General features: G+C 36.7%; 1 protein-coding gene, 1 long non-coding RNA gene and 3 pseudogenes across 3 annotated transcripts; 2 read left to right on the top strand and 3 right to left on the bottom strand.

Moving 5' to 3' along the window:
* Positions 1–2,384: 2,384 nt before the first annotated feature.
* LOC122325049 (matrix metalloproteinase-16-like) lies at positions 2,385–24,601 on the top strand. Of its 2 annotated transcripts, none has more exons than XM_043219896.1 (10): positions 2,385–2,851; positions 12,728–12,876; positions 14,069–14,188; positions 16,499–16,803; positions 19,692–19,853; positions 21,007–21,224; positions 21,308–21,446; positions 22,059–22,209; positions 22,324–22,439; positions 24,060–24,601. In XM_043219896.1, the coding sequence occupies exons 1-10, from the start codon at positions 2,732–2,734 to the stop codon at positions 24,422–24,424; spliced, it is 1,845 nt and encodes a 614-aa protein (XP_043075831.1). In that variant the 5' UTR covers positions 2,385–2,731; the 3' UTR covers positions 24,425–24,601. The 2 variants fall into 2 exon arrangements, with proteins under 2 accessions (XP_043075831.1, XP_043075823.1); XM_043219888.1 differs by having other exon boundaries at positions 16,499–16,818.
* A 13,112-nt stretch (positions 24,602–37,713) lies between these two features.
* LOC122325119 lies at positions 37,714–40,664 on the top strand (annotated as a pseudogene).
* A 1,682-nt stretch (positions 40,665–42,346) lies between these two features.
* LOC122360750 lies at positions 42,347–43,469 on the bottom strand (annotated as a pseudogene).
* A 15,347-nt stretch (positions 43,470–58,816) lies between these two features.
* On the bottom strand, positions 58,817–60,713 carry LOC122360741 (annotated as a pseudogene).
* Positions 60,714–62,183: 1,470 nt separating this feature from the next.
* Positions 62,184–70,589, bottom strand: LOC122325207. Its single transcript, XR_006247265.1, has 3 exons — positions 70,463–70,589; positions 69,792–69,981; positions 62,184–62,200 (listed from the first exon to the last, which is right to left on the bottom strand). It is a non-coding gene; the product is annotated as an uncharacterized LOC122325207 (long non-coding RNA).
* Positions 70,590–72,089: the final 1,500 nt, after the last annotated feature.

Raw genomic sequence — 72,089 nt, 5'->3', positions numbered from 1 at the left:
TTGTGTGCAATATAAAAATATCCAATTCTAGCATGCAGTACATTACTATGTCTTTTTCAGTAAAATGTCAAAAAAACTGTTAAATTGATCACTGCTACTTTATTTTTTGTGTAAACGTATTTCACCTGACTGTGTATCTAAAGTACAGCATTGAGCAAATGATTACACTTGACTTTGTTATAAATTACCCAGAATACCTTTATATCAGATATATAACCAGAGGAGTCAATCTCATTTTAGGTTGAAGGCAACCTTTTTAAACCCTAACACCTTTTAAACCCTTTGTCCCTAACCCTTTAAACAATATAAGTTACAAATATTTTATATGTATTTATTTATTATCGATAGTTATAATTACTTGACACCTTTTAGTTGTCAAAGGTAAATGAACAACACCAAAGTTGCCATTAGGGGCAGTAAATGCCCTTCTAAATGAGCGATCCATTGACTCATTCATTAAAAAGATTTATTCAAAACAGCTGATTCGTTAGAAACGAAGCTGGCGAATGCTGTTATGAATGGCACTAAATCATTGACATTATTTAAAAAAAATAAATAAACACAGATTAATTCATTAACAAAATACACAGCGTTAAAACTCCCTTCGTAATTTACGTAAATAAATCATCATTTTCAATTAAAAATAAAATATTGTAGCCAATACGCTTCATTCAATTTTCAAAATAAATGTATATTATTTTTTTTATATAAGGTTTTGGCTTGTAGACTTGCCTAGCTTCTTAATGATTTGTGTGTTAATAATTAATAAAAGTCATAAACAACAGTTATTGAGTTTAGAGGGAAAAAAACGTGTTTTGGAAGGATCTTGTGCGTGTTATTTAGATGCCTACGATTCAGATGTCAGTTTGTATCTCTTTTTTTCAGTTGAAAAGCAAAGTGATGACACAGAGGCAATTTGAATAATGATGCACACGCACACGCGCGCGCGCACACACACGCACACGCGCGCGCGCACACACAGTGTATGTCTTTTGAGTCAAGACTTCTTCTTGCGTTATTGTCATTGAATTCCCATCGCATTTCAAGTGGCTGAGTGCAGCAGAGAGCAGTATCATCGTAATTGGTTTGTTTTTTCGGATCAGCTGATCAGACTAAATTGCAGTGTTCATCACCGGCTCCTCACCAGCACAACCTCTGTGTGAAAATTAAAACCTTGAGCTCATTTTTAATTGAGCGCTATTAATACCCACAAAACCAGAGGCCACCGCAGATGCCTCTTTATCTTCACTCTTTAATGTGCGAAGCAGATGAATTCATTTTCCCATGACTGAGCTTTCAAGACCTCCCCGGCATTGCTGGCCTGTCTAATGCTGTGATTTGTCTGTATTTGATCTGTATTAAATACGCATTTCCAGACGTTTTAACGCTTTATTTTGTTGAAACGGCTTTTTTTATTACAGTTATGCTGTAACTTAATAATTGTATTAACATTTTTATTCTTTTCCAAATAATGGTGACTTCATAAAGTGATTTGTCTCTGTTTTGTCTTTTCTTGCTCTCTGGCCACACACACACACACACACACACACGCACACGCACACGCGCACACGTATTGATGTATTTCTAACAAACTGAAAAGAAAGCTGTAAATTTCTAATATAGTGAACCATCCCCATCTTGTGGTGGGCATGGAACGTCCACTGTCCACATCTTACATTTTGCGTTTTGTGTGTGCAGTTATCTGTGCGTTGTTGTCGTCTCTGTGCACAGGAAGCTGTGACACTAAAAGAAAATCAGTGTATGGGAATGCATGAATAACGTATGTGGCAATAATTCTGATACTTGGATTTGTATGTAAAGTATTGAAAAATGAAGCAGCGATATTGCATATTTGTAACTAGAATGTTGCGTCTTGAGTGTGCGTGCGCGCGCGCGCGTGTGTGTGTGAGAGAGAGACTAAATACAGAATATAAAGAATGTTCGTTAATAGTTATTTTAAATGTTTATTTTTTATAACCAAAGTAACTTCACTAATCATGTTTGAATAAAAGTGATAATAATAATTTTATTATTATTATTATTATTTTAAGGGTCATACTGATTAAAAGGGGGAAATGTGATAAAATAAGGAGGTTGCATCCAGACATAGAAAATAAATATGCTGTTCCATATTGATCAATAATTCCCTATGGACTATAAACGCATTTCTTGCTTGTTCTGGCTAGTACCCTGCAATCAGTGGTCTAATGTTATTATCATGATCTTATTAAACAGAAGGATGCTTGACCGCTGGAAGTACTGGCTCTGACCCAATTTAACGGCCGTTTCCCAGAGGCTATACCGTCGGTGTCAGCCGTTTCAGCGTCCCGCCTCCTAAGAGCCATTTTACACCTTCATTGATCCGTGATTGACAAGAGAGAAAGAAGAATGAAGACGGAATGAATGGTGCCTACTAGTCAACAAGCATCACCGGCCAGTGAATCAGAGCGCATGCGCAGTGCTTACGCTCTGGATGCTGCTCAATATAGAAAAGCAACCTGCCTGTTCGCAAAGGTAACGTTTCAAAGCAGAAGAAATGCCTCGAAATAGCGCATCCGACATGCAAGATGGAATGTGTATTGCCAGCCAAATGACAAAATGTGCGGACGCCGACGCTTCTCCGCGCTCCGACGGTTTCATCTTCGGTCCAAAACGCCACTTGCTTAACTGACATACGAGGATAGAGACATAAATAGTCACTGATAAAGGAAAACCGAGCGAATCTGCAAATATGAACGGCACGCTGCTTAAAAAGCGAAGGCTGGACTGTGCGTATGCGGTGCTGTTGTGGCTCCATCACGCTGTGTGGATGTGCTGCTCAGCGGCCGAAGACCATCGCTTCAGCGTTGAGGTAAGACTGGCCCAACATCAGCATCAGCATCTTCAGCTTGAGTCATGAACACAAAAGCGTATACGCGTCCTGTTTTTACCGAGACCGACGAGAAGTGGGTATATCGCAGTTCATAAATAAACCAGGACAGGGCACAGAATCACATCGAATCACCTGGTAGATTGTGTGCTGTGAGATATATATATATATATATATATATATATATATATATATATATACAGCTATTATGTGGACAGGAATGCAACCCTCTTTCTGTTATTTCGATATAGTAAACAGAAATGCTATAGTCCAGCCTGGTTTAGCCTGTTCAGTAATTCTATGCACTGAAGAATAAAAATGCAATTTTGTATACACAGTAAAATAAATAAAAAAACATGAAAATAGACGACTGGAATGGAAGAGAATGTGTGTTTACTTTGTATAAAGGAGCGGAACAGAATATAATTTTGCATTCTATTACCAAAAAGTACCCAGCATAATATATTTCTTGTCTGTCTTGTGTTGTAATTTACAGAAAACAAAAGTATGGACTTTTATTCCCGTCTACTTATTGCACCAAGTTACAAAATAGAATAAAGAAGACTGGGCTGCACTTGCTCACTGAATAGAATGCTTCTGCATGCAAAGTAAACAGAAACTATTCTATTCTGTAGCACAAAGTGAAATGCTATTCTATTCTGTGATTTGTCGTCCTGAACAAATGAATTCCTATTCTGTAATACAAGCAAATTGAAATGCCGCTCTATTCCATATAGACAATTCTGTTATTCGGTGTGCTGAACAAAATACGATAGCAATGCTGTTATTATTAGATTAGAATAGAATTATGTTCTTAATCATGATATAATCTAATGCTGCTATTCTACAGAAAGTAAAAAGAAATGTCATTCTATTCTGCCATTCTCAGTACTGAGTAGATGGACATGAATTCTATTTTTCAGCCTATTTTCTAAATGTTCGCTAAGTAGCATGTTCTATTCTATTCTATTCCGCATAATTCTACTCTCTTTCCTTGTACCGATTGCACAGAAACTCTAACTTAAACGTGCATTGTTACGCAACTTAACACAATCTCTTAACAGTGCAGACCTGAGGCACGAGAGAGAGATCAGCAGCAATCAGAGATATTGCTCCTTCCTCCAGTTCAAATCCATTCACTCAGAGATGACAATCACACGCCTCTGACTGGCCATGCGACGATCAATGGGGTGATAGGGGAAGCAAGACCTCGATTTACTCAGTGCTACTCAACCGCAGACTCTTGCGATAATGTGAAGCACATAAAGATTATGTAAGTTGCTTAGCAACTCTCCCCCAAACTCCTTTGGGCTGGAATGGGCGCAAATGTGATGTTTAGTGCTGCTGGCAGGGTTGGTTGACATTGAGAGAATTTGTCACCCGCCCGGTTCGGTTTGGCTGGGAGGCGAGAGTTGTAGAGGGTGCCGTGCCAGTGGATCAGCTCGTGGTGGACATGGCATTGTCATGGTAATATTGATGCTCTTTTAGAGCGGGCTGTATTGATGAAACTGTCCTTTGCGAAATTACAATAAGACCAGTGCGACAGAGCCACCCGAATGCTAAATTAGTGCTCTTCGCTTTCTTGGTAACTAGAAGCTCTTTCTTCTTTTCAGCTCTCTGCCACCCATGTAGCTCCTGTGTGGGTTTTTTTTGTTTTGTTTTTTTTTTTTTGCTGGCAGGGCTGCAGTGGTTGGCAGCCGTTGTGAGTTGAGTGCACAGGTCAGTGGTCTTTGGGGAAGAAAGAGAACGCGTGTGTAAAGAGATGAGTAATGACTGCTCGGAGGGGGGACCTCTGATCCTGAACTAGGAATAGACTAGAAAGCGCAAGGTTCAAGGATTCAGCGGTGAAATCAAGATTGGGCCCCCAGGGCTTTAATTACGCACGTCTTTCCCATACAGGTGCAAATGTGCTTAGCTTAGTGCTAAGTCGGTAATGACATTTCATGTAGCTGTGGTCCTACATGTGATTAATAGGGTGTCAGGTGTTGTTGCTATGTGCTATTGACCAATGAGCTACTGTAAACAGTCATGCGTCTTATTAATGGTTCGGATAAGATAGTGTGGGTTTTGTGGATGACGGAGGTGGACATCAAAGTACAGACCCTTCATCAATTTAAATGAAGTTTTAAATGCATTTGAGCTGTCATGATGCCATAAAAGGAGTAAAGTATTCATGAGAATTATGCTTCCGCTTGCTAAACATTCGTGACCCTTTTTTTGGCCACAAAACCAGTCATAAGTGGCAGTTTTATCAAAAATAAGATCGATCTGAAAGATGAATATATGAGCGGATAAATATATTCCCATAGATTTATGGTTTGTTTTGATAGGACAAAATATGGCCAACCATTTAAATACCGGAATCTAAGTGTGCAAAAAAACTAACCTAAATACAGAAAACATTGGTCTAATTGTGCAAATGAAGTTCTTAGCGATACACATTACTAATCTTTTTTCTTTTTTTTTTTCAAAAAAACATATACAAAATATCTTCATGGAACCTGATCTTTACTTAATATCCTAGGATTTTTGGCATTAAAGCAAAATATAATCTTGACCAATACAATGTATGTTTGGCTATTCCTACAAATATACCCCAGTATATTTGTAGAAATATAATGGTTAAATTGGTGGTGAGTGAATATGAATTCATACAGTCTCATTTGCATATGATCGTATTTACTTGCCACTGAGAGTTAAGTTTAGGGTGTACCTTCATGTTCACTTTTTCTAAAAATCATGTTTTCATAAAATTTTTATTTTACAAATTTATCAGCAATGCGCCAATATGTTAAATAATTTTCTCTTGGGAAAAAGTAAATAGGGCACAGTTGGTAAATGCTAAATACTATTTCAGTATAGCCACTTACATAATATGTTCAAATTCATATGAAATTATAATAGTTCATATACATTCAGCACCAAATTGTGTTTTTATCTATAATATAATCACCTACTATTTGATTTTGATTGCTAAATGACTAAATGTTAACTTACACATACATATATATATATATATATATATATATATATATATATATATATATATATATATATATATATATATATATATATACTGTATATACACACACAGATCAAAATTATAAACACAACACGTTTGTTTTTGCTCCCATTGTTTATGAGCTGAACTCAAAGGTCTAAGACCTTTTCTATGTACACAAAAAGCCTATTTCTCTCAAATATTGTTCACAAATCTGTCTAAATCTGTGTTAGGGAGCACTTCTCCTTTGTCGAGATAATCCATCCACGTCACAGTTGTGGCATATCAAGATGCTGATTAGACAACATGATTATTGTACAGGTGTGCTTTAAACTGGCCACAATAAAAAAATATGTTTTCAGCTTCCGGGAACTGTGTACAGGTCCTTGCAACATGGGGCCGTGCATTATAATGCTGCAACATGGGGATGGTTGAGGATGAATGGCACAACAATGGGCTTCAGGATCTCATCAAGGATCTTATCCCTGTGCATTCAAAAAGCCATCAATAAAATGCACCTATGTTCATTGTCCATAGCATATGCCTGCCCATACCATAACCCCACCGCCACCACGGGCCACTCCATCAACAACGTTGACATCAGCAAACCGCTCACCCACATGATGCCATACATGCTGTCTGCCATCTGCCCTGTACAGTGAAAATAGAGATTCATCTGTGAAGAGAACACCTCTCCAAAGTGCCAGATGCCATCGAATGTGAGCATTTGCCCACTCACTTCGTTATGACGACGAACTACAGTCAGGTCGAAAATCCGATGAGCATGCAGATGAGCTTCCCTGAGATGGTTTCTGATAGTTGCTGCAGATGTTCTTTGGATATGCAAAGTGGAGGTCGGTTGTGAGGCCAGTTGGATGTACTGCCAAATTCTCTAAAACACCTTTGGAGATGGCTTACGGTGGAGTAATGAGCATTCAATTCATGGGCAACAGCTCTGGTGGACATTCCTGCAGTCAGCATGCCAATTGCACGCTCCCTCAAAACATGCAACATGTGTCATTGTGCTGTGTGATAAAACTGCAGATTTGTGGCCTTTTATTGTGGCCAGCCCAAGGCACACCTGTGCGATAACACATGTCGTCTAATCAGCATCTTGATATGCCACACCTGTGAGGTGGATACATTATCTGGGCATAAAGTAAAAGTGCTCACTAACACAGATTTAGACAGATCTGTAAACAACATTTCAGAGAAATACAAGTAGCAACCTCCAGCAGAAACAAATCTATTTACAGCCTGGTACAAAATGTGGTTTTGGTTTATACAGCTAATTTTGTCTTTCATGACAACTGTGAGGGGGTAAAAATTTTTTTACATTATATTGAGCCTTGAAGTTCTTCATTGTTAAGGGCAGAATGGAAGAGTCAAAGCGAATCCATGTGCAAAGCTTTTAATATCAATCGTGGTCAAAAAAAATACAGGCTGGGTCAGATAACAGCAAACAGGTGTGGAATGGGCAAAACACAAGAATAGTCCTAGGGCGAGTGTGGGTCTGCAAACGGCAAACAATATCTAGAGGGCGAGACAAGAGGTGGTAGTCAGATGACGAGCAAGAGTCAATCAATCAATCAGTCATTTTTATTTATATAGCGCTTTTAACAACACAGGTTGTAGCAAAGCACTGAACAGTATAAAGTAGAAGAATACAGTGATAGGGATGTATAATGAAGAGATTGAACAATTTGTTATTAAATGCAGAGACGGTCTCTGTAATCAATTCGATTACAAAGCAAGCCAGAGGCGTAAGGATAAGAGTCCAAGCACAATGCAAAGTAAATCCAAAACAGAGAGAAACAAGGGTAGAGGCTAATAAGTAATACTCGGCAGCTAGATCAGTAACTGAATGGAGTTTAAATAGACAGGATAATGAGAAAACAAGGGGGAGGAATTAATTCATTACCATGAAAACGAGTTGAGCAGAGGAAACATGGGAACACAGAAACAGTGGGGAAATTAAATTCAAAATAAATGCGATTCCAACATGGCGACTTTTGGCTTCGCATATTATGAGCTTCAAAAATGCTCTTGAGAAACCTCATCATGGACACTACGTCCAAATGTTTTTTTAAGTGTATTGATAGGCCATTTGTGTACATAGTACAAGTCTTAGATCTTTGAGTTCAGCTAATGAAAACTATATATATATATATATATATATATATATATATATATATATATATATATATATATATACAGTGGTTGAGTGGTTAAAATAGGCATTGCAGTCCAAATTCAAAATATTGTAAAAAAAATACTGCATTAAAAAAAAAAAAACATCTAAGCAATGGCCTAGAGACACCTTGCATCAGTTTACAGCAAACCACATCAAGCTAAAAAATCACTTAGCAACTACATATCAACATCTTGGCAACCATCCACAAGAACCAACACTGTAACTCTAAGCCTTGCACGGGCAAGCACCAAAAATCTGTTTGAATGTTGCGAGAAGAGAATGGAAATAAACCAATTTTCACAGTATCTTTGAGTCACTTTGGCCTGAAGCCTGTTTCAACTCACAATGCACACCATACACACGCTCATGTGCTTACAGCTGATTAAAAGCATAGAAAGTGGATAAAAGAGGTTGTTTGGCCCAGTATGGAGTTTCAGAAAGAAAAAGGAAAGGAGGGAGAGACGGAGATGAACAAGAGATAAGTAGAGGAGGTTAGTATATTCCTGGCTGCTGGTTAGTTCCTGGCAGACTGTGTGTAGAGCAGCAGTACTTGAGGTTTTTACCTCTCTATCACAGGTTAGATCTTCCACTGACCCCTAGGAAGGTGATGGCGTTGCACTCAGGGGAAAATATGGCAGTTTATTTGCACGGAGAATTTGTTTGCCTGGAAACAGTACCACATTTTAGGATGCAACTGCATTTCAGCATACTGACTCCTGTAATTGACTTCATTGATTGGCTTTTGCTGCAAGATGCAAATGAGAGAAGTGAGAGAGAAAGTGAGAATGAGCTACAGAGAAAGAACAAGTGAGAAAATTCTGCAGTGGAAAGCAGGTGAAGTTGCATTATGGCCAGTTTATGTTAATGCAAAGCATATGTAATATAGAGTAAAATTATAGTTATTTAAAGGGAACTTATTGTTTTAAAAAGGCTACAGTAAAAAATATATCTTTCTGTAAGTCTATAGTTTTTATGAATTTTTATTTCAGTTTCAGGTTTAGTTATTTCAGTACATCAACACTTATTAAATCTTAGTATCTATTTAAAAAGTTTTGTTTGATGGTTTTATATAGTTATATAATAACTGACACAAATAACTAAACAGACACTATTAAACACACCGCAGTTAAAACAGAACAATTTTACTGTACTTATAGGATATATAAAAGCACACATCTCTATCTATGATACTGCAGCCTCTCGTCAGATTTCACATTATGTGTTTATAATAGATTTTTCATCTTGGTGGATATACTCAAGGGTCTCCATAAGGAACACTGTTGTTCCAACGTCCTCCAGAAGGAAGTTTTTCATCATCATCCCGTCATGCCCTTTTTCTGTCTGTCTCTGCCATCTGGTATAAATGTGGCAGCAGCTTCTGGGTAATGATCATTTTCATGTTGTCATGGTAGGGTGAGATTGTGACAGGATGCAAACCACCACCTAATGACTAAGCACTTTGAACATCAAGAAAACCTGTCTTAGCCTGGTTCGCTACTGAAATCAAACCCCGCGTTTTAAAGCACTTCTTGTGTGTGTGTTATGGAGATAGGTCTGGTCAGCTTTTAGCCCTTCGCATAAAAATCAAATCATCCTTTGTTTTGCATCTCATCTTTCTGTGGGTAATATTCACTCTTGTCAGATTCTGCAAACAGTAATTAATAAAGCCTGTGTTATTGTAAATAGTATAGACACATTTTGGAGAGATCAGGTGGCTAGTTAGGATATTTGTATTTCAGGCAACAGTTTTTTTCCCTCCTAGTGAAATATTTATGCTCTGTCAATTTGCAGTGCAGTGGGTGGTGCACTAAAAAGTTAATAATAATGTATTTTTTTTAACAATATACACCATGGTTTACACATGTGATTCAAAGACATCTGGTTTTGATACTTAGAAATTATGAGAAGTGTTATTAAGCATTAATAAATGTAAGTGTTTGTAAGCTTTTGTATTAAAAATTGTAAATAAACTTTATTTCAAGGTCCAATTCTCGCTATTAACATGACTTTTTCATCAGTAAACTCTGAATTTGCTGCTTATTAATCATTACTAAGATAGCAGTTAGGGTTTGTGTATAAAACGTTCAACCAGAATTAATCATTTTTTTCATAATACATTTGGACAAGCATAAACATTTAGGAAGATACAGAATGAAATATTAAACAAAATATGGTTATATCTGGTGACGTTACAGTATGTTATGTTTAAGAAGTTATAGACTATCGTTCAAAAGTGGGGTCTGTAAGATCAGCATTGATTATAATGTTTCTTAAGCAGCCAATTTGAATGACTTCTGTGACACCAAAGACTGGAATAATGGCTTCTTAACAAACTACATTTACAAACAATTATTTTCAATTATAATAATATGGCACAGTATTCTTATATTTTTGATCAAATAAATAATGCATCCGAGGCGAGCATTAAAAAACATTATTTATAAAGATTATTATAAAATTTGACTTTTGACAACTGTAATTTTGTGTATTGCTTTCTTTTCTCTCTCTTTTTTTTTGCTCTTGATTGGTTGGGTCAATAAATAATTACACTTGAGAAAAAAACAAATAAATCTCGGAGAGATCGTTTGCCTCATTTGGATCAAATTCTTTTGGTTGGGGATGCTGGAACAGTGTTGGACCGCAGAAAAGATGTGAAATTATACAATCATGTTTGCTAGATGCTCCATTTTTCACCTATTAAGCCTGTTTTTCATCGCATTGCTTTATTTATGCATAAACATGAGTGTGAGAGCGCCTGTGTGTTTACCCGCAGAGCAGATCTTGATTTTATTCGACACATATTAAGTATATTGACGTCACAGATTTTTTTTTTTTCTTTCATTGACATGTTTAATGCGCATCAGTTTGGCTGAGCTCTGTATTTATAGCTTCACAAGAGAGTGATTACAACACCGGAGGATGACAAAGTTGCTTCTATCTATGACTCTTTATCACCATGGTTACACCTGCCATACCAGGCCCCTGCGGCTCTATAGCACATCTGTGTTTTCTTCATATAAATTAGTAATCAGCCCTTGTGTTGGTTAGAGACGCAGGGTCTGATTAGTGCTAGAGAATCAATTTGGCTCTCAACCGATTTTGCTTTCTCGTAAGAAGAAATAGGCCTGCGTAGATATATAACCTAATGTCCTTTTTCGAGACGCACGTACAACACTGACATTGAAATAAATGTTTTTCTTATACGTATGCATGTATATTAATATATCGTACATGTACATATGCAGACGTTCGTATTGATTTATGTGGCGGCAGAGCACTAAAACGTTTAGTTTGCCTTTTGTTTATTGATTGTTTCAAAGTATGTTTGACCTCAAGTGCATTATCTTAAAAGCTCTTTCCAGCATAATGTTATTTGGAATGAAATGATCTTAACATGCACCTTCAGAATACCACTCTTCTCAAATCACAGCTCTCATAGGACGCATTACAACAGGCCATTACAGTTCACTGCAACAACAACGAGAGTTCATAAAATGTTCTTTTGCTCACACTTAGCACTCTCTAGGTATGCCTTTTACTGAATTCAGGACTGTGTACTAACGTAGTACCCTTACTATTCCTGAAATGCGGTTGAAGTAGTATGCTAAATGATTACAGCCATTTAAATCGCGAGGCTAGCAAAACTAGCATCTCTGGAAGGTCAGCGTGATACATGTTAAAATTGATTCGAAAACTTAGCAAGTTGCCATGGTTTTTTGGCATATCGATTAGCATTTGTATAACCCCAATTTTTCTAAAAACACCATGGTTAAACTGCTTAGCTGTGTGGTTACTATGGTTTAAATAAGCATGTAGTAAAAGGGATGTCCCGTCAAACTTCATCAGTTAAGCATCCTTGTGAAAAAGACATAGACCCCAGCATAAAAATAGTACATATCACATAAATAGAATGCTTTAAAATAATATACATAAGTGTGAACTGAGTGCGAATGTTCTCTAATGCTAATTGCGTTTTTATGATTAAACAAAAATTTATTAAAGTGTAAATTTACATTAAATCAATTTAATGCGGTTTTGACCCACATAGGCAAGGAATCAAGTACATCTTCATAAGTAATTTCAGTAACACTTTAGCTTATTAATATTATTAAGATAGTTGTTAGATTTAGGTATTATGTATGATTAAAAATGAAGAATACAGCATTAATATGTGCTTAATTAACACTAATACATGGCTAATATTCTAGCACTATGCATGATAATAGGTGTAAGCATAAAATAAAGTGTTACCTAAACAGAAATAAACTTTAATGTAGTTACTACTGAAACTATATTCCACGTATTTAAATGTATATTCTTAATAAATTATGATCATATCAGTTATTTGCATATACTGTACTGTTGGGACTGGTTCATGTTAATTTGATCCTATGATTCTATGGACATTGTTGTCTGACTTTTGTATGCCAAACAATTTCGGTATCATGTTAGGTTAGCATTCAGTGTCTCATCTCGAGAACGAAACCATCTGAGAACCAGGATAAATTGAAATCCTGTACCCTCAAACTTGTAGGCTTCTTTTTAAACCTCGCAAGGGCATGTTTAGCTTCTTATGCTTTGTTTTGTTGTTAGACAGCAAAGCTGAGCTTTGGGGTTTAGCTGAGGATATGTGTTGAGGTTATGTTTGTTCTGTCTTTTGCAGGCGTGGTTACAGAGGTATGGATACATCCACAAGACGCAACCTAACATGGCTGTCCTGCGATCAGCCCAAACAATGCATTCTGCTATTGCTGCCATGCAGCACAAGTATGGACTAAACATCACTGGGAGTCTAGACAAGGAGACAATAGAGTAAGTACTCCTAAGCACACAGTAAAGTCACGCGTAAAGTGCGCATATTTAATACTGACTACAACATATTAGGCCCATTCTATTTAAAAAAATTGGCTTATCATCATGCCACATGAGAAAACATATCAATATGACTGTTTCTGATTTATGCAGGAATTTAAAATGATTTATATACATTTTTATGAGACCAGGTATATATATATATATATATATATATATATATATATATATATATATATATATATATATATATATATATATATATATATATTATGTAACTCAATAAACTAATGGTGATGAACAAGGACATCCAAATTAGCAGGTTTTCCAAAATTTCAATAAAACATAAGCTCTATCAAACAATATGACTGAATGCAGTATCTATTTTCCATGCTAATTATTTGAGTAGTAAATAATGCATGTAAAATGGGATACAAATGACACAGTTTCCTAGAAACAAGTCATTAATTAAATAATTTCATGTTTGATTCAGATTAATCACCTTTTCTTTGTGAATGTTTCATCTCTGATCTCCGATGTTTAACTTAGACACTATAAGCCAATTTCCAATCTAAAATGTTTTGAGAACGTTTTCTACTGCTCGTGTAAGTTATTTGAAAAGGCCTGCACTGTGTTATGAAGCATGAGCGCTCTCTGCTTGACCTTGCAGTCCATTTTATTCTGCCTTTAAACAGTTCTTTTTATTCCGTTTGTGTCTTCGTGTTATGGTTTATTGATGACGCGAGTTAAGACGAGGGCGCTGATTTTCACATTCAGTGATGTAAAGAAATATATTATCCTTTATCTGAACATCTCGTGTTAGCGAGTTTCTAAAGCTAATTAACGTAAGCTGTAATGATGGAATTACGTAACTCGCAGTAAAATAGAACTTTTTATGACACTAGGGATCCTGATGACTATAATTTGGTGCTGAATGTCAGTGATATATGTTTCGTGCGTATTCTTTTACGAACTGTAGTCCAGCGACTTCAAGTGGTTCAGAATATATAACAATAGAGTAAACAAAAGATTCATTTGAAAAGTGTTCTGATGAATGAACACAGAAGCGGTTATTTTTAAATCCATTCAAACACTTTTATAGTTATGCCTTAAAGCAACAGTGTTAGCTAACCTAGTTTTTAATGTGTTGAAGGTCAGAAATCACTTCACGCCTGCTCTTTTTTTTTTTAAGCTGGATGAAGAAACCCAGATGTGGGGTACCGGACCTGCTTGGTGGCATATCTGGGTCCCGCAGGAAGAAGCGCTATGCACTAACTGGACAGAAGTGGCAACGCACACACATCACATACAGGTTAGAGAGACACATGATTCCTCTGTCAGTGTTAACGATTTAACAATTTGGTCTATAAATACAGCAAAGCCAGAACTGTGAAATGAAATGCTTGAAATGTATAATGGAGCTTTAAATAAGTTGTCTTAAAGGTACAGTTGTGTTAAAGGCATAGTATACTAATTATTTACATTTTTGGTTTATCATAGCGATATTTTGGAAAATAAACGTACTAATCAAAATTTCGTTAAAATTATTATTCAGTAAACACAGTGTTATTTAAACGTGTATGTTTGCAGAATAGTTCACTCAAGAATCACTCAACTCTTTCTCCAATCAGCATGATATTACAAGATATTACTAACCAAATATTCTAGCTAGGGTAAATTTAATTTAAAAAGCACAATCACATTTTTGTCAGTGTCAGTGTCTGGATTCAGAACATAGATGGAGTACATCATTTCCATCATTCCTTTTTAACATTTCATTTGGCAGTTTTGATTTGTATGCTAGATGTTGATCGCTTTATTTTACATGTAGCTTGCTTCTGCTTCTTCTTTGAATCCAGTGCTCTTTCGGAAAATGTATGCTATACTTCCTACCAAAAAATACGTCCACGCCACCCTTTTGTTGCACTGACATTGACACGTGTATGCAAATGTGGCAGAAAGGAAACACAAGCTCATGTGAAGAACTTTCATGTTTTCCTGCTTTTCGAAAAGATATGTTTTTACATTTTGGATGATCACTTGTCATATCACGACTGCTGCAGTATCCAAAGACATTTTTCATGTTTAAAGTAGTGCGACCAACGCTTACTCTTTGCTTTGGTTGATATCACTTCCTGTTTACATATCATCTCACATCTTGTATAAATACTGTCTCTATCTGGTGTTTAACTCTTAAGATGAATTGCACTGAATCTTCAGAAACCAAACCCTGATAAGTTGAAACTGTCGGACGTGGCTCAAATTGTCCTGTCACCGCCGTCCTATATGCTGCACTGCAACGAAGACACAGCCAAGCATATAATAACCTCCAGCATTCACTCTTTAACCTTCAAGAAACATATTTGAATTCCCTGAAGATTACCTTCTAAAGGGCTTGGAGGAAATAGAGTGTTCTCTCACCTCAATTTAGACTTTCCGGTTACAGCGGGCGATACGTGAAATGATTTATTCAAATCCTGCTTTTTTTTTTTAATTGATGGGCCACCTATGCAAATGGAATGTAAATGAAGACAGGCTTGGCAGTGAGTGACTGGCCTCTATAGAAAAAGTCAGCTGAGATTTTCTGGGCCTCTCAGTCTGTTAGAGGCAGATAAAGACTTCAATGTGGGAAATTCAGCAGAGATGCCAGTCTAAGGGCAGTTGGTGCAGCTCACTATGGAAGTGAAAATGCTCCCTCTTTTCTGTGATATTAACACATACTATTTTACTATGACATTTGATAGTGGGGATTTCGATCGTGGCGAAGGTTTTGATGTTAATATCCGATTAAATTTGGAAAACACTAACTCAAAAGACACCATTTATAGCACATATGAAAAAATTTTCAAAGAAGAAAGAATAGCTGAAGATACTACAGACACAGATACTGCAATATTACATTTTACACAACATTATGCTAATGGAGAGCAGTCAGTAAGACAAATGAATTAAAGGGAAATGCTTCATAAAAATATATTATTTTAGCAAATACAAATATCAGTAGATGTTTTTGTAATAGATAAGGCAATCAGCTTTGGAGTTTTTGTGAATACAATAATCTTTACATACTCAAAAGTAAGTGAAATAAGTACAAACTCATAACAGACTTAGTACAAAGCGACTTAAATGTGTCTATTATTCAAGCAAATATCTATAAGGTTGCAGAGTTATCTCTGCACTAAAATAAGTTACATATTCTGAAACGATATTCTGACGATCAGAAACAAATACAGTTATGGATCAGTGATCGTCTATTTGTGATTTCAGCATTTTGACTTTCAATTTGACTTAAAATGTTTCAGCTTGAACAGCTTGATTTTTATAGTGCATACATTTTTTAAAATATCTCTCGGATTCATGATGTTTCAACAACAGAAATGCAACAAAAAAAAGACTTCTTCTTTAATGGAAACCACCTTAAAATAAGACCACCACAAAGACGTGCCGGGTAGTTATTGTCTTTATTGTCTGTTATGGGGTTCGTAAGCTCCGAAGTACGAAGCTTTAAAGCACTTAGTCTGCAATGCAAACCACAAGCAAGCCTGAATCAAACCATTTTGGACTTTGCCACGACTTAGTGTTTATGTTTACTAGTTTTTTTTCCTCTTTGTTTTGTTTTTAGCATTAAAAACGTCACTCCTAAAGTGGGAGCACGAGAAACGCACGAGGCCATTCGCCGGGCGTTCGACGTATGGCAAGGCGTCACACCGCTTCGCTTTGAGGCCGTGCCCTACAGCGCTCTGGAGAGCGGAAAACGTGACGTCGACATCACCATCATCTTCGCCTCTGGTTTCCATGGTGACAGCTCTCCTTTTGATGGAGAAGGAGGCTTCCTGGCACACGCTTATTTCCCAGGGCCGGGCATAGGGGGCGACACGCACTTTGACTCGGATGAACCCTGGACTCTGGGCAACCCAAACCATGATGGTGAGAGAACGGCAGGTTAGGCCACATTTTCAATTTCAACAATTAATAAACAAACAAAGTCGCTGTTTCAGCAGGAATGCGAACAAACAAGTGATAGAGCAGCTAAATCATTAATGACATTTGGAGGCTTTTAGAAGCCCAGCTGAAAAACAAATTACGTTTTATAGCTTAAGCTGAAGGCAGTTCTGCAAATCAAGACTCACTTGTAAAGTCATTAGTACTATAATTTACTTGCTGAAATTAGTGTTTTAACAAACCGTGCTTTGTAAATATTGGTAGGAGAGTTCGCTGAACTGCTGTGACACCTAAGTATTTAAGTGCAAACTCAACAATGTATTTTAACCAGGTTATGCAGCCACCGAACGTGATGGAGCCATTAGCGCTACCGTATATATTAACACTTTACAGTTAAATTTTGTGTGTTAATATTAGTTGATGCATTAGGTATCATGAGGTAAATTTTAGAATGGTATATATGTGTAAATAATGGGAAATAAGTGTATAAATAAAATTCATTTATGAAACTTGCAGTATTTTAGCATTAACATTATTGGCACTTCACGGCACAAGCTGATTGGCCTCTGCAGCCAAGGAGGTTACAGCATTGGTTAAACGCTGATTCAGATGTTCATTGTAAGCTGATCCTATAGAGGGTTCCTCTGAATCCCCCACCTCCCCCAGCTCCACCTGTCTGGTTCTGATCAACAGGACTTACGCATGCCTGTTATAGTCAGCCAAGGCCAAATACGTTAACCTTTTTCATATTCTAAGCATTCAAAAAAGCTATTAAGATTGAAATATCCTTAAATGTTAGATTTGGTAACATCTGTTTTAACAAGAAAGTGTTCTTTGCACACATTTTCATCCATTGCACTACAGACATGTCACACTTCTAGCATTTAAAGAACCCATTCTAAATTGTGTTGGTAAAATTGCATACTCCCAATAAAGTCCGATTTCAGTAATCTTCCCCATCCTTAACGAACGATTACTGAAATGCCAACTCTATCTCACAACCAAATTGTATGTATTTTTACGAGGTGGTTAATTTGTACAAATTCGATTTGTCTAAACCCAAGTGATGGGTATGTTTAGGGTGCGGGGGTTAGTTGGAGGTTATTCATACAAATTCAAGCTCGTAAAATACATACAAATTAGCAAAAAATTTAGGTTATGCGAATTCGTATGAATTAGCCACCTTGTAAAATATGTAAAAATGGCTGTGAGATCGCGCTGGAAATCCATCTGCCGTGGTATTTAAGTGCATACTCAACACCATTTAAAGTTAACATTAGCTAAGTATCATGAACAATACTTTACAGATGATCAGGTTCGACACCAATGCAAATAATCAACACTGTCGTTGGTCGCATCTGAATATTCTTGCCTGAATATGTTTTTTGTGTGCACATGTTGATGTTTGTGTGCATGTCAGGTGTCAGCTTCGTTTGATATGTAGTATTTGCGTTATGGTTGCACCCATTAAATGAGAGGTAATCAGATCCGTCTCTTCACTGCGAGCTGCACTTAGAGGCACTCAGCTTTAATTACCTGGGCCGACTGGATGCAGAGAGCTTTTAAGATGCTCATCTCCTTTCACAAAATGTCTCGGCCGAGACAGTAATGAATGGCTGCGACTACATTCTCTACTGGCATTTTTACTGCCGCCTGCACTCAGGACCCTCAGCTTTTTGTTTTGCTGCCGTCTCTGATGTTACACGTGCATGGCATAATACCCTCCCGTGGTTTCAAGCTTCATTACAGTCACCACAGTCTATATGGACCACACACTGTGTGGTTTTCTTTCTTTACATTAAGCCTGATTGCCATCAACATGTTATGAACTAAACAGCAATTAGGGGATTATTTTTAACAGGTAATTTTGAAGTGAATGGCTCCCATCCCACTGTTAGCCGATCGGATTGTACAAAGCTCTAAAAATGTACCATACGAGGACCATAACAATAGTTACACTTTATTTTAAGGTGTCCTTGATACAGTGTAATTATACATTTAGATACTGAGTAATTTTATATAACTATTTGGTTACGGTTCGGATTAGGGTTTTGGCTTAATTAACAACCATTTAAGTACTTATTACAGAAATAATATTGTTTTGTCTTTGAAATGTGGTTAGGTATACTTCTGAATGTACTAATAAGTATTTATGGTAAACTAAAAAATACTTTAAAGTGACATCTTAAAGCGTATATGTCATGCATTTAAATATATTTGTAATTACACATTTGTAGCAATTAAGTTGAAACTGAGTACATTTAAAATACATTCACTTTGAATGTTACATCAAATAAATACACTACACTAAATTAATTTAGTGTTAGTATGTTAGTCAACACATCGATATAAGCACAAAAAGATGATTAAAAAAGTGATTAAAAATACTTTTACGCTTTTAGTTTGACGTTATAAAACGCACTCACCGAAATCATGTCAGTACATTTAAATAGCCTTTTATTTAATTAATATTACATCATCTGCGAGTACAGCTTTTGAAAAATTTACCGTAATGTTTGAATTAAACTCCAGGTGCGCATTTAACGCAATGCCTTGGATAGCTTACGTAACATTTTCATTCATCATTAGGTCAGCATGGAAGATATTTCCAGTTATATTGTTGTATAATACAAAGCAGCGTGGGATCTGTTTTGCATTCTGTTTCCAAAGCTACTGTTTCTGTCATGCCCACACACTGTACACATGAACATTACAACATTAAGATGGTTCTCAGATCAGGCACTTGAGTGGTGAGTCATAATCCCAGATGCTTCTCAAGATAAGAGTACAAGCACAGCGAAAAACAAAGCTATTCTTGTGTTTGTATTTTCACTTGTATTTTATATTTTCGCTGTTGTTTCTACACTCCTTAGGTAATGACCTGTTCCTTGTGGCGGTCCATGAGCTTGGTCATGCTTTGGGACTGGAGCATTCTAATGACCCTACAGCTATAATGGCTCCGTTCTATCAGTATATGGACACTGAAAGCTTCAAACTGCCTCATGACGATCTACAGGGCATCCAGAAAATATATGGTGCGTTTAAACAATAAGCCTTATTATTTGTCAATTTTGCTCAAATCCTTTACTGTAACTTTTGCTCAAAATCCTTAGCCATATCATATTAACCAGGTTATTATAGAAACAATGGCTTATTGGACTTATCTGGTCAATGAGCAACTGCATTTCAACCAGAACTACCTTGAAACGCCAAACCCTGCCACTACAGAACACTAAAAATGGTGGTATTATTATTTTTAAATGTACTTGTTTTTATATGGAACAAAACTTTTAAAGATTTCATATATAAGAAATAATTTACTAAAAGATTTTAATAATGGGTAATGGTGATCTGTTTTATTCAAATATGCAATAAAAATGCTATTTTTATTTTTTTATTTTATTTATTTTTAAAGAAATTTTTGAATTTTTTTGTAGTTTGGCATAACCTCTTATTATTTTACTTTGAGAAATAATTAAAGTAATTGCTAAAACATTAATTTGGTGCAATCAACCTAAATGACTGACTGACTGACTTAAATGATTGATTGATTGAATGAATGAATTGAATGAATTAATGAATTAATGAATTAATGCAGACCCTCATTACTGTCAAGATTAGAAATCTTCTTAAAATATTATACATGTTTATCTTTTAAGACAAAAAAAAGATACTAGATTTTTATGGTCATTTATTAATATTAAAAATTAATATTTTTAATAATAATTTATTTATAAATTAAGAATTTATAATAATTGTGAATTAAGAATATATATATATATATATATATATATATATATATATATATATATATATATATATATATTCAATTTGTTCAGTGAAAAATACTTTTAATCTTGTTAATTAATTAACTTACACGTATACTAATACATTATTAAAATCTTAAGTTGTTATATCTGTTAAGTTACATCTGTTATTTAACATGAACTGAAAAAACAATAAATCAACAAACCGCTCAAATTTACTGAAGAACTGAGGAAATATGGTGTTACTTTTATCTCATGACATTTTTAGTCAGTATATTACTTGAAAATGGAATAGAAGTTTTATACCACACAAAATACAAAGTGTGCATTCATTTATTTGAACTCAGGCTCATGAGATTTCAAAAATATCTTTAAAAGATTTGACACTCTTTTGATTTGAATTCTGTATTCATTCCTGCAGGTCCTCCAGACAAAAATCCTCAGCCTACAAGATTGCTGACGACCGCTACGCCTCCTCGCCTGCACCTACCGACTGACCCTCGAAAGCATGACCGACAGGGTCGCCCTCATCGCCCTCCGCAGAAGTCAAAACCAGCCCACCCCAACTCCAAACCCAACATCTGTGACGGAGGGTTCAACACTTTGGCAATCCTACGACAGGAGCTGTTCGTCTTCAAGGTATGAATAATGAACATCTTCACTGAGAAAATGATATATTTACATAAATTGTGTGTTTCCTAACACCAGTACGCTCTTATTAGGATCAGTGGTTCTGGAGGGTGCGAGATAATTCTGTGGTGCCTGGATACCCGATGCAAATTAGCTACTTCTGGAGAGGTTTGCCTCCCAAGATCGATGCCGTCTACGAAAACAGCGAGGGGAAATTTGTCTTCTTCAAAGGTAAGATGTTTTCCTTGCAAGCTAAATATAGACGTGAATATGTGAAGGAAAGAGCTCAGATTTTAGGGTCTGCTAAGGACATTTTCACACCTGGTTTGTTAGGAGTTAGTTTCAGAACCTAGCACGAATTCTCCCTTGGTTTGGTTCATTTAGACATATATGAATACAGCAATCGCCCTCAGATCCACACCAAAACGACAAACTGAAGACAAACTTTGACTAATTTGGATGTCTCAAGAAGGCATTCTGACCCATTGGATCAATGAAACAATTTGTATTATCATTCATAATGGGAAATTTGCTAATAGCAGCTTATCTATTGTGCTTATTTGATTCATAATGGCTACATTGGCAATAAACCTGCGGAGCTAACTTCTTGATCGACGATGCTATGAGGAATATAACCATTTTACTCACATGTGATTAGCAAAAAAAAACATTTTGCCTTGTAAAAGTGAACCAAACCAAAAAAAATTTAAATCTACAGGTCTGAAAACATCTTCGGTTTTATATTGTTACGATCAGTATTAAATAATGATACTATTAGAAGAAGAAGATGCATTTTTTTAAAACACTGAAGACAATCTTTTTCTTTTCTCTGCTTTTCTGAAGGCAACCGGTTCTGGGTGTTTAAGGATACAACTCTACAGCCCACATATCCTCAGGACATTTCTCTTTTTGGCAGTGGAATGCCCACACAGAGCATTGAAACAGCTGTTTGGTGGGAAGACGTGGCCAAAACCTACTTCTTCAAAGGGGACAGGTCAGTTTTATAGCTCCTAGCTACAGTGTACAATAGGACCCAGTGGATACCGCCTTCACTTGACTGTTCCATAATGTCTGAGATCATTTTTTCTGTCTCTGTCTACTATTGCAGATACTGGAGGTACAATGAGGATATGAGAACCATGGACCCTGGATATCCAAAACCCATTACTGTGTGGAAAGGCATTCCAGACTCTCCACAGGGAGCTTTTGTGGACAAAGAAAATGGTGAGACATGAAATGATCCGAGCTGACTATGCAGTGCCTTGCAAAAGATCCCAGACCAATTCGTTCATATTATGAATCTAGTTTTGAAATGTGAGTTTCACAGTACTGGAAATCACATTTAATTATTCTTATAATTGCATTTGTATTGGTGTCATGGCCTGGTGGCTTGCACATTTGCTCAGACACAATGAGTTTTTATGTAGGTAATGTAAGTTTGAATATGCTTGCATTTTATGTAGACTTTTTATGTAGAAATATATGTAAAATATAGTCTATTAAAGTAAAATGGTAAAAAGACCCAAAATTGTTCAATTTTAAATTATTGCAAAGTCAAGATTGTAAAATATATATGTTTTTATATATCTACTTCACTTATAGAGTAAAATATTTTTTTGTTTTATAACTATACAAGGACAAAATTATTGAGTTACCATGTAAAGGTCATGGTAAGTGCTGGGGTGCATACAAGTCGCTCCACTCTGCTGATTATAAACTTCCACTGCCATTAATATCAGCACAAAAAATGTGCATCAGCATTTGAATGCAAGCTTCCCTTCACAAATGCAATGCCAAGCATTGCATTTAATGGTGTAAAGCACACCACCAATGCACCCTGGAGCAGTAGAAACCTGCTCTGTGTAGTGGTGAATCACACTTCTCTGTTCGATAGTCTGATGAGCAAGTCTGAGACTGGGATTGTTTTTCAGGGGTTGGGAAAGGCCTCTTACCTTTAGTGAATGGAATTTTTAATGCTTCATCCAAGACATTTTAAACAATTCTATGCATAAGGCAAGGTACATAAAAATATGGCTGAATAAGTTTAATGTGGAAGAACCTGACTGGCCCACACAGAACCCTGACCTCAACCCTTTGGGATGAATTGGAATGGAGATTATGTCTTCTTGTCCAACATTGGTGTTCTACTGGATAAACTGGCAAAAAAGATCTCACAGAAACATTCCAGACTCTTGTGGAAGGCATTTCCAGAGGAGTGGAGTCTCATAAAGCTGCAACGAGAGAACTCACTTTATATTAAAATCTATGCATTTAAAATGCGATGTCACTAGATGTCCATTGTCAGTTATCCTATTAGTTTTATGCACGTAAGTGTACAGAATATCACCACATATAAGTATTTTGTTGAGCCACTAGACTGTAGAAATGCTCTACAACTCTCCATCTTAAAATATCTCCAGAAGTTCAGTTTAAGTAATTGGTTCACTTCGGGGGTCACTGTGTTGACTGGTAGAAGAAAAGATTCACTGAGCTATGATCTCTGTGCAAGTAGTGAGTCCTCAAATGTGTCTTATGAATCTGGTATTATCTGAGCTCCTTCAGTGTGATAATTGGCTTCTCTCACAAATCTCTTTGTTCATGCTGAGTTTTTGAGGACAAGCAGTTCTGGGCAGAATTTGGGCTTATAACATCTATTTCTTCGTAATTGAAGCCACAGTGCCAGATGGGACCTTCAAACACAATTCAAACTTATGTTTTATTTTTATTTGAAACGGCACAGGTACAGGCAATTATACAGGCAATGGTGTGATTGTTATTGTACCTTGGAGTTAAGAATTTCCAGTTTGCATAGTTCAATTTGAGCTGTCTTCCTTTTCTCCAAAGGGTTCACGTACTTCTACAAGGGAAAGGAATATTGGAAGTTCAACAACCAGAGACTCAGAGTGGAGCCTGGCTACCCAAGGTCCATCCTGCGTGATTTTATGGGCTGCGATGGCTTACCCGCCGACCCCGACTGGGACTGGAGCCCTCCACAGGAAGAAGAACCGCCACAATATGACAATGATGACGTTGACATCGTACTCAAGCTGGAGAGCAGCGGTGGAGCAGAGAAAGCGGTGGCCATCGCCATCCCGTGCGTCCTGGCCCTGTGCATGATGGTGCTGCTTTACACCGTGTTCCGCTTCAAAAGGAAGGATACGCAGCGCCACATACTGTACTGCAAGAGATCCATGCAGGAGTGGGTCTGAGAATTAAAGCTCTCGCTCCTTCTGCTAAAACTATTTTCCTCTTCAAAATCCCTTCAAAGGTCAAAAAGTGGCTCATCTTGAGGTGCTGACTTTATGTCGGTGACTTTATGAAGGACGACATAATGAACAGCATGCCGACTTCCTGTTCCCATTGTCAGTCTCCGTAGATGGCAATGTGTCGTTTGTATGGTTTTGGAACTCTGTGTGGCCAATCTTGGTGGCCATTTTGGTTCCTAGAGTCCAATGTGGGAGTAAACTGTTACTCTACAAACCGTAATTATAAACTTTTCAATTGATTTTAGAATTATTTATCATCAGACTGCTGATCTAGATACTCCATGAAGGTTGAACTCACCTGTGTCACTCCGAAATACTTGCTTGTGTTGAAAAAACTGATACCCAAACCAAATATGCCCTTAGTGTCCAAAGAGGATTGCTTCATTCACATGGGATATTCTGAGATGACTGGCTTATCGATCATTATTTGAGTTCTATTTGGCTGCATTCATCTGCAGAGTACATGGGATCTATCTGCTTGGAAATCAGAAGGACCTTGACATATAACATCGGGGCTACATGCAATATTTCGTCGAATGCCTTAATCACATATTGAGTTTATTTTTCTGTGTGTTAGTGTACATGTGCCTGTGTGAATGTGACCCCTTTCCTTAAATTCCTTTGCTTATCACTGTTCTTTTGATGCACTACTGACTGACAGAGACTTGCAGTAAGATCTGAAGTGCCGCTGACTGTTTAAATGTTTAATTAAAAACGAGTGTATGTCCACGTTCTGTGCTGCTGCGACTCCAAAGTGTCCCGCAGCACAAAACCTTAGCTTTTTGGTCACGTGCTTCCAATCAATTCGTAGGGAATTTATTAAACGCAGAAATGCCGTTTAGCAGAAATACCTAACGGACCTTTTTTGAGAATCAGATTACGAACCTTAAAAAAATAACGTGAAAATGTTAGTTATATATCAAAACACTCATGTTAGCACAGTTTTCAATGCAAATGTCTAGGCAATATTTGAGGTTCCTTGACAAAATACTTGTGCTTGCAAGGCAGCAAGTGAATTGTGGTAAAGATCTCGTGCATCTGTTGAGCGTGTTCTAGAACCAACAAATATTATAAGATAGACTTTTTAGTGTAAAGCCAGTATTGACATGAAAACTGCATTGCCTTGTTTTATTCAGTGCTGTGCGTGACACATTTGTTCAACACGTGCACACTAGTAAGTTTCATCTTTGTTCAGTGTCTCTGCTACTTTACTTCACAATTCACTAGAGAAACATTTTTAATGTCCGATGATTTTAAACATTGTGTTGTGCTCATGAGTCAAATTGACCTTAATTGCCTTCAATAAAATTCCTAAACATCATTATTAAAAACAAGAAGGAATCAGGTGTAAACAGAAAAAATTAAATATAATACATTTATATATATATATATATATATATATATATATATATATATATATATATATATATATATATATATAATTGAAATGAATAATTAATATCAAACACTAGGATTTATAAAAAAACATTTAACTGTTTACTTAACTGTTACCGTCCCACTGGTAGAAGTTTACTTCTATATTACTACAATATTATCGTAATTTAATTATATATCTATATAGTGCCGGAAAGGTTTAAGACTTCTAATTAGACATTTGATCACTGTTTTTGTTAGAAATTATGCAGGAAAAGTATTAGAGTAATGCAAGAGCGCACATCAAAACATACAACATCATAATAGGCGTTCTGATCTTTGTCACAAAAATTATGTTTCATTTTATTTTTAATACAATAAAGGTATACATTCAGCTTAACACTAATGCGTCCATATTTAATTTGACACAAATCAAAAAGTAAAAACACGGTTAAAAGCAGTTAAAAACATGGAAAATATGTGTCCAAATTTCCCAGTGTAAATTGTACAAACTATTGCAGTTCTAGCTTTCATAGCAAGTAAAAAAAATTTTTTAAGAAAGTATGCCTTGTATCTAAACTGAGGTATAAAATATAAAATAGATGCTAAAAGCAGACCGATCAGGATACATACCAATGCAGAAAGTTGACAAATACATATAAAAACAAAGACAAAGATTCTATTATCCTTTAGCAAAGAAACAAGTGATTATAACGAACAATTAAAATCAAAATCGGCCTAGTAAAAAGTCAAACACTGCGATAATGCTGCAGTAGCATTAACACTGAAATCCCCGAGGTCATTTTCGCTATAGCCGATAACTGAGATGCAAGATGGTACCGTCTGTGTTTATATGAAATGAAAAAGAGTATCCCAGATGTGATCACGAGAGACATTGCCGTAGATGGGGAATTTTAGGACACAACAGACGCTTGATGCTGTGATTTATTAGTCAAGTTTCATTACAGCGCTGCCTTGCAAACAACCAAGGTTTACTTGACAAAGTCCAAGCTCGAGTGGCTCGGTTACTCTTTTAAGTTGGTTTACTCGTTTCAGGCACAGTTACGGGGTAAAATAGCTAAAGGGAACTAAGATACTGTATACGCGATCAGAACTAGCTTCACTGCTTATTTCGCTTTCCATGTCAAACTATTTGTTAGCATGATCATTCTCAGAGTGTATCCACCACTAAACACGTCAGATGTTGCCGTTTGATATTCCTTTTGAGTGTTTCTTGGCGGTGGAGTGATGTATATTGTCATATGCCTTGTTTTATCCTTTGTTTTACGAACTGATCTTTAATGGACCGCGGTGTTTCTCGCCATGCCATCGGCATCAGCCTTCCAGTTGCACAATCACGAGAAGTGCACATGAATTTCCATGCGTGAACTGTGGTTTTCATTATAAACAAGAATATCTGGAAAATATGCCCCGTTGAGGTCACTGAGTATTGGATGTGTATCTGAACATGCTGTATATATATATCTCATGTAGTGTCTTTATTACGGATATGAAAGGCACATTATGCAGTACATCAATAATAAGATATTATCTATTATCGGATGTGGCGTGTGAATCATTCTTGTGAACTCTAATGAAGTTAACAAAATGTACCAGGCAACCATAAGACATTAACATGTAATTTATCCCTGAGATTCATGAAAGGTTGTTTGGATGATATAATAAAACAGTTATATATTACATAATTTTGCTGGCTCATGAAAATATTGCCTCTGTAATATCACAGCTTTATGTTGTAAAGGGGGAAACTTAATGGTCCGGTAAGATCCCGAGGAAGGTATATTTGTAATGCGTGAAAGAATCGATTATCTTGATTTAAAATAACAATTTATTTTTATTTTTATTATTTATTTCTGATGGCAAAACTGAATTTTCGGTAGCATAACTCTTTCAGTGTGCCATGGTCCTTCAGAAATCTTTCTAATATTATTATTATTTTTATTTATTTATTTATTTTTTATTAAATGTATCCTTGGTGAATATACAGTAAGCATTAATTTCTTTCAAAAGAGTTTGGAAAGTAGTTGATATATATATATATATATACTTTGGGTTTGGATTTTTAATCATTCCAACATGCAGATACACTGCCTTTATTATTATTATTATTTTAATGCACTGTAATATCTGCACAGATTTGCTCATTACATTACAAAATATATAATTATATAACTACCTCCTACTGTAGAATGATATCTCATGTTGCACCACCAAATAAGTGTATTTTTCTAAATTCTTTATTATTAAATTTTTAAAAAAAATAAATATATATATATATAAAATAATATATAATATATAAAAAACATACATCAATAATATTAATAATAATAATAATAATAATAAATAAAAATGTATTAGTTGCCACTTTTTATTTTAGCGAATGTAGACTTAACATTTGATCAAAGTATGGTTTAAAAAATGTTTTTTTTATTTGAATATATTCTTCTTTCTTGTGACGGCAATGCAGTATTTTCAGCACTCCAGTCTTGAGTGTCATATGATCTGACAATCAAGAAACCTTATTATTATCACAGTTGAAAATTGCTGTGCTACATAATGAAGTGCAAAAATCTGTTGTTTTTTCTACAGGATCGTTTAATGATTCGGAAGTTTGAAGAACAGCGTTTATTTGAAATAGATGTTTTTGGCACAGTTTTAGTTAATCTGCACCAATTTAAACCTACTGCATGGTGGACCTTTTCTCAGAACGAAACCATTTTTGTGGTTATTTTTAATCAGTTAGTTTCAAGATAAGTGGATATAACTGCCCTCGAATGCACAATATGTTGCCGAAATCAGAAACATTTATTTTGTTTATAGTTATTAACCTATTTATAAAACAAACTTTTACTTGAAAATGTGTTTGTAGCGATTGAGATCCTCTCTTGAAATAAATAAATTCATTTAAAGTCATCAAAACCGCTAGAAAATCAGGCTGATGTCTTGACTGCTGCACCACAGTACAAAAACAAAAAAATGAACACCTGTTTAAACTTATTAAAACATCCTAAAAATCTTAAAACATGCTTATTTGCAATATAATTTTATAAAAGCCTAATAGGATCACACATTCATAACAGATCAGTAAATTATCTCAAAAAACCCCACTGTTAATAAAAATGTATTTATATAGTAACAGAGTAAAACCAGTAGATGGCACCATTCTATTATTTTCTGTCCAATTTTTCACTGCATGCTCAATCACGATTGGTATTAAAAATGAATAAAACCAGAATAAATACGCCACTTTGATGCATTTAAATGCCCCTTTTTTTTATTTTCATGCTTATTTGATCATTTCACCTGTTTTCAGCGGTGGTGATTCAATGAAGAAAGACATCGCTTCTTTGCACGCCACAAAAGTAAAATATTTTAATATAAGAACACATGTCAGAAGCAGTTTACTGAGCATTCGTTCCAGCCCTTTTCGTTCATGACGCTGGAACGGTTAAACGTGGAGCAACTCTGGATTCGCCCAGAGCCTTTCCGCAAATTTGAGAGTCACAATCCTCCATGACAGAGATTTGAGAAATTGAGCCCCAGATAACAATTGTACATGCTTTTCAAAAATGGGTGCTGGATGAAAGCTTTTTGTTGCAGAAATGTCAAAACCCATCCCCGGCTAGAGTTTGCATGCGAGAGGTTTCACAATTTTGGAAGGGGGAAAAAAAAAAAAATCAGCTATTTGATGGGATCAAAATGGAATTTGAAACTGAGCCTGAGATAGGCTAAAAATTGTACACGCTTTTCATAAGTGGGTGCTAGATGAAAGCTTTTGTTGCAGGAATGTCAAAATCCATCCCCAGCTAGAGCTGCACGTGCGAGAGATTTCACAATTTGGAGAAAACGATCAATGAATCAAAAAAATCAGCTATTCGATGGGATCAAAACGGAATTTGAAACCGAGCCTCTCGGAACCTGAGATAGCGGCGACAGAATTCATTTTAATTTTAATGTTTAGTATTTGTGTAAGCAGTTCGCAGTATCATAGCATAACTTTAGTAAAACCCTGTATTAACATTTACGATATATCATACAATATCAACATCAGGGGGTTCTCAACTCTGACCCTCGGGATCAAACTGGGAGTTTTGAGAATATTATGCATAAATATGCACTACCAGTAAAATATTAGGTTGGTTAGATATTGCAATGTTTTGAAAGACATCTCATGGTCACCAAATATGCACTTATTTGATTAATAGCCTGCAAAAAATGTAGTAATAGTATAAAATATTATTACAGTTTGAAATAACGGTTTTATATATTTTGAAAATGCATTCATTTTTACAGCAAAACTGTAAAAGTTTCAGCACCGTCACTTTTTTCAGGTTCACACCGTCCTTCAGAAATCATTCTAATACGCTGATTTATGGACAAAGGCATAAATCTTCCAAAAATGTTATTATTTACTCAACCTAACGTTGGTGCAGATCTCCACAGCGTCTTTCTTCTGTGGAAAATAATACTTTGAGAAACGGCCAGTGTTTTGTTTTTGCTTTTTCATCCAACAGGCCCAAATGCCTTTTACGTGCAAGAAAATCACTTCGGAACAACACGAGATTAAACTATCCATTTAAGCTCCTTTCAAAACATTTGCTTGCACTTCATTTTGTCGTTTTCAGCGTTCGCACCACGGTTTGTCCAGCGGAATGCCTTCCAGGACAAACAACGGAGAAAAAAAAAAAAATCAACAGAAGAGCTACGAAGAAGTTAACTGAACCGCAGCTCTCCCCGAGGCCACGCGTTTTTCTGTTTTGACTTTATATTTGATCAAAAGAATAAAACAAGTCATTGGCATTTATCTCTCTCCGAAGACTCGAGATGTTAACATCTGTCATCGACCCAGTGGGTGTTTCATTCTTCTGAGGTTTGAAATTGAGAGGCATAGCGCCATTTCTCATCCCTCTCCTTCAAAGCCACGGGCCCACACTGAGAGCAGGGCTCTCCATAAATTAGTCGGAGGTCTTGCTGGGAGATCGCGACGGCGAAATGAGGTGCTTTCGGTTCTTTTTCATACTTCTTTGCTGTCACTCAGCTTTGCCTCCGCAGCACAGCAGAGTGAGTTATCGCACCAGCAGCACTAATGAGGGCCCTAATGCAGATGAGCCGCTCTCATGCAAACCCATCGGTGCTTTCTGTATCGGCGAGCGAAACCCGTTCCCTCTCTCTCGTGTTCGTTCTAGTGAGAAAGTTCATTCACGCCCGTGTCGAGAGTTATAAGGCCGCTAAAGGTTAAGCATTAACTGGTTGGCTGATAGCGTCAAGCGAACGCACTACAGTATGTGCGTATAGATAACGATTGCATTTTCTTTAAGTATTTATAATTTTTTCGTTATAGCATTATGAGGGTCTGCTAACAGACATTCTCGCTACTATGACTTTGTCTACGACAAAAGGCCTTGCACCATTACGCTGCAAAAAAAAAAAATTTAATTAAAAAGAGAAAATAAGCATTTTCTGTTTTTCTCAGCAAAGATGACTATTTTGTTTAGCCATTATAAATTGTTTGCTCATGCAATACTGATTTATTTTGCGGTAACACTTTATTTTGCTGGTCCGTTATGAACGTTCGGTTGACAATAAGTAACTAATTTTCATTATTATTATTATTATTACAATAATAAATCATCAATCAGTAATAATAACATTTCTATTAACAACAAACTTAATAAAAATGATAATGAACATAATGAACATTAAAACATAATGAACTTTAATAATAAAATGAACATCAACTGGAATAAGAAATAGGTTTTTATACCTTTATTTATTTTAATGCTTTTATTTAATTGAATTTAAAGTATTTTATTTTAGCTGTGATAACATTTCCCTAGCTCCATATCAAAATATTTCATAGTTTTTGCATATTTAGTAACCAATGCAATGATATGACAACAATTTCCAGAGTCATGTATAATTTAGGCTGATTTAGGCATGATTTAAATGTGTGTATATATATATATATATATATATATATATATATATATATATATATATATATATATATATATATATATATATATATAATAAAAAGGTTTTTTGTAGCATTTGCATTAAAAAAACTTAATGTGATGTTTTTATTTTTTTTTAACATTCTGCAGCTTTTTATGAACTGGATCATTGTGGATTATGTTGCAAAAAACAGCTTCATATTTGTCCCTTAGGAACATTTGGTTGACAATAAGTAACTTTGCACCTGACAACTAACTTTCATCATAGTATAAGTAGATTATAATTTGCCAACACTGCATTGTGATGATCTACAAACAGACATTCTACTGACTATAGCTAACTTTTTTAAGAAGGTGTCAACTTATTCTAACCCTAACCCTACCAGTCTACTAATACTCTACTAACACTAGTTAGTTGACATAGGTGTTCGAAAGTTACTTATTGTCACCTAAGGGACCATCAAAATAGCGCTAATAGAAATATTCAACAATATTTTTATATTAGTATAGAAGTATAGAAGCAAACTGTATAAAGAATATAGTGAAACTTAGAATCCTTAATGGACAACATCATCTTTGCTTACAAAGGAATAATCGCCCTTCAAAACATAGATATCCACGTTAAAGAATTAAGTGTTCTTCTGATTTTCATCTTTTAAGAAAACTGCATAACAATCAATAATAATATCTCTATTAAAAATAAACTCTAATAAAAAAATGTTAATTACACTGTTTTTGTTATCCTGTAACATAAAACATTATGCGGGTAAAAAAAAAAAGTTGGGCGTTTTATACTTTTATTTATTTATTTTTATGCTTTTATTTTATTTGATTTAAAGTTTTTATTTTAGTTGTGATAACATTTCCCTAGGTCTATATCAGAAAATATTTCATAGTTTTTGCATACTTAGTAATCAATACAATGATATGACTGCTAACAAATTCAAATTTATAACAAAGTTTTTATCATTTATGTGTTTAGGTAAGTCGACTATATATATATATATATATATATATATTATAAAAGGCTCCCCGTCATATAGTATTTTGTAGCATTTGCACACAAAAAAACACCTTAATGATGGATTCTTCTTAACAAACATGACAACTTTTGTGGACTGGATCATTGTGGATTACTGGTGTCCTCGTGGGTGTTGTGATGTTTTTATGATCTGTTTGGTCTCACATTCTGGCTGGCACCCATTCACTACAGGGGATGCACTGGTGAGCAAGTGATGTAATGCAAACAACTTCAGAAATAGGAGTTCTCTCATTGACATCCTAGATGGAACATTTTCAGCCAACGTGTTTCAACTCGACAGCGGACAGTATCCTAGTTTCAGTCAGCTGAGGTGTAGCATTTAAACAGATGTCTGTTTCACATTACACACCATTCATATATATATATATATATATATATATATATATATATATATATATATACCCTCCGTCATATATATATATATATTCTGAACCTTAAAAACAGAACATAGTTTTTACCAACATAAAAGCGATTACTGTGTCTGCTTTCATTCATGTACAGGCTAACATGTGTAGAACAAACATGCTAAAATGAATACTTACATTCAGGTTTGCTAGTGGCAGAAAAGCTCCCCAAAAAACATTTTTCCGGCCTGCTTCTCTCACTAACGCATTGCAGAAGGCTTCTGCCTGACTGTATAAACAGCATTTCTGGCACAGCACAAACTGAAGTCGTCTCTCAGAGCTTCACATGCGTTTTTTCAAGAGAGCATGGCGCGCGATATGAATCTCTCATTCTTGCGCCAAAAGAATCTCTGATTTGCATAAACTGTGATGGGTCACAAGTCTATCAAGCAGAATAGAGAGATTATGCTGAACTAATTCACACCCAAGGCTGCAGAAGCGTGTCAGCTTTGAATAATCTTCTGCCTGATGCTTCCACAGATGTGTCAAGATAAACTTTATCCACCAATCAAATGATTTATTTGTTCAGGTGAGATATAGAAGTCGGTCAGAAAATATAAACAGGCATCAAAGAGATGACTTATCTGCATGTAAATTGGAGTTTTAGCGGAGCTTTAAGAGATGTACAAAGAGTCAACGCTTTTTCTTTTCTTTTTTTACCTAGGTTTTAAATAACAAAGTTTTGCTCAATGAATCAACTCTGTCTCATTTAAGTGCCATTTAAGCTTGATTGCTCTGTGTTAACTGTATATGCATTCAATTAAAATGTTAGCCTGCACTTTATTTTTATAGTCCACTTTAGGCATTCTACTAACTGTAAGTAACCACTAACTATCCTTAGAGTATTAGTAAACTGTTAGGTTTGGATAAGTCGAATAAGTTGGCGTTTATAAGTTGAGTTGATGTTTGTTTGGGAACATAAAAATAATGTTAGCATATATTAAGCAGACAGTCTAAATTAAGTAGTTGTTAAGATGCTTATAGTACTATATATGAATATTATAGATATTATTTATTATTAATTAAACACTTTATTTTGATTGTTATGCTATCAAAATAAAGTGTTCAGTTAATACTAAAATAATTTGATGCCACGCTGATACTATGCGACATTGCTGGATATGTCCCTGTGTTTAGCTCCTGTTTGGTTTCCTTGGTTTCCGATGACTGCATTTAAGTCCTCCTGGAAGTGCGTATTTATGAGCTGGGAAGTCATAATTGCTAGATTCAAATCACTTTGGTCAAAGCAGGATGGCAATTCTACAAGACATTTAACAAGTCACGCCTATAACTCGGAAAGTTTCTCACTCATCAATATGACCTGACGTTCATGTCAGTACAACTTGTGAACAGCCAGACCCTCAAAAACGGTAAAACTCAACTTATTTAGCCTGGGGGAGTTGGAGAATGAGCCTATTTTCAAAAAAAAAAAAAAAAGTGGGAGTGTTCCTTTAACTCTGTGTATTTATAAACACTGTTCGGTTTAGCTTTTTGTTAATTGTTGCCTATAGGGTATGTTTACCTGACAGCAATGTACTAAAAAAGGTAAAGTTTTCCCTTTGCATTTTTTTAGGTGTACAGATGTCAATAGCAGCGTTTTCATACCCTTCAGATTACACGAAATGAATTAAAATGATGCCTAATGGAAACTATTTGTGAAAGCATTATGTTTTAATGATCGTATAAGCCATTTTTGGTGCAAATTAAAAAAAGTTAAATATTATGGTTAGGCGGTGGATGGAATATATGTAAAGCTTACCAACATTCATCACTAAGATTTATTGCAAGAGGAAAAAGTGAGGTTTCTGTTAATGGAAACACAGTAAATTTACACTAGGTTTTTATAGACGACATTTCTAAAATATAACAGTTTTGCACAGTTTATGCCTATGGGAACAAAATGACCAAGTGTACCACAAACAACCTAAAATTTAAGTGTTACATTTTTTTCTATTTAAAAAATAGTGGACCCAAAAATTAAAAACGACCTATATTTTACTCCACCGGTGTATACTGTAACAAGCTTGGAAAGAGCCAGAATTTAAAAAAAGACTTTGCCTGAGCGAAGAAAGTCATATAGGATGACTTGGGGGCAGTAGAATATGAAGAAATTTTCATTTTTGGGTGAACTATTGCTTTAAGTCTTGCTTTTAGCTAGTTATCTGATGCTATAAAAGGGCATAGACTACTACTGTGCAGATTCAGCCTTTAAATGATCAGTGGCCATATTGAGAATGTTTAGTGGATATGCTTTTTCCAACTTTTTTACAGACTACGGTCTACTCTGAACCATGAAAACACTATATATTGCGTGTCAGGCCCGTAGTAAATGCTCCCTAACGTAGTGTTGGTTTGCATGCTAGCTGTAAATGATTGTGTTTGATGTTAATAGATCCTCGCCTCGCCTCTCAAAAATACTGAAATCAATTGACAGTAACAGACATGTATGATTGAGTGTGACTGACTTGTATTCTGTCTGCGGTGTTTTCCAGGTACTGGGACTGTCTCCAGCATCCCTGCAATTCTGCCAAGAGGAAATATTTTAGAGGATGAATACATAAAAACATCATAAAACATATCTGGATTGTTCTGTGAATTTATTCACATCACAAGGGCCATTGACTCATGTGGGTGCGTTAGTTAGCCGACACGCATCTTCAAATTATACTATACCCTTGAAAACTCTAATGAGCGTTATACCTTTATTCCATATGTCTATATGGAATAAAGGTATAACATCACAAAAGACCATTGAAAGTCTCATTAGGATCTTTCATACCCTTGAAAGCTCTAATGGAAAGTATAATGATCTCTAATGGGCTTTTCCTATTATTTTCTGTGGCTGCACTGTCAGAAACAATATTGACAACAGTGTCTGTGGAGGTCATCTCATCAAAATTGCTGTCCTGCTAATGGATTATAAAAGATATAAGGGAAAAAAGCTGAACAGGACTAATAACAAGCCAAATCAAGATTAGGAAAAATCTGATTACTGATTCTACTAAATAGCTGTCTTTACAAACAGTGAGTGCAGGCTTTTATATTTTGCAGAGGATGAATTGAATCTGACATGAGAAGCTCACAGCTGTTTGGCAATTTGCAGTGGGTTGACACTTAATAGTCTTCCCTGCTCTCTCTCAGGACTAATTTTGTACACGAATCCCTGGTCAGATAACTCCCCAGGACCTGTCACTATTAGTTAGATCAGACTTGTGCAGGGAAAATGTATCACAGCTCAACATGCCACTTTAAAATCATGGATCAATGGTTAGATCGAGCTTATGCGAAGCACTTTGTTGCATACAAATTGCTTTCTCAAAAAGTATTATCAGTTGAGGTGACTCTAATAGCAAAGGATAAAATTTACCATCCCTCATGTAAATCTGGCAGCTTTCATTAGGCTGTAAAAATAACAGCAAGGCACAAAGACAGTAAATTAATTCAATAAATAGCTAGCCTAAATTAAATGAATAATAATTAAACATGCCTGGGAAAGCGTTTAATCCGACATACTCGTAGCTAAAGCTGATTTTCCAACATGGGAACACGGCGATTATTGTTTAAACATTACATAGGCTATAACCTATCACAAAAATAGTTCTGGATTTTAGGCTTTCTGGTGATAAATAGTTTCCAAATGTTCTGTTTCATAATAACAGGCTTTATTTGCTTAGGGCACTCACTTGAGTGAGGATGTATTTTCCGTATCCCGGTTTCCACAAAGAGCCCTTATATAATAAAGTACACCTCTCATAGACGTCAGTGAACAGAGAGGGGCGTGGCAAAAGCGACTCGAAGTTTAAAAACAGGCGAACTTGTCTAAAATCACCCACTTCTTCGAAGTAGAGGTACTGCATTCATTCTAAATCACTTGATTGTTTCTTATTTTAATAATAAATGTATAATTTCGCTTTGAACGCCGTGTTTAACTGCAAAGGTAGTGGCATTAATAGCAAGTCTCGCGATATACTTATAAAATCGCGAGACTTTGTTGTTTCGACTGTCAGTTCTGCAAACTGGAAATTGAACTTGCTTGCAGGTCTTGTTTGTCACTCTATGCTTTATTGTTTCTTATGAATCACTAACTGCGTCACGTTGTGCGATTTAAAAATAACAGCTAGTGACAATGCATGCTTATCGCCTGTCGTGAGAACTTTTTAACCGATTGTTATTGAGGAAGTCTCAGTCTGTGCCGTAGTTCTGTCTAATATACTCATACACGCTTGTTGTTAATAAGGTTATACTGTTAATAATCTCGACAGCACGTGCATGTATGCATTTGGTTTCACGTATCGCATGCATCGGAAGTGATTTTTTATGTATTTTGTAGTTGAAACTCGATGGACTGCAATAAATGCAGTCTGTATTGTTTAATAAGAGCAAGTCCGAACCACCAAGGCGTTGCTAACTCATTACATTTCTTATGAGACAGCCAAGATGAGTCATTTGTACATCAACCTACAATCTTACACAAAAGCCAAGCATGCAGTTATCTCTTTCTTGGTAGAAATAAAACATTTAAGTCTATTATTCTTAAACGGTGTGTGTGCAAGGATTACAATAATATCTCATACTGCATAAATCTGCGTTGTCGGTGCAACATAAACAGTGCTTAGCAACCTTTGCATTTTCATCGCTGTATTTATTTATTGGACAGGATTGCAGAACCATGCCTGGACAGAGCGGTAAAGGTGCAGACGGTGCTGGGTCTGCTGGAGCCACGATCAGCTGGGCGCACCATGACCCACGAACACCTTACGATGACGTTCGAGTGCAGCCATGTTCCCCCAGCACCTGGAGGACGAGGCCTTGCAGCTCCTATTGAGATGAAGCATCTTCACTGGTTGCAGCAGAATCCATACAGCCACCGCGAGAACCTGCTGTTGAATCAAGAGGGTCGAGCGGTGAAGGAAGAGCTGTTGTGTTACACGTAAAGCGGGAGGAGGATCCATAGTGGAGAACACCACCACAGGCATCACGAAATCTGTGCCCATTCTGCGGCAGCTGGCCAAAGACGGGGTGTGCATACTTCCGTAGCTGGAGCGGGGTACTATGTGGGCGTGACCCACTCCGATGAGACCAGAAAAATGACCGTTGAGAAGGTGTGTGTGTGTGTGTGTGTGTGTGTGTAATGTGTTGTAACTACACTTTTAGCCTCTTTTTATTATTTATTTATTTTTTGAAAGAGGTCTCTTATGCTTACCTGGGCTTGCATATATTAAATACAGTAAAACAGTCATTTTATTTACAATCTAATATTGTAATATTGTTACAATTTAAAACCATTTTTCTGTTTTAAATGTAATTTATTCCTGAGATGGACATTTTTTTAAATCATAGAATCATTAGAAGCATTATAAATAGTTTTACTGTCACTTTAAACAGTTTAATGCATTATTGTTAAATAAAAAATATATTTAATATATTTAAAAATATATTTTCAGTTATCTTTCCTCATACTTTTGGAATGGTAGTTTTTCTTGGTTTTCTACAGACATTTTTAAGCAGCTACTTACATTCTATAATTTGTAAGGTAGTTGTTAAATTTAGGTATTAAGTTCAGGTCTAAGGCAGTGATTATCAGCTCCAGTCCACTCAACTCCATCCCACGTCTTTGCACATCTTGTATGTCTCTCTTATCTGAGCACACTCAGTTAATGGATCTCTCTCCTAACTAGCTAATTATCTGAATCAAGGTGTGTTAAAATAAGAGAGACATAAGCTATTGTGCAGGCGATGAGCCTCGAGTTGAGAACCACTAGTTTAAAGGAATAGATCACCCAAAAATGAAAATTACACCATATTTTTACTCACCCCACCATGTCCATATCGTCTTCTGGCTTCTTGGCTGACTTATAATTTAAAAACTATTAATATTACAAAAAACCCATCCAGTCCGCTTCATGTAGTAAACGGAGGCTTATAGTTTAGTTTTCCAAAACAGTAATTGTGGATCTATCCGATTTGTGGAGCCTCAAAATCCATGGCCACCATCCACCAGCACGTGCTGTTTTTCGGAAGATCCAGGATAAAACTCAGACTGTGTTTGTCTGAAAGAAGAAAAAATCATATAAACCTAGGATGGCTTGAGGATAAGTTAAATATGGCATAATTTTCTAACAGTAATATATTTGAACAATATTAGAGTTTCTTTCTGTAGTTTTTATAAATGCTGCCTTTGTGAACTTCAGAGAATGACCTTTAAAATAATAAAAACAAATAAGTTGCTATAAACTTTCGACGACATAGTAATATCACGTTGTGAAATTGTTAATGAACAAATGATTTGTTCTCATTTTTCTTTTTTTTCCTCAAGCTGACTAATATCATTGTCAATGAGGTGGCCCACGGTGCAGATGGAGTACAGATATCCGCTGTGGTGTGATTGGAGAGATTGCGTACAAGCTGGCCAATCACAGAGAGCGAGAAAGAAGGTACTGCGAGCCACTCGCTCCATGCTCAGACTCAGCTCGGCTGCCGGTTATCATCCACCGGGGCTGACACACAAAGAGCGGCTCCCGGGAGGCCATCCCGCATTCTGCAAGAAGCAGGTGGAGATATCTCCAAAACAGTCATGTCTCATCTTGACAGGTAGAGAGATGGAAAAAATCAACATAAGGCTTTCAAATGTTCATCATGATACTCACAAATTTGATGTCTTGAGGTAAAAAGCTAAATACAGAGCGATAAACATACTACTACTATGGTCATGTAACAACTCTTTCGGTTTTAATAAAAAAACCATTGTGTCTAAAAGTGCATAACGCTAATGTGGTCTCTCTCACTTAGGAGCATATGATCTACGAATTGCTGGAGTTTGCAAAGATGGGGAGCTAGCGAATATGACCTTTTGTACGGGTGCTGAATTGCAGTTCAACGCTGATGTTGACATGCCCAGCGACAGCCAGAGTTCGGACGTAAGTATCTGTAGATAGAACCCAGAAGCCAATACATTTACACACTAAATGGGTCATAAACATCTGCCTCTGTTTCTCAATGGATGAATCATCAGTATACAATTATATAGTATATACATGCCAGTCTGATTAATGCTGATATTTAATGAGACTTTCCATTTTATATAAAGTGTCAACAGATTGCGTTGAGAGTACTTTGTCGTTGCACTAACCAGCTTTCCTGATCAGAGAAGGTTATGAAGACAGAATCCTCGCCTTCATGATATCCACACAAGCACCGACTGACCGTCTGGCGGTCATGGCTTCTCCCACATCCTGAAGAATATTGTTCCCAAAATGCTGTCCCGAGCATCACTCAGAACCAGGTAAATAAAATACTGATCGAGAACTTCCCTAAACAATGGCTGACATTTAAATAAACCTGCTGCCTTAAAAATCGATTTCATTCTTTAAAGTTAACATACCAAAAATTGATTTCCTGATTTTTATTATTTAGGAACTATTAACAACTAAATTAACTGAACTGTTAATTTTAGTGTAAATCTTTACCGTTTAGCGTTAATTCAAATGCACTGTTAAAAATATTAAAAAGAGAATTATAATTTAAACGAGGGTGTAAGGGGTTTTGGCCATTGTGAGTTCCCAAAAGAACCTTTCAGTAGACAGTTTTTAAAGAACTATTTTTAGCGTGAAGAATATTTTAGAATCTTTTGTCTTGCGGTGGAATGGTTTCATGCACATTGGAACCATTAATGCGAGAAAAAAAACCTTTGAGACCCGTGGTCACTGCGTGAAGTTTAACATAGCAGAATATTCAAGTCAAATATTGACCAGTCTCAGCAGTCAAAAGTTCTCTTGCCACAAAAAAGTGGGTAAAATAAAAACATGGCTCTGAGTCGTGGAAAGTAGGCGACTCGTTACTTACTAATGAGTGGCTAAATGCGCGTCTAATAAGCCGGATGCAGATTTTCTTTTCGATATTGTGTAGCTGCAAACATCTCAGCCAGTTTGAACATACAGTCTGAGTTGATTGAGTTTGACCATATGCCTGAAAGTAAGACTGCACTGTACACACATTTTGTTCTTTGGCAAGCCTGATGTTCCACGCACTTCACAGTCCCTTTGAAGGCATGCGTCTAGGCGGGAAGAGAGATGGGTTTTCTCAGGAGCAGTGGCGCTCACGGTAGCTTCTCTAGTAAAATAACGACACTGTCAGGTGCTCTATTAACACATAAAGTTATTACTTAAAAAAAACTTACTTATAAAAGATGAAACTTGTGCCGGTCAGTCTTTCCCGTTTATTTTTTCTGTGCTTCAACATGAAAAACCGACTTCCTTTTTAATGTATAGATGTGGACTATTTTACACAGTCCGTACTTCTGCGTTTAGTGCTTTACAAAAATAACTAGATAATACAAATGATGACATTACTAGGATATTTATAGTTGCTTTAAGTTGTTGCTGCACTGCACTATACAGAGCTTTTAGTTTTATGGCAAATTTATACGCATGCAAATCATACAATATATTTTATTCACAATTTTTGATGACACTCATATACCAGGCAGCGATCATATTTTAAATGAGAACATTTGCTATAAAGCGGTGTACCAGAACTGCGGCTTGAATCGACGCAACGTGTGTGCGCAGACAGAGAAATGACTCATAAAATGCTCGTCTGAACTATACATCCGTGCTAATGGCGGAGTGCTCTGCCATAACAGCCTCTTTTGATCAGCCATGTGTCCATGTAAAGGCTGGGCACATATGGAATGATATTAAGCGATTTTCTGCTCACGTCAATTAATCTCCCAATAAGCGTGCTACAATCATCAGGTTATTCACGCTGTAAAGATGTTTTTCTAAATCACAGTGATTTTCTAAAAACTAATTTGTGTGTGGAGGATGTGTTCTCATGCTTGAGATGTGCAGCCCGTTCAGTTAATTCTGCTCAGTTCGGTTGTTTTTAGTCCGTACCTTTTGGCGATGAGTTGTCAAAAGCGAAAGTTGGCTTTTTTTGTGACCTCGCTCTGATGGCGTTGCTGATGTCAGAAATGAAAGTCACGGTCCGTGCCACGGCCCGTTAATGCGTAGACATGAGCCTGGCGTGCTGTATTGTTGTTGTTTCCTCCGTGCGCTTTACTCCGTCTAGTTTAATGTGGTCTCATCTCAGGCTCCAGGTGTAAAATCTGCGCTGTTGCTGGCGTAATCATAGTTCTGATTTCTGCATCCTGCGCTGTACGCTAAGCGCACCTGCAGGAAAAATTATTGGAGTGTTAGATGCAGGAAATACTCAATTCATCCCATTAAATGCGTGCACATCAAGTTATAATTGCACCTTAAAATATTTATTTTCACAAGCTGTATTTCTGAAAGCAAGAGACAGCATTTAGTTTTTCCATGAAGTGACATTTTCAAATAAAATATTTCTGATTTCAATTTCAAACTAAATGTTGAATGAATGTAAATTACAATATTTCACGTTTGTGTGATATTCTATATTAATTCAGACTGAATTGTTGCATAAATAAAACGTATGAACCTTTTTAAAAAATATTTTTACATTAAATACAATAAATCATTATTAGAAATATTACATGAATAAATGCGTTTATTATTATTTGTATACATTTATTTGGAATATTTAAAATATAAAAAATTAGATGGACTAGTTGATTGGTAAGTAAACCAACTTGTGACGGCGCAGGTTGCAGGCTACCTGGTTATTCTTGCACAGATCAGCCACATGCTGGTCCGTCACCTCCTCTCGATGCGCATGATGCAGTAGATCCCTGGGATGGGCAGGTGAATTTACCGCTGGTGGGGTCTGGTGATTTGCGGAGTTAGTGACCACATCGTCGAAACTTCAGCACCTCATGGCCCTCGTATTTGTTTTTGAGTCCCGCGTAGAAGCGATTTGGGCGCAGTTGCTGCCGTCACTGCCGCCAGCACCGGTGACTCCGGGCGGACAGGCCAATCACGGTGGCCAGTTCCCTGATGACCCCAGGTGGACCTGGGGGTCCGGAGTGGACCAGCGGACCAGGCTGACCCCTCGGACCGATCCTTCCCGAGCGCCCTTGCTCTCCTTTTCGCACCGCGAATGAAAGTTAGTGGGGACTGAACCAGGCGGTTGTCTGTCGGTGCTGATGATGGAGACTTTGTTTCGTACGGATCGCACACCATGCGGCACGCGCCGGGCAATCTCGTGGCGCCAGGTCGGATCCCGCCGCGTTGACCAGCACCGGGATGCCAGGCCAATGCCAGCACCAGCACCATGGCAACACCCAGCACGCCCGTGGCGATCGCACGCGCGCTCTGACGCCCAGTCTCGACAGCACCGAGCGGCGCGCCTCGCGCTACGATTTACGCGCAATCTGCTCGCGGAAGACCAGCAAAAAACAAATTCAACCCTGCAGCTCCAGAAAGTCAATTAACTTTGCACCGAAGACTCTATATCATTCCCCGAATGGACGTAAACGTCACCTGGACTAACTTTTTGTTTGTTTATAATGAAAGCAGAAGTTACAGACTGGGAACACAAACATAAATGTGTGAAGATGCTTTACAGCCTTGCTTTCTCACACAGGGTGGGTGGTGGGTTGGAAACATCGTGAGAAAGACAAAAGAGTGAGAGAAGTGCGCGCGTGAGCTGTATCTTTAGAAGATGCAAAAGTGGAGCTGATCAATGTGGCCTAATATCCAAAAAAGATTAAAGATATTGATGAACTGTGGACTCACCATTGAGATATTTGTGTTAAATATTTTATAAAACAGTAGTTTTGTTTATGCAGTGTGTGAGGCCAGTATTTTTTCTCACCATGCGTTTTATTCGGATACATCAAAACCCGATAAATGCAAATAGTATGTAATATTTAATAAATACTATGATTTCTTGTAACACTAAAGTAACGGCTGCTGAAGTACAGTTTTTCAAAGTATACAGTACATTCAAATAGAAAACATATATTTTAAATTGCCCAGCAATTATTTACAATATTAGTGTTTTTGAAGTTTTATTAAAGTGCACACACATTACCCCACAACACATCAACATAACGTCAGGGTTAATGTTGGACAGACATTTACACATTTTGAATGAGAATGAAAATCCTGGTCAACATTAGCATTTGGCTTGCCATCAATAACATTGGGTTTTTAGTTTTACAACCTAAGAACAACAAATATCATCATCAACTGGCATCTATTACTGAATGATCAAGTGCTTTGGCAAAACAGATATTGGAATTGATTGCCCAAAAGAAATGACCACGCATCATTCGAGCCAAAACTGTCATCGGTATAAATTATTTATCCTACAGTAGTAGTCTTTTAAAGTCTCTCTTTATCCATAAGTCAGCAGGAGAAATAATCAATTGCACCAATTCAGGTGATAAAGCATCTCAAGATCCACCCGTTGTCATGTGATACTAATATCAATGACTCAATGAAGTTCTCAGCACCTCATCAAAACTTGAAAGCGTCGGTGAGTCTATTTTATATTCAGTCGCTAAATAAAGGATAGTTAAGCTCAAATAAACGCTGTCTCATTTATGTTTTAGAAACCTGTGATTGCTTCTTGATTGCAAGAGATATTTTGAAGTATTTGGTGTAGCGCCAAATAAGGCGTAGATGGGGACCGTGATATTCACGAATGTGTTCTCGCGTGCCATATCATATTAAGAAGCATCGTGCATTTTGCATAAGAAGCTCACTGCTTCCAATCACACCTCATGCACTGTATGTACACAGACAGACACAGATGCACCAGTGCACCTCTCTGAGTCAATGAGCACTTGTGTCTATCTTGTCCTCTCAATGGCTCCCTCAGTAAACACTCATCGTGACGCTGGACCGTTACCCCAGTAATCATGAGTCATACCATCTTCATGTGCGCAGCAGACAAAAAACCACCGAAACAACTTTTTCCCCATGTCGTTGTGCATTGCCTTCGTGAAATAAATCCTAAAAGCATAGGACAAAACAATGGCTGTTCAATAAGCGAGCCTCAGCGCATTGAACAAGCGGAAAATGAAAAGGTCGCTTTTCGTTAGCCGAATTGTTTGGTCACTGAAGCAAACAGAAGGCGCCAGGGCTCTCTATGCTCCACCTGCCATCGGTGGTTCAATATGTATTTTATGATGCATCAGAATACTTTCGTGCACAAAAACAATAACCATAAACTGTCTCGTCCATACTGCGAGGATACAGTGCTTTTTATTTTAATGTAAATAGACATAGAAAACATGTATCCATGTTGCACGACATGTGGATACTCTCCAAAACATTGAGAGACACATAGGAACGAATGAAATAAAGTTGTTATTTTATTTTCTTTGAGTACAAGAAATTCTCGTCACATTATAAAATACAGATTGAACCGCTGATGACAGATGGACTATTTTGACAATGTCTTTTTCATATTTTACTGAGCCCAGACCGTGTTCGTTGCTCAAAGTCAATGGGACAATCAAAAAGCCTCCACGGTTTCAACAGCGATTAATAACAAAATTGTAATTTTGGTTTGGGTAACACTTTGAAAACCGCAGGAAAATGAAATGAACTTCTCTAGGATGTAATATAGTCACGGTTGATAGTAAGTCAGAAAAGAATCTGTTATTATATAAAGTAAATGAGCATAGGCTTGGAAGATATCTTGCAGTAGTATAACGTGGAAAGAACTTTTGAGTGCCATGAAAAAAAAATGGGTTGTATTACTGTGGATGCTTTTTGCTCCATGTTTCTCCAGCCTCAATGGCATTATCACAAGCCATGATCTATATCTCTTCTTACTCTGGTGACTAATTGTTTCTATTGTGGTCTTTGTTAAAAATTTGTCACTCAGCAGGTCTGTGGCACCAGGCCTGAGGCCAGAATGGAGTGAGCAGCAGATGAACAGAAAGGAAAGTGAGTGCGACCACTGTCACCCCTCAAAGCATGGCCTCTTACTGCTTTGCCACTCCTCCTGCCGAGGATGATTAACTATACTTGTCTGCAGCCCGTTCTTGACTTTCTTTAGAACATTCCCACACCCTACCAGGCCTCATCACGGATTCTTCGGGCAATGTTGTAACCACTGGACACGACATTTGCGCGACATTTTACTTTTGAGTTTTGCGTATAGGCAATAACATTGTCAAAATGATCCATTCACTCAGATCTGCGGAAAATGTATAAAATGCTGTAATAAAAAATATAGTGGCGATGTCGTGTTGTAAAGAAAAACTATGTATCTGTGCTCAAAAGATTAAACAAGTAATATGGGTGCACCACGACAGCACCCGTTTCCTGGTGTGCAATTTTGTGGTTACTGAAATTTTGTTTTCAAGTTAGCATTCATACTGCCCTGAATGCTGATGCACTTCGGGTTTTGGACCAGATATCCCTAATGTTGGTAGGTGTATTACTATTGGAAAAAGCGTAATGGTCAATTTGGATCACTTGTGCTTTAATAACCAATCATATTACAGCCTTGAGGTCACTGAATTTCAGTCAGAATTAAACAGCTCAGTTGCCATTTAAGGATACCAAAGGGAATTAATGAGAACTACGTAAGCTAGTCCCACTTATTGCAAAGTCAGTGAAGTTCCTCTCCTTGAAGTACAATTTTAAGTGTAAACTGTAAGAAAAAATGTTCAATTCCGATTTACTGTTTGGTCTTTTATGCTAAAAGATTATCAGATAGGCTTTTGCTGCATTAAATGATATCCTCTAAAAACTGCTATTTATTTGCTTTGGTGAGCCTCCCTCCGTTCACATCCAAAACAGCCTCTGGTCTCCTTTCTCACATACCAGACCGGGCGTTAGCCGTCCGCGCTTTTTCAGCAAAGGTCGCAGGCCCCCGCCTTCTACTGGCTTTGTTTGACATCTGAGCGTGTCCTGGTATCGTCTCTGAGACATTATCAGCAAGTTTCAAGTTTGGTGCAAGTCCTGCAAATTTCAGTTGGAGCTTTCCGCAGTTCAGAACTCTTGGTCAGCACAAAATGCGGAATCAGATTGCAATGGTGTAATTTGGAAAATAATGGCAACTGCTTGAACTCTTCATTTTCCCGCTTCCAACCTGATATTCAAAGACGACTTTACCTTTTTGTACTGTCCTGGAGGGAAAATGTTTGAAATTTTCAGTAACACTTTGCAGGGGAGTAATTCTCACTATCAACAGATGCTATTAAGAATCCCTATTATTAGTAACATATTGGCTGTTTGGTACTGATTATAATGCCACTCTTCTGCACGACATATTCCCTCCTTAATCTACCTAATACCTAAACTTAACAACGACTATACTAACTATAATAGTTAAATTGGTCCTTAAAATAAAAGTGTTACAAATTTTCCAGTTTTAATGCATGTAACTGTCAGAAGAACTCAATTAGACTGATTTTATTAATGCAATTCACAAAAGAGTTCCTGCACTTAACCCCCATTTGCCCGGTTACTTTTAGTAAAAGAAACGACGAAGGGCTTAATGATTATTCTCTCCTTTTAATTACAAGTGAATCTGGAAGCAAACATCCGTAGGTTGTTGACAGAGACATATGGGCTGAAGAGAGTGTTTGGCTGTCCGGCGAATCTTTGAGTTCCGCAATTTTGATCAATAGATCTAGTCTAGTATTGATCAATTATATCACACTCCGAGACAGCAGGAGGTAAAAAGTATTAGGTAACCTTGATAAGAGAGATTTATCACCGTCATCTTGGCAACTCAGTCATTTTCAATTTCATTAGCATTGTTTCTGCATATTCATCTACCCACTTTTTTTTTTTAAATGGGTTACACTGAAGACCAAACTTTTGTGACTGTGAAATACTTTACTTTATAACTTCTTATTCTATGATTATTTTTTAGTGGATATATGAAGTCAGCTCTTTTAGGTGTTCAAAGCAACCACATGAGTGAGAGTTAATAACTAATAGAAAGCCAGTGTGTTAGGGTGAAGCTTTACAAGTAACATGTGTTACATAATTTTTTAAGTGATAAACTAATGGAAATTTCTTTTACAGAGATTAAAAAGAAAATATCAGATTTCAAACAAACTATGAGAAACTTTACAAGTATATAAAGCCTATTCTACTAACTAAACCTACCTAACAGTCTACTCTGAGTTGCTTTGTTGAATTACTTGTATGTATTTATGAAGTTGTAGATAGAAGAATGTCTAAGGTATAATCAAAATAAGTGTAACTTGTAAAAATCATGAAACTGGCGTGAGTGACAAAGTAACATAATGCATTACTTTACGTATTTTTAATCAGGATTTTTATGGAGTGATGCAATGTTGCTAACACTGAACATGATACTTACATTTACTGCAAGCAACAACAGTTTTTACCATCAACCGTGACTTTTGCAACTTTTGAAAAGATGAGCTAGTGCTATAATTCTTTTTTATATTTTATATAATGAAATCGGTTTCATACCTTAATCGTGGTTTAAATTAATACAAGTTCAGTCAGGAATGGATCTGGATTTATTTACATTAAATAAGCCACTTTTAAATCAATAAAATCAGGTTTTCTTTCTAAGATGACTTTCAGATGCAGTAAAAGTAAATAAAGTTATTATTATCCATAACTTGTTCCAAGATGCAGTCAGTGATATTGTATCTATAGCCACTGGAGTTGTTTGTGCTTATGTAATGGGTGAACATGCTCAGAGACCCTACTGGGTGTTAGCTGCTCCAGGACTGAGGCACACGTTCACACCATGTCTCTCCTTCTGCTGTGTGACAGAGAAACATTACTAATCTGCCACAAACAGGCAACAGGAGGCTCTCAGAGATGAAAGGCCAGAGGATATATTGAAAAACATGTATGGAGAAAGAGCAAGGATGAGACGGAAAACAAACTAGCATATAAATGAGCATGTAAAGCCACTTTTTGTTCTGCTGTGACAATGGTAGGTCTTCTGCATACTATCGTGCCTCGCATGGGTGAAATTTCCATGACATAAAGTCTAAGCCCAAGCTTTAGGCTGTCGCAATGCAGTACACATTTGTTTTGCGTCAGGACCTGAAATAATTTTTGGAAGCCAATCCTTATTCCTTGAGATTTCAAAATTCACATGGTCGTCATTCGGAGCACAGCGTTCTGATATATGGTAGTGAAGATCAATGGGAAACTTATGAGAAGCTTGCCTCAAATTACGTGAGTTTGAGGAAAAATACTGAAGTGTTAGGCTGGGTGCCAGTTTGAAACCCGCACTGAACAATGGAGCTACTGATTGCCTTTTGCTTTTACCGTGACTGCGTATTGGAGGTTTGTTCGTAATGGCAGAGCGTAAATCGATATCTTAATTGTAATGTTTAAAAGGAACCACGCTGAGAATGGGAATGAAACAAAAGAGAGAGTGACTAAAGGTGAGAAAGCATGAGCGATGGAGGTTGTAGTCGGCGTCTGGAATATAAAACAAAATGCTTTGAAGTGTTTTTACGTTTGTTCCCTGCTTTGAAATGATAGTAGTTGAGGCACACTTACAACCGTGCTGCGCAAGTGCCTCGCATTTCGCTCTTATACAATTTGGTACAGAATGATAGGAATGATGCAGTTGCTATGGTGTGTATGAGACGATGTTTATTTTAATGCATGCAGCTATTGTATTGAAATTGGCTTGCATCCGGGCCTGCGGAGAAAAAATTAAATACCCTTTCATAATAATTATAACAGCGATTAAGCATATGTAATCAATGAATATGTAGAGCAGTGGGCAGTCAATGTTCAGGGCACACAGAGGGTTCAGTCACTTTGGTCGAGGGTCACCTCAGTGTGTACACAATTTACTCCCCCGACCTACAATTTCTGCCCAGGAGACTTCCAACCTGTAGGTTACAAGTCTGACTCTCTAACCATTAGGCCAGGACTTTATTTGGAATGAAGGTTCATGCGATCATGTCCTTACGGTATATAATTGAGTATATCTAGATAAATAAAAATATGTACCTCTGTGCACTTTTTCTGTTTACATGTCTTACTGCATGTTTTGCACTTGATTTTAAAGAAAAATTAGTAGCATTTAAATATCTACAAACTGTTTCTAAAGTTAATGCTCTTCGTGTTGGAAATATCTTAAATATCAAAATATGCCTTAAATATGCCCAAAATAGGCCTTACGTGTGCCCAAATCAACCCTGAACCTACCCAATAGTATTACTCAGTAGTTATAAAAAGTTATATATAAATATATTAAATGCATTTGTTGATTTTGTTAAAGAAAACATGCTTTATTAATCAAAACTTTGTGTAAAAGGATAAAAGGTATCGTTTCTGCCTCTAGTGTTCATTCTTTGCAACCTGCCTGCCTTTGTTTTGTTTTTGGACTTAGGCCTTTTTGGGTATTTTTTTAGTTTCTCCTTAAATTATTATTTTTTTAAATCTCCATTCACATGAAAACTGCGTCTTTTAGCATTGTTGGCCAATTAAACCTGGAAAAGTGTCAGTGAGGTGGAGATAACAGAACAGACTCTCTGACATCAAAGCGAAACTCTGGTTTCACACAATAGCACTGCATTGAGGTTTTTAAATACTCACCCTGGCCGGTGTTTTCAAAAATGTTTTGGTTTCAGTGACCTGTTGCAATTTACCTGCTGGACGAATAAGCCAAACTGCGAAACAGCTCATCTAAAATAACTGCGTTTGTGTGTACAGGGATTTTTCCCAGCTCTATAGCTCCTGATTAGTTCATACTGTTCTCTGTTTCTTTGATTGCTCCATTCAAGTATGTATAGGCCTTCAGTTTGTTCAGTTTTAGTCTTGCATTGATGTTGTAATGCTGGTTGTAGCTTAGATCACTATTCCGTTTCCTTTTTTAATAATAGAATTAATTTGGGTTTGAGTTCACTACACAGTTGGTTGATATCACTGCAACTGCGGCCATGGGATGGGAGCTAGAATGGGAGTATAAGTTCTTTATTATCCGCACATCCAGCTTTTACGTTTCATGGTCTTAGTACACCATAGAACTACAGAAAGTGTAAGTTTAAATAGAAAAGATATCTCTTTGGTCCATTTTTAATGCGATGCTACTAGTCTAATTAGTTCATAGTCTTTGCTATGCTATGCTAAAAGTGCTATCCACCAGACCTGAAGATCAGCTGAATAGATTCCAAAGGAAAAACTGTTGTTAATCTGTATTCTGCTTTTATACAACCAGTTTTGAATTTTATGATTCCATCCACATTTTGCATTTTCAAGTGCCCACAAAAAGTGTTTTGTGGACCCCTGGCCCACTTTGAGAACCCTGATCTATATAATTTCTACTCTATATCATCTATACTCTCTATTTTAATATATAAAGAAAGGAGTCCAAAGTGAGTCTATGCTGCTTTAACAGGACTGCTTTGTGAATGTGGTCCGTTTCAATGCAGTGGCTTGAATACACAACATTCGTGACCAAGGACATTACTTTCTGTTAGAAGAATAGTCTACATAGCCTTTCTGTTAAAGGATGCTGGCATAAAGTCAAAGATTCAAGTATGAAGGTTGTGAAATAATGCTGAAATGTTTTTTGAGTTTGTCCACTTTCGACCACTTCCAGAGACTATCAAAATGCAACAGAACTGCTTTCATAGTGTAGACCGCGTGCTTGATCAATTGTATTGAATAGCCACAAAGAACACAGTCTTGAGTCACTGAACTAACACATGAATAGGGGATGTGTTTTGGGAATCATGGCAAGCAAATTAATTTAAACTTTATATGAATATCTTCATTTTTAATTCACTACATTTCCTGCTCATTCATAGTGAAATGGCTCCATTCTTCATAATCATATTTATACACTGCCTCAGTACTCTCACAAGTGTGAAAAGTAAGTAGGGAGGGTCTAGGTGAAATCTAGTAAGTGGATTACAGGAGATGCATTTAAAATGCATGTTTGAACAAAGTGGGAATGATAGTATTTGTGTTGTCATTTGCAAACATAATTGTGATTTTATGACAAATAAAGGCACTTAGAAGTTTTAGATGTTAGTTAGATGTGTTCCAGTGGCATATTTTGTTGGCCTTGGAACAAAAATTTTTATAAAAAGATGTATTTAGTGTTTTAAATCCTACACCTAAACCTGTAACCTTACCATGAAGTAACCCTAAAATGAGGAGAAAATGAAGCAGCACTGATGCTTACTAAACTAGTTCTTCGTCTGATTGGTTAATCATAATGCTGTTTAGGAGTCAGCAAGATGTTGATCCATCAAACATGTCACCTCAGCAAAATCAGATTCTGCATATCCTCGCTGCTTGCAGGGCCCGGAGACATCTGCTATCTCAGGCACAGGGGATGATATTTAATCCCTGGCCTGAGCTCTGGAACCTTTATAATGCTGGCCTCTAACGGGGTAGCTAAAAAATAGACAGCCAATGTAAGTACAGACCTTCTTGTAAGTGCTAGAGCTTCCTCCACTAGAGGAACCCTCAGATGGCTATTTCAATAGTTGGTTTATGAAGCAGATTTGCCAGGTTGTTTTGTCTAGTCTATGCTGACCACCATTTTTGTATTTTACCATGGTCTGATCAATTGGAGTCTTTGTGGAAAGCACCCCCCAAATGCAGCTCACTTCATTTGTGGAGCTAAACATTTTGAGGTGCACGACCAGAGTGACAGTCTTTTCATGAGTTTATTGGGATTCTTTTAGACCAGTCAGATTTCTAGAATGGTCTTTCCTAATGGTTTCTCTAATTACTTCTCTGAAGAGAATTGAGTATTTGAAGGCTCTGTCAGTCCCATGTAGGACATTAGACTAAAGGTAAAATGTGGCATAAATAATTACACAATTAATTATGATAAATAACTGTAACTGTAGCAAAATAAATTTCCATCCAACCAACCCAAAAAATCAGTGTAATTCATATCAACAAGCAGTTCATTGCTCATACATGAGGGAGAGAAAGGGAGTAGGCTGGGACTGTGGATAAAACCATCAGGAAAACCAGAAAATGAAGCTACGAAAAGAGTCCACCTAGGTAAAACCATCAGCGCCATTTATAAGCGCGGTCTATAGCCTATTCGTCTGTTTTCATTTAGTTAAATCTGTGATACTTGCAATGTAGTGAATTTGATAGTGTATGGATACGATCTCGGATGAGAAAGTCTTGATGGGTTTTAAGGTTTTAGACTTCTCTTCTTCTAGGTCAAAGAGTGAAGAATTCCAAGATATCCTGACTCGATGGTGATTGAGAGTTTCTTCCAAGCTGGAAAGTGAAAGAGCTAAGAGAGATCTGCAAAGATCACAGGGATCTATGGATTTGAATGGAAAGTCAAACCACAAGGCCTGGCACAAAAATGTAAGGGTTAAAGAGTTTCTAGCTCACATGTCTTAGTGTCTTGAACTTTTGGAGAGGGAAAGTTACAATTCTCTTTGTCTCCAATCATGATTTCACATGAACTGGATTGGATGTTGATATACTATTAAGATACTTAGAACACTATTATGTTGCATAGGTATCAACAATATGCTCTTTCAATTAGATCACCCAAAGACGAATTAATAGAGACCAAACATGGTATAAGTAGAGGTGATCTAGCTAGTGATCTATTATAAGCATGCACAAAACGGTATTCAAAAATAAAGACAATATACAAAAACAGCAAAAACATATACAATTTACCTATGTGTATTTATTCAAATAAATTTTTACAACCATTCGGTCTTTCCTATAGTTCAAAGATGGTGAGAGGAGAGACTCTCAACGTGTCATTAGGTGTTAAATTTATCTTGTCTACAAATTGTGTTTCTGATTGATTCAAATGCAACATCCCCATGTGTAGCCTTTGCCCTAGGATGGTCAAAGCTGTTTGCATTCTAAATCCTAATTATCTTCGAAAGTTCTATTCTCAAGCATACATCCGGTCATTCTAGAGGTCTTCTGCCCTCCACCGTTCATTACACGGCACAAGAAATTCTTAACTTACTGTGTTCAGTATGTGTTCTTAAATTTTAGTTAATCACTAGCCAGTGGTGTAAATCAAGCAACTATTCATATGCTATAGAGGGCCTGTGGCTGAGGCAGCTGTCCAAATAATATCACATGAGGATGTTATTGCCTATAACTGTAAAGTCAAGCTTCTCCTCTAGAATTAGGGCTCTTTCAATCAGAGGTTTGTTCTCTAGGCTGAAGCAAGTGTGGAGTGGGTGGTTTTTCTCATTTCTCATATGCATTATTGAAGCGTATGTGATAGTAGCTTTTGACAGGGAACATTTTGGGTTACTTGACTGTAACTCTGTTCCCTGAAAAGTTAGGGAACAAGATGTGAAAAGCGAGACATTTGAATTTTGTGATGTTACTACAAGCTATGTGAGATAAAGAGCACACCGTATCCACGATACTATGATATTTCCTCAAAAGCAGATCGGAACATATTAATCATCCACAACCGTGTATGGATTAACTGTATTATTTAAAGAACTTAGTCAAACAGTTAAAAAAAATCTAATCAAGTTTAATGTGTTTAGACTTTTGCTTTGAGAAGAAATGCACATCGAGGACATAGGCGTGTAAAAAAATGTCATGCATGAAATGGTGCATGATTGTCTCGTGCCCCATTCGTCTTTGGTGACTGGCGGAATTAGATCTCTGCCTCTGCTGCTGCTGCTCACTCCCTGTTAAGACAAGCACATCAAGATCAATCAGTAAGCGTTTAGGCGTTCGTCAGGTGCAGACAAAGCAGGGTGTGCGAACAAGATGCTTAATTAAAGAAGCGCTCTGCCTCACCACTGCTAATATGGGCTGACAGAGGTCAGGGGACAGTATGAGAGGCTGTTTGAAGTTTGGATATACTTACTGGTGGATAACCTCTTGTCATTTGAAATATGATTTTATTCTTCTGAGAAACATGGAAAACTAGATAAAATTATATCCCATGCTATTCATGTTATATGTCCTAAAAACTAGTAATGTTTCTATGCACAGCGTCATGTTCACTGGTGATATTCTACTAATGTCTCTGATGGGAAGAAAAAGTCTTCTCTGAACATTTGCAGCATTTCAATTCATGTCTGTCTTCTGCTTTTACTGTTCTGGAACTATTCCTCTGTATTTACAATTACCAGTCAAAATTTTTGCTTAAAATGTTACTGGAAATAATCTCTTATGCTAATCAATGCATTACGATGTGTGATACAAAGCCCAGTTAAAACAGTATTTTAGATATTTATACATTATAACAGTACACCACGTTTACAGATTTTACTATTTTAAATAATTTAATACCTGGGCCTTTCATTGAAACCATACAGTTTTAATCAATACCTAAATATTTGAATGGTACTATATTAAATGTTTCTTGAGCAGCAATGGCAATGAAATATATCTGAAAGATCACTGCCTAAATAGCGTAAAGAAATGTGCCTGCACTGCCATTACAGCAAAAGCATGAGAGAAATGTATTCAAATGAAACAGATTTTAAAATTGTAATATTTCACTTTATTTAATTATATATATATATATATATATATATATATATTACCATATATCTCTATATATATATATATATATATATATATATATGTATATATACCACACATTCATTTTGGAAATTCTGAATTAGCTTGTGAAATATCAAATGCAGTTAAAATGCGCTCTGCAGTGTGCTGACGAGAGACAATTAGCTTTTAAAAGTTTTAAGTTTTATAAGAGATGAGTTCTCAAAGTTCATCTCATCCTCTTAACTCATTAACAAAATGACACCAACAAAGAATGAAGCAGCTGGGCTTCTCAGTAGTGTGTCTTTGTGTGTGGGAGAGAGACAGAGTGTTACAAAACAATACTTCAATTCAAAACATGATCAGAGTGTGATTTCTGTGGTGGTGTCCTCTAGTGGCGAGTTTTGGAGAAATAATCGTCTACCTCTTAAAGCAGCACCACGGCACAAACATGTTAATCCATATTGTTTTTTTTTTTATATCTGCCATATAATCAATCTGTTATTTACACATACAGCAATGTTGCGACACATGTTGATTCGTGAACAGAATTTCAGAGCCACTAAGCACAGAAGGAAAAGTGCAAAATTATTTTAATTTCATATTCACACACCCACACTAGCATACATCATACACCACACATAAAGAAAATCTGGGCGCTCAGGTACTGTTCAGGACTGTTTTTAGAAAAATACTCATCACATTTTATTAAAATCTTGTGAAATCATAAATCAAGTCTAGCTATTTCTACCCACCAGAAGTGTTAGAATAGTCATATCAAGTCCATAATGATAGTATTACGGTATGTAGCCTGAGCATACAGTATTCAGTGGCAAAGGGTGATTAGTCTTCTTTAAGGCTCAGTGATTATCTTAGCATTCTGATAAACATTAGAAGTGAAAATTGCATTTTAGTGTTTTAGTCAGTTGTGGCAGAAGGGCGCGATTGGTTGATTGAACTGAGTCAAGAATGCCAACAGGTGAACTGGTGGAAATTCCTTCAGTTTGTTGAGCATGATCTTAAGCTTGTCTGTCGGAGAGGAAGGATGACCATCCCTGGTAAAACAAAGAAAATTAAGATTTTTATTTGCTGCTTATATCGTATTTTTGTCCCTACAGAGTTCTGAGGGCATATACTGGCATATAGCCTCATAATGTTCTATATTTTAAAAAGAATTATTATTATGTAGATTTTAGATTAAATATAGCACTGTTGTGTTTTCATATCAACTATTCATATATTGAGTGTCAACAATTCCCTTCCACAAACCATGAAAAGAAGAAGTTCAAAACCCTTGAGGACACACACCTGAAGTGATGAAGTGCCTTCTCGTTGACCAAAACCACTGCAGGAGCGAGACAGATGCAGTTTCTTCCAGGAGAAGTCTCATGCAGTAGAACATGTCTGGAGGCCTGACCTTCGCCTGCATTCACGCTGGGCGAGCCATGAAGCAAACCAAATCCAGAGCAAGCAGAACACATACAGAACAAAGTGACACAAACCGTGCTAGCCGTTGATGCTCGGGTAGGGTGTCGGGGAGAAGAGTACATGGCTCCTGCAGAGTTTACTGGCCTTCGATACCTGGCACTGTATTCAGAATCTCATAGTCCAGTTTGGCTTTTCAGCCAAGGCACTCAGAAACGGCCGTTCTTTCCTATATGAGACAGAGGGAAGAGAACTGAAAAGGAACAAGACCGAATACTAGCCAATGTAGTTAATTGGATTATGCACAGCTAATTAAAAAGCAAAACACCCAGCCTTTCTTGCAGAAACACAGAAACTCTGTACAGCAGTTGAAAAACTATATCTGCAATAACTTAGTGAATACAGACAAACAAACTGAGCAACCGATCATCTTTTCTTTCATATGTACAGTGATAGGTCACTTAAATATGACAATTCTATCATGCACACTTATCATTAGTAGGCATATTATTACATGATATCAACCTAAATTATTTAAGAACACAAAATAAAGATAATCGATAAGATATTTTCATTATGTTCAGAAAAACAGCTGAAATACAAAAATAATTTGTATTCCATGAAGAAGAAGATAATCAGTCTCATTTACTAACTGTGTGTCTGCATTCACATTTCTGTAGACTGCATATGAACAAATGCTGATTTAACCACCTTTTTTGCTAAAATTTACAAAACATATATATGATGGAGGCCACAAAATAACACCACAGACACACACACACCCACACACACACACAAACACACACACACACACACACACACATATATATATATATATATATATATATATATAGAAGAGAGAGAGAGAGAGAGAGGCCTATATAGTTTGGTTGTTTTGCTTTCAGAAAGAAAAAAATATGTTTTATATTCACCAGGCAGAACAAAACATACATTAAAAATGGTAATGATGCATTTGCATGACTATGTTATAAAATGTAATTTATTCCTGTAATAATAAAACTTGAGTATGCATTAGCTGCTCCAGTCTTCAAAATCATGATTCCATCTGAACAATATGTGAATATGCAAAAATATATGGTTATTTGGTGCTAAAAAAACAATTCTCAAGATTATAAATGTTAAACAGCTGCTTATTTATTTTTAGTTAACTTTGTGAACTATTTAAAATGTCATATATATATATATATATATATATATATATATATATATATATATATATATATATATATATACATTTACATATATATAAATTGATAATAGTATGCAATGTAGTTTCTTGTGAATGAGAATGTCTTGAAATAACTTTTCCCATAAAGAGTCGAATACTGCCTTGTTAGTATTTGCTGTGGTAGAATTCAGCAACATTGACAGAAGAAACGCACCTTCACAAAGGTTTGGTAGGAGGTTCTCAGGTTGAGGGGTTGACCACCAGTCCATGAGGCTCTTGTCCAGGAGCAGGCGGGCACAGGCCTTTCCGAGACCAGCAGTGAGCTGAGCCTTCACCTCTGGAGTCCATGTTGATGACCTCCATGTATCCCCCTCGAAAACCACATCCCTGAAAGTATCGTTTGTTTATGGGCGTAAGACACTATAAATACGACTGGATGAACTTAAACCATCATTATGCCATTTGTTGTTTAATTCATTTAATACTGTGTGTCTTCTGTATACAGGCTGGCCCAGAATGTCTTTCCATACTAAGTTTGTGTGTTTTATCTGAAATAAAAGTGTAATAGACCTGCCACTCACTCTCATGCACTTACTTAGGTGGAGTGAAATGATACCAGCTCTACTTTGCTTGAATATTTTGGACCCATCTCAAAAGCACTTTCTTGAAGGAGTGAAACTCACAGCCCTCTGCATACATTATCCTGATATACCTATGAAGAAAAGAAATACTTAGGAATACTTTTAGGAATGTCGTCTTTAACCATCGATGAATGACCTTCTTTGCCTTTAGATAATAATGCTAATGGTGCGCCAGTGAGAATACAGTGAATGCCGCGGTATAGACCGCCAGTATTAACTTGCCTCATCAGCCATTAGGAAGAGAATTTTCTTCTTCATAAATGGTTATCTTCGATACATTGTCTGCTTTGTACCTGACCTATTAAAAGAAAAAATGGACAAAGAAATTATTTGAAAAATAGATCAGACAAGAAAAAACCTTACCAAAATATTCTACACACTATATTTTACAGTTACTATACAATGCAAAAAAAAAATAGTAACTGTAGTATGTAGTATCTATCTATCTATCTATATATATATATATATATATATATATATATATATATATATATATATATATATATATATAGATAGATAGATGAATAGATAGATAGATAGATGAAACATTGCAAAAACCTTTAAGTGCCATCTGAAATTTTCAATCAAAAATGTAAACATAAATAGGAGCCTGATAAAATGCAGACATGCATCTGAACTATTGACACATACACACACACCCTTTTACATTTATATATATGAATTATGTGACTTAAACAAAATAAGATATCAATATATTTATAAATATTATATTTTACATTTACATATTATGTAGAAACCTTAACATACAAATATAAAACAAAGAAAAATATATCTTTAATTATAATATGTATAACTTTCAATGTTAGATGTTTTTTTTGCTGTCACACCATAGGACACATTTATACATATGACTACCCTTATAAATGTACCATTAGTATAAAATAAAAATATAAAAATATATACTATATAGATTTGAATCCCTTTTGTGGAAAGGATCTGAATGACTCACCAGTGGGGTTGCCGGGGTTGATGATGCACAGCACGGGGTTGCAATGCTCCTGGCTGTCTGTAGAGGCGCTGTAGCTCACTAATGTCGAACTCCAGCGCCTCCTCATTCAAGTAGTAATTGATCTGAACAGCACCAGCTCTGCTATAGATGCAGAGTAAAGAGGGTACTGAGGAATAGAAATCCTGACCCCATCCGTGTCTGACCCTCCCCAGCAGTCCAACAGCTTTTGGCCTGGTCTACACAAGATCAACAACAGAGAGAATAAGAAATAAAAGACCATTAATAAAACTACATTTCTACAATATTTCCTCAATGTGAAGGGGGCACAGTGTAACTTATAGGGGTCTTTTAACTTTTTTGCAGCAATATTTAGTGTGATACTGATACTAAATACTAATTTCAATTAAATCAAATTGAAGGACATATTAAAACTAAACAAAATTATATGTGTGCATGTATATATATATATATACCACACTCTATATACATCTATATATATATATATATATATATATATATATATATATATATATATATATATATATATATATATATAGATGTATATAATGTGTATATATATATATATATATATATATCTTATATATATATACTTTATATAATTTTATTTTCTTTATATAATTTTATATATATATATAATCAGTTTTTGCTGCACTAATGAGAACCAATATGTATACTGGATATGGCAGAAAACTGTTGGACTGTTTCTTTATTTGGCTGACTCAGAGTACTACAAGTTCAGTGTACAGAGACCTGTGTTTAGATTTTCGCGTACCACAATGCCGTCACTGGCTCCGTCGTGAGGTAGATGTTATCGGGATCAGAAGGAATACGCCCGTCCGCGGCGCTGTAGCTGGCGGCATCATTGCCTCACAGTCAATGCTGACTGGTTGTTGTATGCACCTGAGAGGAAGGAACAAGGCAAGAAAGTATGAGTATTAAAATAGTTTCCTCACAAACTATTACAGAGCTGAAAAACCTTGGAGATGACTAATATCATCACTTTAATCAGTAACATCTTGACCGTGGAACAGTACATCTTGGACGAGAAGGAGCTGCTGTCAAAGAGTTAACAATTGAAGTTGAGAGTTAGAGAGTTTAGTTTATGATTAAGACTTTGTTACAAAGGACATATCGCATGTATATATGACTTGGGCACCAGTCTTCCTTCTGTGCAATATAAAGATAATAGTTTTGTGTAAACTGGCTATCAGTTGAATGTTAACAGGGTTTAAAAACAAAACTGGATCCTGCTGGTTTCTTATTGCTTATGAACAACAATGACATTGTGGGACTTTTTCTTCTTGTTGATGGCGATTTTATTTTGAGCGAACTATCCCTTTACAGAAGCTGAATGAGAACTGGCCATTTTTATTTTATCAATAAACTGTTTCTTAGCCTTACTGTAAATTATAACCAAATATTCCATAAAATAACCTTACGTTTCAGATGACATTACCACCTATTAAAAAAAAACAGCATGCTCACTGGTTAGTTAGATTACAGGCATGGATGCTGGTTTGAGCTAATTTAGATGATCCTTAGCTGGTCATAATTTGGTTAAGTTGGTCCATGTGCTGGTCCTGAGCAGTGCTAGTTGCTTAGGACCAGCACATATTCAGCATGCTAGGCTCAATTTAAACCAACTCAAACATGTATTTTATGTTTCAAAAACCACCAAACTAGTATATGCTGTTTTTGCTTGTCAACAGGAGGCCCCTTATTCTCTGTCTTTGAGCAGATCCACTGGATGAAAGCTAAACATTTTTTTGCTCAATAAACCTCTGTTTCTCTCATAAATGTATCCACAATAATATCATGTTATTAATAGCTAAAGGAGGTAATATTTCAGTCTTTCACATTATAGAGAGATCATCTAAATGTGCAATATTATAAACATCTGGAGACATCATTTGATATTTCATATAGCTGTCGTATACACACATACATACGTGCTGTTTTCCTCCACATGATTGCAAAATCGCCTCGCTCGATTTTTGCTCTGCAGAGCTTGTTGTCATCAAGTAGTGGTGGATAAGTGCACTAATGCCATCACCTAGAAAATAAATAGCTTATGAGGCTACATAATAATCTAGAAAAACAAAAGAACAAAACACTTGGTTAAGTACAAATGGGTTCATCAGAAACTATTGACTTTGTTTAATGCATGGAACAGATGAAAAGCGCAGTGGACCTGAAATGACTGGGCGTCTGAAATCATTCATTGACACTTAGTCAGCAAAAGCGAGGAATCATGTACCTGCTCCGAAAAAGGTGATTGATGGGTGGCCCATAGCATGAAGCATCTCCGATGTTGCTTTAATGACCTCTTCAAAGGCTTCTTTACCCCCTGTAAAAGTAGTAAAAAAAAAGCAGACTTTCAAGTCATTCCTTGAATCAAAAAGCCAGACAAAACCCTACGCTAAGAGGATGGATGACAAAAGTGAAAGCAACTGTAAAATTGACCGAAAATCTAAATGTTGTAATCCTCCACCTGGAAGAAGTCTGTGCTCATCATACTAAACTCTAACTGCCCAAAATCTGCAGATTTTTGCCATGATGTAAATCTGAAGGGTTGCTAAGCCACTGCTTAGATTTGCTAAGGTTAGTTACCAGTGGTTGAAATGCAAAGTGTTCTGGTTATTGCCCCACCAACAAGTCTCAATAGTGTATTTGACTTAATATGGCACTAAGCAGACTGTTTAGAAATGTGGGTGTTTGGCATGGTGCTGCCACCACCATCATAGTACGACAAAAGACATTTGAGTGATCGGCTGGTTTCTTCAGAGCATCTCTCATAACAAAACAACTATTTTACATCTGGCTGGATTGGCCAGTAACCCAACAATGTTGTGTTCAAGTTTAATCTAACCTTCAGTTCCACTAATGCTCACAAATCTGTATTTTCACATGTGAACACACATGTGATATGGCCTAACGTCAAGCTTCGTTCACCTTCACATCACAATTTAAGATATTTTGGACATATTTTGTCCACTAACTGAGCAAGTAAATAACACTGTCAAGGTATTGAAAATTATGACATCGTCAAATAATTGATCTGCCATCAGTGGTTCAGTCTACTTGAATTTTATGAAGCAATGAGAATACATTTAGACTCTACTGATGCGGAGAGACAGAAGGAAAACAGTTATTTTTATTTTCTTTTGCATGTATCACTTCAAAAAATACAGATTCAGCCATAGATTTCTTACACTCCGGACCTCGACAGGCTCGGTTTCATCAAAAATATCTTAAATTGTGTTCAAGAAAACAAAGCTTTTCTCCGGTTTGTAACAACATGGGGGTAAGTGATTAATGACCACATTTTTCATTTTGGGGTGAAGTATACCTTTAAATCTGATTGCTAAGAAAAGTAATAGCAGATCTGTCTTTATATGTGCAGATTGATTTTTCTTGTTTTTATTCAACCTCTCTGAAATCATCTGATCAGCAAAGGGGTTAAAATGCTGGTTACGTTGTCTTATCTGGTGAACAAACAAGCAGCAAGGGTCAGGTATTACCTACTGCTGATGGCAGGGTTTCACGCCGCCCCTTTCTGTGTCCCATTCTTTCTGTTTACTCAAGTTTCAAGCACTTTAACAGACTGTGCAGCTGAAGCCTCACAAACAACCTCCTGTCACTCTCGCTGCATGCTGATTGGAACGCATAAACACCTTGTTTTTCCAAATATGTTGTTCTCTTTCGTTGCGTGTTGTCCACGCTGTTTAACTGTCATCAGAGGATTTTATAGTGACACTTATTACCTCCCTTACGGAAATAATAACAGATTTCAATGATCAGACAGACGGAGTGAAAGTCTATTCAAACAGTGAATGTGAATATGTGAGATAAAGACATCACCAGTAGGAAAGGGACATCAATGAAATCCCTTGTTGACGAGATTAAATGGAGGGCTTAAAGGTATAGTTCACCCAAAATTGAAAATTCTGTAATCATTTACTAACCCCACAGTTATGATTTAACTATTTAGGTCTACAGGTTTTGAATAATTTGTAAAATCGTAGGTTTTGTTACCTTCTGCACAAATAAAATTAACATGGTATGAGCAGGATAGAGCAATGCAGCATATTAATACCCTGATAGCACACAGACGTCTATTTGATGTCTGCAATACATCTATTGGACGTCTCCTTTTTAAATGTCAAATAGATGTCTATTAGATGTTTTTAAGATTTATGATTTAGAATGTACGTAAAGAAACTCACGCCTGTAAGACATCTGCCAGACGTTCAGAGACAGAAATGCTTTCCAGATCAAGAGATCTTTGAGAATCAAGAGATCTCTTGAGATCAAGAAAGAACGCGTGTTATCCGGGTATGATAACAGGATTTTTTTGTGCACAAACCCCAAGTGTGCCTCATGTGTGCCTCCTGTAGAGTACTCATATTTGCAAGGAACCAGTGTCTAAATAAAACACAGTTTTCAAAATAAAGATTTGTCATCGTGACTTCTAATTTGTAGCCAGCAAAATCAGTTACGAGTTGACAGGAATGGCGTGATTCCTGCCTCCGCTATGAGTCAGCATTCCTCAGCTGTATTTTGAACTCTCTATGAGTGTTTGATAGAGTTCTTTGCTAAATCAGCCAATTACTCAGCTACAGTTGTGAAGTCTAGAACGAAAGCTAACGAATGTGTGAATGAATACATTTCTCACTGTCTAGAAGAGAGAGAATATCGCACAACTTGATAACAGGCTACAATTACGGAAATAATGTTTGTTTTATAAAAGCGATTATATCGCTATTGTCATTATGTCAGCGTTGTAACTTTCAACTGCGCAGGTGGTCAAAAACCTTTTCACAAAACGTGTCATGAATGGTAACCAGCAGCCAGAGCAGGTCCTTACATGATCAGCAGGAATGTGCTCCCTGAATCCAACACTGTACAACATCTTATAACAGTGTTATAAAGTGACAGTCTAAACGTCACGCCGAAAGTTGCATGCAATAGCAGTATTTTAATAACACAACAGCAAATGTACAAGAAACAAGGGAAACCACAAAAGAGAAACAGAGAACTAAACTGGGGTGCAAGCACATAGTTTAAGGAGAATACACTTTCAGTTCTATAAAAACCCAGACAGCAGCTGATAATTCATTTGTGAATACACATGGGTTTTTTTAGTCTCAAAAATAAACGTTATGTAGAGTTAAAGGAATAGCTCACTTTAAATTTTAAAAAGAAAGAGAAATGGTTACCAAACCTGATTGCTAGCTTTATTAAAAATATTTTATTTTGTGTTCCACAACAAAAAGAGAGTCACACAGGTTTGGAGACAAGTATGAGCTGTGAGTAAAGTGTGACAGAATTTCCATGGTAAAGCCATCCCTTTACAACCCCTTAAAGTTACCATTCAAAATATGTTTTTCTCTTCTAGCTAAAACATATGGTTTGTAAATGTCTCTTTTGGATTTGAGTTTTGGCTGTAGGAAACATTTTAGTGTTCGCCTAATTTTACTCAATACATAAAAAATGTTTTCTGTCAAAACGAAACAAAACAACATTACTTCTTCGGCGGTTCAGTTTATTCTTCTCATTGCTCTGCACTGGAATGAACTCGTAACCTTTTATATGGCAGCTACGTTTTTGTCTCAAGAGAAGCACTATTATATTCAGTTATAATTAAGCATTTTTGGAATGAATGCTTAAATTATACACGTCTTATGTGTGTAATTTCAAACAAAAGCTGTGTAATTAAGCATTCCAATGTCCCTCCTGAGGTACAAATCCCATTCTAAAAGAGACCTTGGGAATGCTAAGTCGTTAAAGTAGAACCTAGAGCTATAACTTCAAAGCACAGCGTTTTTGTTTTAACTAGCTATTCTAAACTAATTTAAAAATGAAGAATGGTGCATTTAACACAAACAGTGCACAAAAAGAAGCAACCTTTCTATTGCTGTGAGAAATTTAGTTTTTATAATTTTCTAATTTGCATAATGGTTGTCAGGCCATTGGAATTATTACAAAACTTGACTGTTGTGAAATCAAACTTACGTAAGGAGGTGGCTCACATTTACATCTAAATGATAGTTCATTTAAACTAAATGGATTCGGGGAGACTGAATAAAAAGATTGTGCTTGTAGCGCGCCGCGTGGTTTAACTAGTATCACGCTTCTGACAATCTTCTTAACTAAAAAATGAATGCACGCCAATGTTTTTTGTTGTTTCATAAAAGGCATTCTTGTAAAAGAGTTCAGCACGCTATATGTGTGATATAAAATATAGGCTTAGTGCTGAAATTGTACTACCACACTTGATTATGGCTCTTTCATTCTCTCACATGTCATCCCTGTCCCTCAGGCTCCCAGCTGTCTGGTATTGGACAAACAACAGCGGCGCTCCCAGTAGTTGGTACGGACCGGGACTGATATTGCGAGCGACACATCTGTTTCTGACTAGGCGAGACTGAGTCTCTGTTCAGTAGAACCAGATGCGTCCTACCACAGACTCCCACCTCCCCCGAAAATACTGTAAAAGCATTATTTCCCAACCCCTTAACTATTGGCCACGTAGAGGAGATGCTTGTCAATGGCAGCCAATCAGAGGTAGCTGTGTGTCTACCGCCTCCTAAGGACAGCCTTTAATCCAGTTTGAGCAGAGGGTGGAAGGTTTGTGTTGGAAAGAGGTCTCAAACCTGTTAAACGATGGACAAGTGGGTCAGATTTCACTAAGCATTTCTGTAGTTATTACAGCTGGCCTTGCCCCACATTATTACTTCCCCACAACAGATGAATGATGATCTACATTCCAGATTCATAGCAGCATATGCAATGCAGTTGCAAAACATATTTTTGGTTGCTAACATGTTTAGAGCAGGGTGTCAAACCAATTCCTAAAGGTCCACAACCCTGCAGAGTTTAGCTCCAACCTAATTAAACACACCTGATCCAGCTAATCAGGTCCTCTGACATAAGAGTTTAGTTCCAACCCTGCCCTAACTCAATGAGTTAATGCCTTTGAAGGAAAAATGAGAAATGTTTTAGGAATGTTTATAATAAAAAAATTCTGTTGCATGTGGAACATTATGATGATAATCAGAGACGTTTTTTTCTGATACAAATTCTGCAATACATGTGGGGTGTAACTTTATAACTGTTGCGTTTTCGTGAAGTCACGAGTTTCAGTTCCAGCTCCAGCAAAGCCAGCAGAGGAAATTATTTTAGTAAGGGTGTCCATAATGACCTAAAGAAAGTAGTTTTTCTCCCCTTTATTCATGTAGTTCCTATTGAAACAGCAGGACATAATGAAGGGTTACTTGCTAGTTAGTTGCAGGAAATTTTGGGAGGGACATTCTCGCTCTAGCAAGCATCTGATTGGAAAAATCCTGTTGATTCATCAATGTTTTTGGTCCATAAAATCAGAAGAGACAGAGAGTTTGCATGCGAGTATCTAGGAAAAAAAAAAAAAAAAATTAACTTTTAGAGTATGCTAGCATATATGTATTTGAAACTAAAATCCTAGACTAAAGGATCAAAACTTAAATAAAATGTTTAGATCAGGGGTCACCACACTCAGTCCTGAAGGGTCGGTGGTCCTGCAGACTTGCAACACACCTGTCTTGAAATTTCAAGTAGAGAACCTAAAGCTGACGCTGACGTTTTCCTCCATACTGAGAGGATTGCACTGCCGTTCCACTATTGAATTTAGGGCAAGATACCAAGATAAGACAAAATTGTAAAAGCGTTTATTTTAAATGTGAATATTTAACTTAAACAGGTGTCAAGGAACAAGTTCGGTGACCTCTGCTTAAGTCCTTTATGTCTGGCCCTTTTTGTTCTTTGTGGTGCTTTTGTTTATGTTTGGTCCTTTATGTTCTGTATGGACTGTGCAGAATATTCTGTTGTTGTCTATAAATGTCTGGAAGAGTAATACAAGAGTGTTTTACAGTACGGTATTCACTGAATGCTAATAAGCATATGCATACTGTGTACTGTGCATCTCAATACTGGGATAATCATACACTCATTCTCCTGCTCCTGTAAAATTCACAGAACCTTGTTTAGCCTTTCTGTAGCTCTGGGCATCGATTTATCTATCCTGCAGAGTTTAGCACCAAATGAATCAAACGGAGCAGCCTGTAATCCCAAAGATTCTGGTTACAATTTCAGGTGCATTTGATTAGGCTGGAGCTAAACTCAGCAGGACAGTGAACTTTAAAGGCCAGTTGCTCACCTCTCTGACGTAAGTTCATGTACTTTGTAACTGCATGGATACTAAATAGTAATCTTTTGCATACAAATAACTTAACTTTAACCAATAACTTAACATAAACTTTGCTGAGAGAAAGACAAAAACACTGAATTGCAGAGTGAAAGAGATTGGAGAGTAAGATGAGCTGGTAATAGAGAGAAAGCAAAGAGTAGGAAAGACAGCCAAAGAAAGATTTGTACAGTATTAGGTGAAGGCCACCTTTGTCATGCATGTCTTTCCCAGAAACCTAAAACCAACAGACCTAACAACGGGTGCCAAGACTAAAACAAGAGTGCATATTCTTTCCTAGATCGAGAAATCCCCCAACAGACTACGCTGAAAAACATCTTGTCTGCATTATTATAACATGAGATATTGAGATTAATGGAAAACCGTTTTTATGAGAGAAGGATGTTGTGATTGAGCTCTTTCACAATTTAATTACCACGGACACCTTTAATAGAGTCTGCTGAATCATTGTTCTTGCAGTCTCTAACCGTGTGTGTGTGTGTGTGTGTGTGTGTGTGTGGATGCTGTCACTGTGACCGCTGGTGCCTTGCTTCTGAGCAAAGGCCTTTTGTATGTGGCTTAAGGACAAATTTATAGCGATCTGAAATAATTTGTATAATAACTGGATGAAATCATTGCCGCACATTACTGACATTGTTCATTTCATGCTCTGTTTAGATTATCCGAGTTTGTATCGCATTTTCATGCTTTATGATCGAGGCTCTTAGATAAAGAAGCATAAAAGCGTTCGAAAATAAAAGGCATGTGAAAAAAAACTTTTGTATGCATCAAGTGATGAAAGTGAAAGCGTTAAATGTTAGAACTGAAAGAACATAACCCAGCTCCAGCTGTTGTTTTTGCAACTGTGTGGCAACAGATGTTTGAAATCTATTCTTTCCATGTGTGTCGTTTCTTGGAAGGTGCCGTAGTTCACGTGGATACAGCCACCAATTTAAAGAGTGAGGTAAAGATTTGACAAACAGAGATGCTCTCTGTTCCTATGACAATCAGTGCTGACTCTAGCCTGCGATCTTTATCAAGGTCATGACCTCAGAGTTTACTACTCCCAGCACCACTCATATGGCCGGCAGAAATGAAGACTGCAATGAGATGTCTGCAGCCAACTAACTAAATGTGTAACATAGAATGGACTTTACCCACTAATGACAGTCTGCCACAAACACCGACCTAGTAAACCCCCCAAAAAAAAAAAAAAAGAAACAGAAGATGGATGTTTTTCCTCCATTTCGATTAGCTAATCAAATCTTTTTCTTTTGAATTGCACTTGTAAGTGTCTTTCTCAAGAACACATTACAAAAGATATTCACTAAATAATTCTATAATCCAGTAAGAAGAATGTAAATATAATATGTATAGGCCATGATCTGAGAGGTTAAGTGCACGTGCGTTATAAGAACTTCTCATCAAGTAATGTGCTTTACGTTGTATTATTATCTTTTCACAAATACAATCTATCGCTAAAACATAGCTTTTAAATGTTACAGTAGCTCAATTGGTAGCTTCTAGTTCAGCAGTTCACCTAGTGGTTTTCACTTTAGAGAGGAGTGATAATCACATAAACACGTTATCCTGATATGCTACGTGTATGTCTGTGCGCGTGAGAACTGCAGGATGTTTGCTGAATTTACAGCCTGTCATAACAAACTCGCGCGATGCTTTACCGCGTAATGCAGCGCGCAACGAATACCGCGTGTACCTCTTTCAGCTCCTTCTCGATCTGAACCGCGCGCTGAACGATCAGTCCGCGAACCGCGTAGTCCACCTTTTTGACGTTGGCGTTCATGGTGTCAACGGTGAGCACTTTCCCCCGAAGGGGTAACGCTCCGTTTTCGGTCATCTTCTGGTGCAGATGTTCGCTTTGGGCCGCCGGGAATGCAGAAAGATTCCTACGGGGAGAAGAAAGGGAAGGCAGCGGAGAAAAGTTCAGGACCCAGTCTGGAACATTGGGGTACGCCGCCGCGTAAGCCTCGCGCTTTCCCCATTTCAAAACACCCACGGTTCTTTTTAGATAACATTTTTCAAAACGGTAAAAAAAAAAAAAAAAAAAGAAGCGCGGGTTTGCGAAGAGGTAGCGCTTAAGTTTTGGTTTTTAAACTTTGGTTTTCAGCGCGCGCTTGCCGTTGCGCGCGCAGCAAACCCTACAAAGAATTACTCGAGAAGACCTTTGGACTTGTGCATCGGATAGTTCAAGATTTCATAAGAAGCGCAAGCAACTGCTGACCCTGCTAAATCCCCACGCCTCTTTTTATCTAGTGGACTCAAAACAGTACATTCAGTGTTTCTCTAGTTACTTTTCCATGACTGCCCCCTTTTAAATGGGGGGTTTTATAGCCGGTACCTCCTCCCGACAGCGGGTATATTACGCACCAGAAGTGAAGAAAGGGAAGCTTCCTCGGTTACCGAGACGACAGACGGCAACGATCGACCCGTGTGAAGCGTCTGAAGCGGCTCAAAACTTTGACCGGTGTAAAACTTCCCTTCGCAGCGAACCTCCCATTGATCCAATAACTGAGAATAAAGCACGCCAGCTCCTCCCATGTTGACTAAGGCTCTGCGTGTCTTGCAGAGGAGATTAACAAACAGTGTGATCGCATTACAGGGTTATGCTTTTTAAAAGAACTGTGCCGCACAAACAGTAGACCAAAAAGTAAGAATAATGACTTCGATGCTAAATCTAATTAGCTGTCATGTGATCAGGGGCCACGGTGTCCACAGAGAGCATGCTTTTCATTATTCAACCACTTATTGGGATATATACGAGAGGGGCTGGTTGGTTGTTAAAGAGGAGATATAACACCGAAAAGTTCTTCACGCTAAAAAGAGAAGTGGTTCTTTCACAGAAAGTTTCTTTAAGGAATCAAGAATAGTTTTAAGCAACTGCACTGAAAACCCACCTTTCTATTTCACTTTAGGCAGTTTATCATCTTTCAAATGCTATTTTCATATATAGGACTTTTAGTGGACAAAATATCACACTGACCCATAGCTATGATCTAATAAGTATAAATGTAGTAAGTCTATCTATATATCAAAAACAAACTGTAACAGCTACCATCTATAATTTGTACTAACATCATACTCTAGTATGCTGAATCAGTACATTTATTCAAGGAACAGATCAGTATGAATCATTGCTGACTGAATAACATGCAAACTGTTTTCTGGAGAATTTTCCCAGAATACCACGATTAGTCAAAAGAATTTTATCTAGGGACACTTTTAACCATACGCAACTCAAGCATGAAATATTGCAGCCATGAAAGCTTGATGGTGACAAATTACGTCATGAAGTTGCAGCTCAAGCTTAAGGGAGGGAACATGTGACCGATCATATACAACATAAAGCATAAAAGAGTAAACCGGGCCTGATGATGTTTGTCATTTCCTCCTTACAGCACTCCTCAACAGCCCGTGAGGTCGTTTATGGAAATCGTGCGTATTAGGAATTGTGCAAAACTGGCAAAGATTAATTCACGGGTTCAGTGATGAAAGCGTAGCCCCCACACTCCACGCGAATCACAAAAGAAAAGTTTTTAAAAGTTGTTCTTTGGAAATTTAATGTGTTGGAATTGCATCGGATTTCCCTATTATGGGTTTTCGAAAATGGCCTTTTATACAACGTCTAATGCAGTGCATGAACGCATCCTGAAAATGTTTTAATCTGAAAGTGCGCTGTTTATAAAGTTGTCTTTCTCAAAAAAAAAAAAAAAAAAAATAGTTGAGCCTGAATCATTGAAACGAGTCGTCTTTAAAAGGAGTCCCAAGCCTTTTCATGTTGACTTCAACATGAAACATCAGCATGTAGATCTGGGAAAATAGATTTTCACAGTGGTCTCAATGAAAATTCGAATCCATTTTTTGGTGGTTTTGATAAAACTCACAAACACGACTTTAAATGAAAACGTAAAATAAAATATTTTAATTCTATGACTCTCATTAATTCAATCCATTTTTGCATCCTGTTTGGAATATGTTTTTAACCTCTGCATCACAT

The sequence above is a fragment of the Puntigrus tetrazona genome, chromosome 2 (assembly GCF_018831695.1).
Source record: "Puntigrus tetrazona isolate hp1 chromosome 2, ASM1883169v1, whole genome shotgun sequence".
Classification (NCBI taxonomy): Eukaryota; Metazoa; Chordata; class Actinopteri; order Cypriniformes; family Cyprinidae; genus Puntigrus; species Puntigrus tetrazona.
This window is presented reverse-complemented; position numbering and strand designations above follow the sequence as displayed.

Coding starts and splice junctions, on each gene's coding strand:
- LOC122325049 (XM_043219888.1), top strand. CDS start 2,732: ATGAACGGCACGCTGCTTAAAAAGCGAAGGCTGGACTGTGCGTATGCG. Junction 16,819..19,691: donor TGATGGTGAGAGAACGGCAG/GTTAGGCCACAT, acceptor TACACTCCTTAG/GTAATGACCTGTTCCTTGTG. Junction 21,225..21,307: donor AGGAGCTGTTCGTCTTCAAG/GTATGAATAATG, acceptor CGCTCTTATTAG/GATCAGTGGTTCTGGAGGGT.